Source organism: Sitophilus oryzae, unplaced genomic scaffold, assembly GCF_002938485.1.
Source record: "Sitophilus oryzae breed Bouriz unplaced genomic scaffold, Soryzae_2.0 scaffold_177_pilon_pilon, whole genome shotgun sequence".
Classification (NCBI taxonomy): Eukaryota; Metazoa; Arthropoda; class Insecta; order Coleoptera; family Curculionidae; genus Sitophilus; species Sitophilus oryzae.
The window spans coordinates 8,336,533-8,408,621 of record NW_022146479.1 but is presented as its reverse complement, the minus strand read 5'-3'; the positions used below and the strand labels follow the sequence as shown (position 1 = coordinate 8,408,621).

Sequence of the window (72,089 nt, the reverse complement as noted above, 5' to 3'; positions counted from 1 at the left end):
ATAAGATTCTATTCTTGGATACTTATTTCCTGATAATTGAAAAATGGCATCTGTGCGGTATTGGGTGTATCTCGAATCTGAATAAATGACAAAAGGTGTAGGACTAGGCGGAGAACGAGACAAGCCAGAGAGAATGCATCGATAAATATCGGCGATTTCGGTATGTAAATGTGCGGAGAGTCTGTAAAGAGTGACCGTTGGCTAGCTTGGCCGTGTACAGTTAGGATAGTGGTGCATTACTGTTGGAAAGAGCGGGCGTTATATAACCGCAACAAAACGTGCTAATTAATTTTCCATCATGGCTACATTCATTCCGAGAATAAGAGCGTTATCGGCGAGCTGATTGCTATAGTTGGTGAGCCCCTCCCGGCAACTCAGCCGCTGCTGTCAGTGCGGGGAGACGGTCAGGACGTGGACAGTGTACTTGTAGAATGTAGTCACCTTTCACCCACATGGGGACTCGCCATCACCATCACATGTCATACAAGTTCCAGCTTTAAGCGGCTCCTGGCCATTCAGTGGCGCTACCAACATTTACTTCCAACCACATACAAATAACCATATAAGTTATAAAAAATTCGTAATTAAATAATTACTTAATACTTTAGTTGATTTAATTATCTACCGGGTGCGTCTCAAAAGTGGCTCACCCCTATAACTTTTTTATTTTTTCAGATAAAAAAACGAGACTTGGTATGATATGACATAAATTAAGATTGATTGACGTATTCTATTGCTTTTGGTTACTTCCTGTTTCACCGGGAAATGATTACAACTTTTGATTTTTAAATGACACTCTCAGAATTTTTTTTTTATAGAAAATGACACTCTGAATAGAATGACATATAATATGTCAACTTTTGACATTCTTGCATATGGTTTATTTGAAATTGTAACATGCGGTTCATAACGACAATTTGACTTGAAATACCAAGTGTGTGGTATCAAATAATTTGTAAAAAATGCCTTTTCCATATATGCTAATGAGCCACCCTCATTCCATTTGAAAAAATTGAGATATGATTAAAAATACGATTTGGGCATCTTTTAGCCGGCCAGAACAAGACACGAAAAACATTAGACGATCAAATATATTTTTCCAAGTAAATTAGTGTTTTTAATACAGCCATGGCACTCTGATTGATTGTCATTTCCGGTGAAACAGGAAGTGACCGAAAACAATCCTTAGAATTTAATTTCATATACTAATATATCAAGTAGGGGTTAGTTAAAGTTATAGGGGTGAGCCACTTTTGAGACGCACCCGGTATAAGCGATACCAATTAAACTTTTAATTACGTAATCGAAGGCGCGATTTTTAAATTCATTGTTGCCAACCATGGACATATTCGGCGCCGGGCTGACTAACTGGGATTTAAATTTCCCACTATAGATTGTGGTAGCTCTGCTGTAATAAATGTTAAGTTGCCACCTTTATTTATTTATTTCGTTTTGACACTTTTCTGCTAGTTCATTATTAATATAAAATACACTCATGTAAATCAAGACGATATTTGAGTATTACTAATTAAATATGTCGACGTATTTGTAAAGTAAATAAATTGAATATTATTGATATTGCCATTAAACCATTAAACGAAATAGCAGCTATATTAAAATCTTGACATGTTCGATAATTTTCAACTAAAAAAACACGTATATCGGGTAATTTTATATAATATTTTCAATATTGTCCATAGCTAAAATTAATAATATCTGTCAAGGGTTTAATAAATTAATTAACTAATTTTATTACATATAGAATAGCAGAATAGCTTTGATGAACAGTACATTAAAAATATAATTTTATAACTGGGTATTAATTAAAATGAATTTTAATCTGGTTGGTATAATGTACAAGCCCAAATAAAGTTTGAAATCGTGAGTAAGTTGTCAGTTCGCACCTAATACTGTTCGGCGACCGAAGTATTATTATCTTATATGATATAATAGTAATTAAAGTTAAAGAAGATTGTCTAAGATGATTGCTTCCATTTAGAGAAGCAGGAAAGTTACACGAGAAAAAAAAATATTCTAGACAATAAAATACCAAAAATACAGATATTTGTCATGCAGGTTCTTTATAATTTTCTAGCTTGTTTGATTCTCTATATTTTGTTATTTATAATGTCATGTGATTGAAAAAGCAATAAAGGCGGAGATTCCTTTAAAAAGGAATCAAATATTTCACTGAATGCATTAATATTTCTAAGCTTATTATATACTTTTTAATATAATCAGTAACACTAATCTATTTTTTAAATTATCGGAGGCCAACAAATCTCTAGAATGGTTGAGAAATTCACCAGGGCAGGGACAGGGGAAAAAGTATATAGTAGAAAGAAGAAGACAGTCAAAGCTGTAGTAGGTCTAGTAACAGGACATTGTAAGTTGAATTGGTATCTAAAGCTGATTCGAAGCCATGTGCAGGTTTTGTCAATCTGTAGAAGAAACGACGATACACATTCTATGTTGGTGCGACAGCCTGGCAATTGTGCGGTTTTTTTACAAGACCAGAGATAAGAGCTTTATGGAGGATTCAGTCTCCAAGTTGCAGGACTTTTTGAAAATAATAGGACTGGAGAATGTAACCTAAGGAGCAGAAGAGAACCACAATAGATCTGAAAAGGTTGCAGTGGAACAGGCCGATAGTCACTTAGAAAATTCTAATTTAATCTTTCGAATTATCAATATTTGATTTCAAAATTTGAAGCTACATTTCTTCTTTTGGGGAGGAGGAATGACCTCATTAAATGTACACTTGTATAAATATAAGACTGGTGGCTTGTTACGACTTTACAAACATTTTTACATTCTAATTTGCAAATTACAACAAAAAAGTTGTTATTAAAAACTTTTGATATTTGATTTAGAAGAAGATATATTTTTTGCAAAAAATGTTGTGGAAAAACTATTTCATAATGAATAAGATAAGTAAATTTTGAGTAAAATTAGATTATATGTGCTAATTGTATAAAAGAGATGATTAAAAAGGAATAAAGGTAAGACTGGAGTTGAGACGTGGGTAATATTTTTTTGCGTGTATAATTTTGGATTTTGTGTTTTCGGTATATTGAGTAGGTGTGGTTGGCACGGCACTGGTTGTGGCGCATTATGAGAGCGGTTGATCATGATCACCTTGCGGCATACCATCACTCATAGGCCCTGCTGTCTTAAAAATGCCGCAAATGCTTCTTGCAGGTCTCTCTCTCCTGATGCTAGATTAAGTCCACCGATAGTCGTTTCAATACACATGTGCGGAACGTATTATAATGTTTCACTATTTGACCTTTCGGTGACCATAACTGTTTCACCTTATTTGAGAAGAATAAAGTTTTAACGCCAACCTTTAAACCGTTTCCTACAGACATTATTTTATTTTATTGTGCTTATTTCAATCGGGTTTTATGGTATCTTTAATGTTAATGCTCAATGAATTTATTCCTGTTACGATTTCAAATTAATTAATTCGATCTTAATTAAATGGGAACAAGAACTGTTAAAATCAAGGTCCTTTAATAATATTAGAACATTCATACTTAGTATTCTCTTATATAATATTCTGACAGACAGCTAAACAAGAAGTTTTTTGTAACTTTACATTAGAGACATACATGTCATTTTTTTCAGAAATATATTTTTTTCTCATCGTTTTAAACTATTAAAACCTGAAAATTCTTTCACCCTGTATATGTTAATTTATTGTGTATATTATATGCTCTTGTTTTAGTTTTTGTCTAATTTTACTGAAGAACTTAGTAAGTTTACTGAATCTTATTTATAATCCAATGTATTTTTCAAAATATTCTTAGGAAAGGTGTTTTTGTATAAATATATTTCTCTATTTTTTCTAAATCAATATCAAAAATAATTTTGATTTTAAACTCAACTATTTTGATGTCAGTTAGCAATCGGAATGTTAGAAAGTTTACAAAATTGTCAAAAGTGGGCATAGTCTAAATATATAATTCGACTTTTAAAGAATTCTTCCCTCCCCCACAAATGGGGAATCTGTAACGTCAAATCTATATTTATTTCTATATAATATCGATAATTTAGAAAATAAATCAGTGTTATTGATTTCCATAAATAGAATCTAATGAGCTTGAAAATATTCATGCATTCAGTGAAATGATTTCTCATTTCTTTCTCAGTTATTTAATTTTTGATTTACCAAAATGAATAACATTATTGCATTCTAAACCAAATTCATTATTTAGGATCTTTAGATGTGAACACATTAAAGGAAAATATATCAAAAATTTGCTACGCAGAACTTAGCTAATTAAAATAAGCATAAGTATGGTTGTAGATCAAGCGGACCTACTTAAATTTAACAGGTACTGTCGAAATACTAGAATCAAACATTTTTTTAAATAACTACATCTGTCCAGTGTAATTTCAAATTAGTATGTCGGTTGTGTAATGAAATATCGTTGCATGTTGCAGTAACAGAACCTAGAAATAAAGGGAGAATGTTTTATACGTGTGTCGTGATAGCCTAGTTTGTTTTTTTGCCATAGTAGTACCAGGTACTTGGGCAGGACGGCAAGCAACGTTAACAACAAAAATCTGCAGCCATCTTATTTGCGATCGTACTCAGCTTGATTACGCAATGAAAATGTACCATGCGAGCACAGGGAACGTAGTTCGATATGATGGTATTTTTTACTTTTACTCGGGTACACGGTTTTTTAGCCATAACCGATAGTAAAACAGCGGGCAAAATTTCAGTAAAATTTTACTGGACATTTATTAGAGGAACTTTCTAATAAAATATTTTGACTTTTTTTTTCGTTTTTATGCGTGTTTTACTATTTCCTGTCGTAAAATATTATTACTTAGTATTAAATATTTACCGTAAACTTGGATCTTTAAATGTCTTCCATTTTATTATTGTGCCTCTTTAGATTCCTGTCATTTTCTATGCCGGTAATCCTCATCGTGATTTTCTTTCGCACTTTTGTCGCCGATTTTTATGATTATTTTTATAATTGCTATTATACTGTAACTACAACAAAATTATCTACGAGATATTTATTACCATTTTACATTTGTAGAATTTATGGAAGGGTGGTTTAATCACCGCGACATTACAGATCTATTGTGTCCCCCTTTCTTGAGTTATTACTCATCATACATTCTCAAGGCTTTGACGAAAGCCAGTATCTGAGACGGTTTTACATATGTTAGTTCTCCATCTCCAATATCAGTCAAACCAAAGTTTATTGGACGAATGGTTGTCGTCTCGGGGTACTCAGTGAGGAGGTGTTGTGGTGTTTCTCCATTTTCCCCACAGAAACTACATTCGCCGTTCTTGCTTAGCTTCTATCTACCGAGGTGTTTATTGAGGAGACAGTCTCCTGTTGAAAACTTTGTGATAATCCGAAGATTGTTCTTGAGAAATTTCTTCTAGCGTCTTAGACCGGAGGTTCTTATTGAGTTCAGGTTCTGGAGTTCCGATTTAAGTTGGTTTCCACTTGTGAAGCAGAACGGTTCTGGTCCAGTCCATCATTTTACATTTATAACAAGGCTGTCCTGTATTTTGGACCACCCAGTATCGTAAATAAAGAAAGGAAAAAGACGAATTAAGAAAATAGAGAGGAAGCTTGTTAATTAAATATTTTAACATGTAGAATTTAGCTCCTAGGTAATCCATTATATCTTAAAGACGTACTATGTAAATGTCCGGAATGACAAGATATCGTACATCAGAATCTGTAATCTAAAACACAGTAACGCAAGAAAAAATCAAATCGGGACGAGTTGTCTGCGATAAGACAAATTGATGCTACGTAATAAATTTTGCCATTGTCATTGAACAACAAGCAGGAGAGAAAAAAACAACAAGAAAGAATGGATTGAGCAACAGTTCTCGTATGATTGATCGTGTCCCTATAAAAGTAAAACAAAAATGCCGTAAAGCGAGTGACTCTAGCTCGGAGCATGCATACCGGTCCTCGCGAGATGACAGTTGACAACTGGCTACATGCATTTGATGTACAAATTGTTTGATGAGATATCTGATTGTCATACCTCGAGTTTCGACGATGCCAACTCTGATCGATTCGTCGTCTCTTGGTTTATAGATGGGACAGTTTCAAAACAATTTTTTAGTGGATTTACAGCTCAAAAAAATGTACGAAGTATAATTATAAAAAAAGCTGCAGATCAAGAAAATACAGACGGTTTCAATATTAGAAGTACAGTGTCAGACGTAGGCAAATGTTTATCCATCGCCAAAACACGCTCGTAACAGTGGGTATAATCGATTTTCTTCCAGAACATAGGCACTACAAATGATTATATATTCTAGAAGTATGTACATAAAATTTCTTAAAAACACTGAAATTTTCGGAATTTTATGATTATGTTTAGTATATTTCTGATAGCCAAAAATGGGACATGTCAGTCATGAAAATTGACAATTTTCGTCATGCCACCGATTTTGTTAAAACTGCTGTTATTTACTAATTAAAAGGCGTAGAATAAAAAAAATATAGGCCATTATAGTCTTACGAGAACACTAATGGACGTAGGGGACGTTTTAACCTCCGTCAAAAATGGCTGAAAAACAAGGGTTCAAAAAATGAATTTTCTCACATAGCCAAGGTAACTAAGCCTTCAAAAGTGTATATAATCTGAATCTACATAAAATTTCCTATAAATACTGAAATTGTCATAATTTTATAATTGTGGTTACTATGTTTCTAAGGCCTTTGAAAATGTGTAAAACATAGCCAAAAATTGGTAATTTCTTCGACTTTTTTCCAAACAATAGTGATGAAAATTGGCGTTTTTGGTCATGTCACCGATTTTGTTAAAACTGCTGTTATTTACTAACTAAAAGGTGTAGAATAAGAAAATATAGGCCATTGTAGTGTTACGAGAACAGTAATAGATATAGGGGACGTTTTAATCTAACTATGTTTCTAAGACCTTTGAAAATATGTAAAAAGAGCCAAAAAGTCATGAAAATTGTGAAGAAAATTTTTTTTCTGACCAATTAAAAGATAATAAGAGAATAAGAAATAAGAAACAAGAAGAATAAGAAAACGTAGTCTATTGTGATCTTACATGTACGGTACTGGATATAGGCAAATTTTAGAAAAAAAAATTACAAGTAGTACAAAGTATATGAAAAAGCCTTGTATAAAGGTGGTCTCGTGAGTGATTTATTTTTTCAAACTGGCAACGTTGTATGTAATTCTCCCATCGAATCTGATTAGTTCTCAGTCAGGCGGCTATCTGTGATCTTGTCTGAGGCCTGTGACAATAATTTAAAATGCAAATCTTTATTTACCGGTATTTTTATCGTCAGCATATCACCCTGGTAGTGAAAGAGAATTTTAGCGATTACCATTTCAGTTCCCACCAAAGACACACTTTTATTTCGATCATTCTGTATTTATTCTTCGAGGTGTGGCAATTAAACGAATACGAAAAATAAGTTATAAATTAAAAGGGAGATATATTACAACTAGTTCTGTAGTTATTTATTTTATATTTTTATAGCGACTTGCGCTGTAATTAGTAAGGGCATTTTTTAAGTAACACAATTTATCGATATCGATATTTTTTTCTAAAATTATCGATACTTTTTTCCATGACTATAGATATACTTTTTGTTGTGTGAACTATAAAATCAATAATGAAATTGCGGCAAGTTTATTTAAATTGTAACTTATCCAAATGGATGGGTGTGTGACATTAAACTAAAACAAAACGAAAAGAGGCAATGTTTGTCGATAAAAAGTCGACAATTTTCATTGGGAAGGTGGTTGAGCTTGCAGAATCTTTCATGCTTCAATAAAATGCAAATTGCCGATGTGCCAGTAAGCTGAAAATTATACGTTCGACGCCCGGCCATCCTAATAGCGAATTAAATTAAATTAATTAATAAATTTAATTTGAACTGACGTATATTTACGCTCAAGGAATACGCCGAGAGGTAGCATATTCGTATCTAGCTCGCCTTGGACATTTTCGGTTTGGAAAAATGCGTTTTTAATTATATCAGACTAATTTTATATAAATGTTAACCAAAGGAAACTAATTTTTAATATCAAGCTGTCTCTATTTATTTTTGTTTATCATATTAATATTAAGTCCAAGACGTCTGGGTAATGACAATTTTGGCGAGGTCAATGTCTCGACGTCATTTATTAAAAACTGACATAAATCTTGTCAAAAATTAACACTAACTACAATAAGATTAAAAAAGAATAGAACGTTTCATGACATACAAATCTATTTTCTGGAATTTCAAACTACACCATTTAAAAATAATTTTTATTCAATATAAAAATAAATTACAACCTTCTTAATGAATTAATAAATAAAGAATAGTCCGCGGGTCAAGTAAATGACATCTAGGGCATGACCTCGCCAAAATTATCATCGATTGTTATTCCCCATCCGTCTTTGACGCCGTTTTTTCGATTGTATGATATTTCTGGTAATAATGCCACTACGTAACTGATGAAAAGAATGGAAAATTCTCTAATACGAGATTTATCAAATCATCTGAAAGTGAATGCAAAACAGACACACACAAATCCTATTAATTTTTTTCACGAAATAGTAAATGTAAACAGGCCTTAAAGTCATAGGAGAGATGGAACGGCTCTCCTACTGTGAAGAACATGTCAAGCTTCATCTTTCTTTGCCGTGTTACATGGCTTGGCTATCATACGCCTTTCAGATTATTATATACAACTGTTTCGTAGGTTCTTGTTTCAACGAAATTGTTTTAATAGTAGACATACTTGCATCGGAAGATCCCGGCAACCGATAAAGATGGCAATCTTAATTACTTATCAGTAACGTGCGCACGGGGACATGGAAAAAGGGACAAAACGTTAAATTTAATATTTAAGTTTGTAATTTCGTTCTTAAGGTCACAATATAATAATTACATTTCAAAAAATAAAAATAAATAATTTCTTCTTTAATTCTCTTTGAAAACGTTTTCCTTTAAAGAGTAATCGAAGAAAAAATTTAAGGAATAAAATGGTTTTCGAAGGGCTAAGGGCTCTGCCACATTCCGAGTGTGTGTGATATTTCCTGCTGAATTTCCAAACGTTGGGGGAGCAAAAACGAACGAAATGACAATACGTCAATCTTGAAGTGTCCCCTTAAATACGAGGGTGATATATTAGCCCTTTCCTTAAGGGCTCGGATCGCGTGTTGTTAAATCACTTGGAAAATTACAAATACGCCAGGATACGGTTTGTGTTTTTTAACGAATTTACGCTTGTCGATCAAGTTTTACGTTGTAATTGTTTGCTTTACAGTCTGCAGTTTGTTCCGATTAAATTCGAACTATTTTCCTTTTAATAAATTAGCTTAAAAATTTAATTTTTGTATATAACTACTCTCTAACAGTTTGTGTTTTTGGTACTTCATATACCATTACATTAGGCAACATCAAAAATGGGCATTTTTTCTACTTGTTTCCATATTACTACATTATCTTAGATAGGAACTATCGGAAACAAGAAATAGCCATCTTATCTGATAGTCAAGCAGCGTTAAAGGCGATCAACTCAGTATCAATCAATTCGAAATTGGTCAAAGAATGCATAGAGAAGCTGAATAAATTAGGCAAAGAAAACAAAGTCCTCCTACACTGGGTGCCTGCTCACCAAGGGATAGAAGGCAATGAAAAGCAAATAATCTAGCTAGGAAAGGAGCGAACACTCCACTAACTGGACCAGAACCGTTCTGCTTTCCAAGTGGTAACCAACTCAAGGCGGAACTCAAGAACTTGGAAGATTCCATCCGCAACCTAGAATGGAAATCTTGCAATGGTCTAAGACACTCGAAGAAGTTTCTGAGGGCTTATGATCAAGAAAATCACAGATCTTCCTGGGTCGAGTAAGAACAATCTTCGGATTGTCACGGGGTTTTTAACAGGACACTGTCTCATCAATGAACACCTCAGTAGATTGAAACTAAGAAGAAACGGCGAATGCAGATTCTGTGGGGAAGATGGTGAAACACCAGTACACCTCATCACTGAGTGCGCCGAGACGACAACCATTCGTGCCATGAATTTTGGTACGACTGATATTGGAGAGGGAGAACTACCCTCTATAAAACCGTCCCAGATACTGGCTTTTGTCAAAGCCCTGGGACTGTATGATGAGTTATGATTCAAGAAAGGGGGACACAATGGATCTGTAAGGTCGAAGTGATTAACCCCCCTCCCACTCATTCTAAATTTAAAAAAAAATTCCATATTACTTTATATACAAATTAAAAGGTGTAGAACTGTAGAATAAGAAAATATAGACCATTGTAGTCTTACGAGAATCTATAGTTATAATTAATATATGAATGATTGAAATACTGAGTGCTTTTTTTATGAAAAGAATTTGTCATGAAAAAGACTAAGCAAATTACGGTTGGGCTTCTATTGTACGAGTGGAACAAGCAAATTAATTATAATGATTATTTCCAGTGTTATTTCGAGTTATTTTTTTGCAAATTTAATTACGTGGAAGGCGGTAAAGTCTTAAACTGTTCGGTAAAGGTAAGTGCGGGGCGGTACGACTTGTACCAGTAATTGATTCTTAAGATCGCTGCGACTAGAAACGGTATAATTATGCTTCTAGCTTCAATTAAAATACACCGGTTGTGTAGTGGCGTATTCTCTATTATTTGAGGCGAAACCGTATCATTCATGCCGCGGAAAAAAAAGTAATTTCATATTTCTTTTAATCGCTCGGTTTGTCCCAGTCTTGCTTGGTAAAAAAATCACTTGTTTTGGAATTTATCCAACATCAGATGTGTTATTAAATTAATATCTATTTAAATCGAGCTTATTTTAAACAAACTCTACAGAAATATCCAGTTCAGTTATTGGAAAATAAAGTTATATGTCTGACATTTTTGAAATAAATTCTAGTCGGAAAATTTTAATATTTAAACATAGAGAAATTTAGCTAGAAGTGTAGGATAATTTGCCAGTGAAATTAGATAACTGGTTGTATGTAAACAAGACGTGTATGTATGTTTTTTTTTGTTTTTTTGCTAAAATTTTGAGAACCACTGAATCTTTTCTGGATTTTCTTCCTTGTAATTTTAATCTACTATCTATGTTATAGAGATGTTTTTTTTAACTAAAATCTAAAAAATATTCCAAATTTTCAATTTTTTTCGCGAAAAAAACCCTCATAATCGTGTTTCTGAGATCGAAATATACTACCTCTAAAAATATTTGCACTTATTTAAGACTCGCTCTGTATATAGTCTATCCAACGGGAGGATTCCTGATAAACAGTTGTGTCTGACATTTTTATATGCAGGCAAATTGTATTTTCTGTTATTTTTTAGATGTCGTCTGTCGAAATCTTTCCAGACAGACGACATTTTTTTTTGTCCAATCGTTCTTTTGTGTTTTCTTTCTTTTTTTAAAGACAACCCTTGGGGGGCTTTTTTATTTTGTTGGATCATTTTCAAACATCTTAATAATTAAAAGTTACATATTCATAATTATAAATCGATGACAAAGGTATAGAAATTATTTATAAAAGAGTATATTTTTCAATTGCAGAGTTAGTAAAAAAATACTGAGGTTGACATTTACATTGAATTAACGTTAGGTGATCATCTCAAGCTTAGTAAGGTTGTACTGTGAGAGTACTCAACTGGAGTGTTCTGAGAATTACTTAACGATACCATTAAGGATACTAATTTAAAAATTACTAATGCAAATAGACAAGTACGGCATCAATTACTCATAGAATTCCGTCAATATTTTTTCTAAAGCTTTTAAATATTGTCAATAAATTATTGGCCATGCCTTGCAGAAATAAATCATAGTATTATACTGTAATTGATTCAGAAATCGTGGTTTTAGAATTTACTATGATCCCGACCTTGTAAGAACGAGAAAGAGAGAGAAAAAAAATTGCAACAACTGAGGAAATTAGGTAATTACCGTAAAATTGTCGATGAAACAATGAATGAAAATGCACAATCAATGCGTGATTTTCTGCACAATGCACTATTACTTTTACTACGTGGGATTGGTAATGCAAAATTATAAATTCACTATAAGATTCATTTTATATCCGTATACTTCTAATGTTAAGACATGACGTAGTCTGAAAAGCGCACAATAAAAGTAGATTAGAAATATTTATATTTAAAATAAAAAAACAACAATCTGTGAGTAATGTAAATTTTAATTTATAAGAGAGGATTAAGAGTCTTTTAAGCAATTAAAAAGAATCAAGGTAACGCTCGACCAATTTATTTATATTAATAGCAATAAATTGAGAACTAATTGTTTCTAGCAATGATAATTTTATATTTATCGTGTCGTTTCCAGTTAGGCGTAGCTAAGAACATCTTATTGCTTGCCTTTTTTAAAATCAACAGTTGTAGAAATGGTGTTGTGAAATTCGAATTCTAACATATTCATTCTTGCTTGTCAGGGCTGACCTTTAAGCGCTCACCTAGTCCGATATTATCACACAGTGTTTTCTTTGACAATGCTTATTAGGCAAATACCATCATTATTGTTGTTGCATTTATACATACATTTATTTTAGATTGAGAAGAAAAATGTTTGATTTATTAATAAGACGAATATAAATTTTCCTTGCATAATGATTTATTTGTGTCAATGTCTCAAAAATCACTAGAGGATAGAGAACTACGAGGAATTTTCTGAGAAGTTGGAAACAAGAGCTGTAAAGGATACATTCTAGCTTTGACTATTAAGTAGCAGTTTTGAGCGTGAGAAACGGCGGATTTATTTTAAGTTGCGCAACGCGGCGAACCGATCCATAAACAAAACGCAATATTGTCAATATTATTTGAAATTAACGGAGACTTTGTTGCGGTTAAAGGAAAGTGTTTATTTAAAGTGCGGGAGGTCCAGACGAGGGAAGAGAGCGCTCCACGCCGGTATTTCTATTTTAAACGCGAGCCCGGACCAGCAAAACAGCAAAATAATCGTCGCTTGTTCCTGCTATTTAGAGTTTAATCGCTTCGCCTGAGGCTTAACAGGGACATGTGCGCTTTCGAGATAAACTTTGGAGCGGCCAATCTCGACTTGACGAGAACCAGGATCACCTTTTTATCCTCGACTCAATTGGCTTCCGAATGGGGGTCCGACTTAAAACCGACCTGGACAGACAAATCGAAAATTTTCATCGCTTCACTTAATCCCCATCGATATATTATCTTCGAATGCAGTTTATTTTATTATTACTCGTCATGATTTTTTTCTCCCTAGAAATAATGCTTAAGTCCTAAGTAGAAGAATATATATATATATATATATATATATATATATATATATATATATATATATATATATATATATATATATATATATATATATATATATATATATATATATATATATATATATATATATATATATATATATATACATATAAACAGGGAAGTTATCGTGGAAACTATAAAAAAACGAAGAAAGAAATTTATTGGGCAAGTCCACAGTATATACATATATATATTAATAAATAATATTTTCTTGCCTTTTAGCTGTGTATTTTTTCTAATTTCGAAAAATCGAAAGTAGAGAAAAAATTAAAAAAAATAAAAAGTAAAAGAAATTGTTTTGCTTGTCGTAAAGGGGGAAACAAGCTACACTCCCACAACCGGTTCTGGGCCTACCCTTCATCAGGTGGGCTGTCCAGGGGCTGGTTCTCACCGATACGGCAAGCAAAATTTCTTCTATATCAACAGACGATGTCGTAAAGTGTCGGTGAGATATTAGTGCATCTCCCGTCAAAAGATGGTAAAGAGCGTTTTTCGGACCGCTCAAATATATGAAATGAACAAAATTCTTACAGCTTTAGTGTATATATTATATATATTAATAAATAATATTTTCTTGCCTTTACCTGTGTATTTCTTCTAATTTCGAAAAATCGAAAGTAGAGAAAAAATTTAAAAAAAATAAATTAAAAAGTAAAAAGAAAATTGTTTTACTTGTAGGGGGGAACCAAGCTCCACTCCCACAACCGGTTTCTGGGCCTACCCTTCATCAGGTGGGCTGTCCAGGGGCTGGTTCTCACCGATACGGCAAGCAAAACTTCTTCTATATCAACAGACGATGTCGTAAAATGTCGGTGAGATATTAGTGCATCTCCCGTCAAAAGATGGTAAAGAGCGTTTTTCGGCCCGCTCAAATATATGAAATGAACAACATTCTTACAGCTTTAGTGTATATTAATAAATAATATTTTCTTGCCTTTTGACGGGAGATGCACTAATATCTCACCGACAATTTACGACATCGTCTGTTAATAGAAAGAAGTTTTGCTTGCCGTATCGGTGAGAACCAGCCCCTGGACAGCCCACCTGATGAAGGGTAGGCCCAGAAATCGGTTGTGTGGAGTGGAGCTTGGTTCCCTTTACTTTAAATTTTCTCCACTTTCGATTTTTTCGAAATGAAAAAAATACACAGCTAAAAAGAAAAATATTATTTATTATATATATATATATATATATATATATATATATATATATATATATATATATATATATATATATATATATATATATATATATATATATAGAAATCATGTACTATGGTAATGTGTAACTTCTGTTGTATATGTACAGAGGGTGTGGTAAATGTCGTAATGAATGTTATATTAATTGTGTCCTCGTCAATAATATCGTAATGTGTTTGTGCCTTCTCTCAGGAAATGAACGTGTGTGTACAGCTGTACCGTATAGTAATACATAATATTTTATGTTGATAATTCCAGCATGTGCTCAACCGCCAACAATAATGTAACCGACAATAACCAACAGATGTAAGAAATTTTTACTGCAATATCGGTGTCCAACCCTGGACGCTACGAGCAAAGGCAGATATATACTGCTTATATATATATATATATATATATATATATATATATATATATATATATATATATATATATATATATATATATATATATATATATATATATAGAAAATCTAGGATTTAATTGGGGTTGCAGTCGGAAGGGTTTGACAAAAGAATTAATACACTTTGTTGAATTGTCAAGCTTTCCGATTTATTTATTCCTTCCTCAGGACATTAACGTGGTACAGAAAATACCTTCATAAAAACTACATTAAACATGGTTTGTGTTGATAACTCCACCGTGAAAGCATCGCTGACCAGTCAACCACAAGGACTCTTATAAGGCGGTTAAGCCGCCAAATATAAGTTAGAACATTAGAATCATTAAGAGATGTTAGAAATTTTTAAATTAAATAATTTTTTGCGTCTCAATCCGAAGCGTGGAGGCGCAAAGGCAGATGATTGGTTTTGCGCCTCCACGCTTCAGATGAACACTGCTTTCTTGAGCAAAATTTCTAACATCTATAGTAATTCTAACATATTTAACCAACTCCTGCTATATGACTAATCGCTGGAAATCTTTCACGTGAGATATCAGCCTAACCATCTTTAATGTAGTTTATGAAAGATGACTATTACCACGATATCTGAAATAAATTCTAACATCAGCTGGTATTCTAATGTTCTAACAACGGCGGCGAAGTCGCTGTTGACCACTAAGTCAGCGATGCTGATCGAGATAACAATGAAGCTGTTTGGACCTACAAATGGCCTAAAATCCTGAACAAAGACGATAATCTGAATTGCTGCACAAAGATAATAGTCCATTTCTAATTACTAAATCAGATTTTCTTTCTCACTAGTCAGTCGAGGACTACTTTCTGCTATATATATATATATATATATATATATATATATATATATATATATATATATATATATAGACAAATAATACACAGCTCAAGATATCTACTGCCAGAAATCAGCAGAAAAATTAAGTTACCGTGGAATATAAATGGAAGAAACAGAATCATATTGAAATCTAGAATGCCAATTTACGAAAACATTCGACCAATGTGCACTACCAGTCATGATCTGTGCATGCGAAAATTGGACACTAAAAACGGTCATTATAATCCTCGATGGAACGAAATATGTTGGGAATAACCAAGAAAAACCGCAAAAAAAGAGTGGATACGACAAAAGATGTAATAGATGTCATCCACATAATCAAATCCCTCACCTGGAAAGCAGGACAATGGCACCCACGAGGAATTAAGAGACCTAGAAGACCAAACCTGAGATGGTACCAAGATATTAGGAAATTAGCAGGAAGAACTTGGGCCTGCATAGCCAACAATAGACAACAATGGGCCCAGCTACCAAGAGAGTATGCAAGGGAGGCTACACCATAATTGGAAATGGTTGAAAAAGCTGAAAATGAAAATGAATGATGAATGAAGTTCCAATTCTATCCAAAAAGGCAGATGAAATGGGCAAACAAGACTCATCAATCCCACTATGTTGCAGCGCTGCAAAGGCAATAATATAAAGGCTACAAAATAGGGGGTGACCAACAAATCATCAGAATGATAGATAATTCAAAAATGCAATGGGTGTATTAACAAGGCATTGCAAGCATAGAAGGCATTTAAAGCCGATGGGATTAACAGGCGATGTGATGTGCAGATGGAGCTAATCAAGAAAAAGAAACGACAGAACACAATCTGTATCAGTAAAATTACTGTATTTGGACTTAGTGTCTTCTTTCAATTGATTTTTTATTGACTGTTGTCCTACGAAGCGTTTGTTGGTGCTCACATTATGCAGTCATATTCTCCACTCTTCTTGAACATAAGACTTTCTTCTATTTTATGTTTCTTGCTTTCCTTTACTTACGTTTATAGCATTACATGTTATCTCACTTTCTAATAGAAATGTAGAAGGTCATCCTCTATCTAAATACTCGTTTTGGCTCATCGTTCTTTTGTGTAAATATATTCAGCCCAATTTAATTCCAAGAAGGTCAATTTTAGTTATTTCTCGCAGAATGGTAGTATATGGCTATAGTTGATGTTGCTAAGACTGTATTGGATTTGCATTAGACTCTTCTAATACCTCTGTGGACAAAAGAATAGATTTTGTGAAAAACAGAATAAGTATTTTGATTTCTTTGTTTTAATTGCAATGTTTTTAAAGAAAAAAATTGATGTATGTATTTTTCATTTCAAAATTTTATAAATACGCTTTTTCGTCGTCAAAAATTCTATGAATTCCTCATTATGGGTACGGAACAATCATTTTTTTAATCGGTGGTTTATATAATCGTGATAATTTGAATTTAAACAGCCGGTTAACATTTTTCGATAATTTCGGGTCGCACAGCACCGTCGAAAATGAGTTTTGAGCACGAGAACGGCCAATGAGGAAGTGTTTAAAGTTGCATTTGGAGATCGCCTCCTGCCACTGTGTAAAAGACAGCGAAAGAGCGTCGATCCCAGCCTCCATAATAAAGTATCAATCATTTGTTTCATTAGTCAAATCGTTTTTTAATGACTTTCTTCAGCGCCGCATGAGGAAGATAATTTCTGTACCAAGACTTCTTTATGCCGTGCTTAAGGTCATTTTATTCCTTTGAAAAAGTCCTCTCGCGCAAACCGCCAAGCGATTGTGTTTTGTTTCACTCACTACACGTAACAAATGAATCGATATATTATTTCAGCTGTTTTATAACTTGTCTTTAAGTTGCCTTTAGTTAAGGATTTCATTGCTGGAAATGAACAAAACGACTTTAATAGATCTTCACTCAAAACCCTATAACCATGTTAATATCAGATACAATTTCTCTTCTCGACAAAAATAAAATTATGTGCTCTATAAATAAAACATGAATTATTTGGAAGTTTTGTTATTTAGTACTCTGGTTAGACTTATCAATAATCGAACAATAAAAATATGATTGATATATAGTTAGTGCAAGAAGCAAGCGGCAATATAAGTTTCACGATTAAGAGTCGAGGCAGAGTCCCACTGTTAAATTAATGGTTTACCACGGTCCGATTCCACAATTAGACCAAACTAGTTACCCACGAAGCTCACCATGAACTTATGCCATTTAAAACTAAAACATATCTTTTAAAAGGAACTCGCCGAATCCTTATATTAGTTTCTCAAACACTTACATCCTATAGAACTATTAATAACATTAATTTTTCGACTTTCTTTCATTCAGATATTTTAAATAATCTTTACCAAATCACAGGCTTAATTAAATAACATTTAACAACAACAGTTTCTTTCAAATTTCGTAAACCTTCCGGAATTGTTGTAACTTATAATTGAATTTCTAAGTATAAATTATTGAAAGTATACACGACATCTTAACGAAGAGCTCTAATAGGAAGGCGGTAAAATATAGATTGATAAATAGCAAAGGCTTGCAAACAAATTGCTACACCCACCATCTCAAATGATATTGTCTTGTTCTTATTAACAGGCCTTCCTCGTTTTCGATCCTATTTAAATATATATTTTTATATTTGCTAGCTTTCTGCAGCCTTTGTTTTCTGATATTGCAAGCGAAATTAAGAGTCATGCTCTTCCAGTAGAGTCAATCAAATATGATTTGTAATTTAACTTATTTATATCGATATAGGTTAAGGATTTAAAATAAGTGAAAAATGATGCCTATAGAATGTGATGATATGATTTGAAAATTTTAATTATTGAATAGAAATTGATGGGCTGTCGATTATTATAGATTAATTATCTGGTAAAAAATCGTGACTTGTGTGTAGAAACAAACAATTATCGAAATGGTAAAGCGAAATGTAATTTGTTTTTGAAAAATTATTATTTAAGTAGTTTGTATTTTAAGATGAGAATAAATTATTAGTAAACTTAAAAATTGTCTTTTCTTTTCAGGTATGAAATCTAAAGTAAACAATGAAAGTATGCAATTTAAAGTAAGATTTTTTAATAATTTTATAATTTTTTGGAATACTTTATTACTGATTGTAGTAAACGTTTTTTCTCCGATTAATGCTCTTATTTAGATAAATTTTTATTTGGTTTTGCAAACGATATACAACAAAAGCACAAGAGGTATAAAATTTCAAAGACAAGAACGCGAGTAAGTGAAAACTGAAACCCCAACGAGACATTTAGAGAAGAAAGAAAATACAATAAAGTGTTTTACGACTGGAGAAGTGTTTTTAGGAAAACCATAGAGTCATCATAATCGATTATCTTCAGAAAAGGTAAACCAGGGGAACATTACGCATCATACGGCTGCTGTAGAGAAAATTCACGTGTTACAGTTTGAATTGCTTACCCATCCCCCGTATTTGCCAGATTTAGCCCCTTCCACTTTTTTCATTAGACATTAATAGTCCAGGAGCATTAATAGATTGGCTAAAACAAAAAAAAAAATAGTAAAAGGATTCTATTGACAATACCAGACGAAAAATAACGGAACCACAAAGCCACACGATAAAAGTTTCTAAGGCGAGTTTAAACCGCAACGAGACATCTAGGGAAGCTAGGAAAGACAATAAATTGTTTTTTACTGCATAAGTGTCAGTGATTGTGTTTAGGAAAGCCATGGAGTCATCATAATCATGTTTATCTTCAGAAAGGGTAAACTATTATAGAGGAACACCAGCGTTACTTAACACCTCTGCTACTACAAATGCGAAAATTTACCAGTTACAATTTGGACTGCTATACCATCCCTCGTATTTGCCAGATTTAGCCCCGGCGATTTTTCATTGCAAAAATTTGTGTCGTTAGTTAATAATAGTTAATCAATAGCTCAAGAGAATTTATAGATAGTCTCAAATGTAATTGGACGAAAATACAATACAGAAAGGGGTAATAGAACTCTATAGAGACAATACCAGACGAAAAGTAACGGAACCACAAAGGCACACGGGGTATAAAAGTTTCAAAGGCGAGTTTGGAACGCGAGTAAGTTGCCGGAGTAAATTGAAACCGCAACGAGACATTTAGAGAAGCTAGTAAAGACAATAAAGTGTGGTAGTGCGGCTAGTTTATGTTATGATGCAACAACGGGATCAGCGGGCAATAATTAATCGGTTCCCCAAAGAACGGCAGACAAAGGAAACTGGCCAAGAAAGTCTCCTGAGAGGGGGGCTTGCAGAGGGTGGCGAGGGCGGCTGGGGGGTGAGGCGGGTCCGGTCCAGGCCCCTGCAGAGACCGAATAGCTCACGGTCAAACTAAGAGAGCGGCCACTTAATGTGACGCTCGGGATTCTGCCCAGACGATTGACTTAGTGCGGTCCGAATGCCTCTTTCGATTCGGCCCCACTATCGGAGTGCCCTTGCAAAAATAATTAATTACCAAGGAAAGGGCAAAGGTATTTCCAACACAACTGACAACTACAAAAAGCGGAAATTACCCCCTCCATTTTTCCAGCACGATTGAGACCTTATTACCGCTCAGAGCTGCAAGCTCACAGAAACTTAAGTATTTTTTTGATTTAAATCATTTTAATGACTTAAGTCATTTGATTTTAAGTCATTTTTCGAAAGCTGACTTAAGACTTAAAATTTAAATCTTTTTCAAAATGTGGTAGCTATATGTGCAGTGTCATTGGGCAACAGGGCATTGTAAGCTGAATAGGCATATGAAGCTAACCGGATTAACGGACTAAGCTATATGTGCAGGTTGTGTCAATTTGAAGAAGAAACGACAGAACATATTTTATGTAGGTGACACACCTGGCAAATGTGCGGTTCTCGGTAATAGGCAATGATAGGCCATTGATAACGAGCCTTCTGCTGCATCAGTAATCTGATAAAAAAATTAAAGAAAAAAAATGTACTAATTATGTAGGAGCGTCAAACACCAAAAAAAAGTATACGAAGCGTTTTTTTATTGATGAAGTAAACAGAGGAAGTGAATTTAATGGGAGCAGAATGGGAAAAAAGTGGTCTTATCAATTCATAAAAAGTGTAAGTAATAGATATCATTCACGGGCGACTGGGATTGGTCTCCAGCGGGCTACCCTGATCGAAATGATGGAATCTCTTAACCGCCAAACGCGCAACTGGGGGAAAATAGCCATGATTGAAAGCGGGTCCTTGCGCCCTTGCGGGGAAGATCCCTTTCCAGCAGCATCGGATACATTATGAAACAGTTTGCGGCTTTTTTATCGCTATCTAAATACGATATCGATACGTTAGCTTGTGTTTTACTTTCGAGAATTATTGTGACTTGTCGCGGTAATTGACAAAAATTGCCTGTGCACGATGGATTTGCTCTTGGGGAGCGGGGGATGAATGTCTCTCGATTTTACGATTTCGCTCTCTATTTTATATGGAGGGTGGGAAAATTTATTGGCCAAACTCAACCAGAAATGCTTATGGTCTTGCAATCGACCAGAATCCAACGATAGTTGTTACAAAAGAGTACAATGAGTAGCCAGGAGAAATACATTTGTTAGAAATTCTAGTGAAAGAGTTGAAAAATTGGGGTTTCTCATAAAATAATAAATATATATCTTTGAATGTTTCCATATTCGAAATTTACGTAGAATGTTATATCAAAGCTAAAATTTTTAAAATTTTATGGCAGCGTTTACTATTTCTTTTTAGAATGTTGTACTGGACAACGTATTGCACAAAACTACTGAAAGTAGCCGAGGTATTCTGAAGACATTATCTCATCTGACGCACTTTGCGTATGCTGATGATATTTGTCTCATTTCTCAATCCCTTACAGATATGATGTTACCTTACTTAATACTTTTACCTCTACAGCTAGAAGCGGAGGTATAAAAATCAATATCAATAAGATCAAATCAATGTTCATTAATTCCACCAATAATACCAGTTTTAAAATTGAGGATATTGGTATTGAAAATATCGAGGTGATGCGCATACCATCAGCAGAATAAAGAAAGTACAGCGGACTTTTGGCCAGTTAAATTCGGAATGGATCACGCAGCAACTCTCCATACAAACAAAATTAAAAACTTTTCAACTCCAATGTTAGGCCCGTATTGCTGTATGGGTACGAAACCTGGAAAGTAACCAAATCATCCACTAATCGACTACAGACTTTCATCAATCGTTGTTTGAGAAGGATTCTGAAGATATTTTGGTCTGATAATATTCGGCAACACGACCCCACGTGAGGATGGATAGGTTATACTCTGAGAAAGCCAAACCAAAAAGAAGACTTGGGCGTTCAGCAGAAACTTGGCGACGATCAGTACTAGAGGACCTCCATAACATCGGATACCTACTGCTATAATGAGGCAAAAATAATTGCCCAAATTAGAACCCACTGGTGAGTTTTTTAAAGACCTTTCAAAAGTAGTAGAAAAAAGTCAAAAAATGGTAATTTATAACGTTTTTTCAAAGATCTTTTCTGTATTTTCTGTAGATTCCAAATATGTAAATAATTGAAGTCTTAAACTTTTTGGTTATTTGACAAAATCAACAAAGGATTCAACCCTTGTTTAATAATAAGAATTAATGATGATTTAAAGATACTTTTTTTCATTTCTCTCGGTCAGTCTGTTTGCATTAATCTTCCCATCCTTTTTGAATGAATGATATGTGCTGAACAGTTCCTTGTCAATTACACCATCAGAACTCGACCAGTTTTATTGAATTAGCATTAAACATTGACATTTGAGCGGTCTTAAGTAACAGCGAATTTCAATCAATTACAAGGTTTTAAAATCAAAACGTAAAATAGATAATTAAATGAATCGGATAAATGCCATACGGTAGTTTATTTAAATGTTTATATTCGTTTGGTATGACCAAACAACAATTTTACCTAAGATTAATGTAATTAAGGATAATAGATAATTAGAAAGTTGTATCAGTTCTGACATAGGGTAATTAATGGTATTAGTGTTGGAGGATAAGAGGGTAGTCAGTTAAGGGTGTTTAATTTATATAAAATAGTTTTTATTTGTCACAACAAAATTATTACATTCATTTCAAGCTTCAAGCAACACCATTTGTACGATTTTTTTACTCTTGTTGGAAGCTCTAACAACAGTTGTAGTTCTGGTCATAGATGTTTTGACTTTTAGCTTTTAATTATAACATGGTCAAAATTTAGATAACATTTACTATATATACTGAAAATTTAAAAAGGTATAAAGCAAGGAACCTTTTTGACCTTACGAGTACAGTAATAAATGTAAGCAACCATAGTCCAAAATCGTTCAAAAACAGGATCCGGAAAAATGAATTTACAAAACAAAGCATATAAGCCCTAAACGCCTTACATACTTGGAATCTACATAAAATTTTCTATAAATACTGAAAATCCCAAAATGTTGAGATTAGGTTTACTATTTTTCTTAGCTCTTTAGAAACATAATAAAAGGATAATTTTTTATCATTTTTGCATAGATATAATCGTGACAATTGTCATCAATTTTGTTAAATTCTCTTGTTATTATAGGGTCGCTTATTAATTATTTTATATATTTCTAGACAATACCAACGAATATTTGTCCGTTTTATCCAGAAAATCCTAATATGAATAAATGAATGTAATATCCTGAGTCTCCCTGATAATATTTTAACCGAATATATCATTTTAAGATCCGAATCTGACCTTTTGCGGTCTAGGGGTTGAAGCCAGGGCAATATTGCGCGACCCTGCTTATTATTTTAACAACACATTGTATGGCAAATTTCGGGACTAGCGAGGGAATGCAGAATGTTTATTTTATCAACGATAGAATAGGTCTTTACACGTTTATAACTCAGAGTTAATTTGTACGTAAACCGTAACGTTATTATTGTCTCTTGTTTGATTAGAAACAAATAAACCGAGTACCGATTACAATTAATAATCTTTTTAATAAAGGTCTTATCTAAAAGTTTGTCAAATTATTAATAGATACTCGTACGAGGTACGAAAATGCGCAATTTGACGCATTGCACCTGTATAAGGCAAATAATTACTAGATTATTTCTGTTTGTCACACGATTATCTCAATATTAAAATCCTATCGCCATGTTGACAACGGCTCGACGAAAATATACTTTCATAACGTTAATTAGCTCGTTCGATCCAAAACTTGACACATTTTCCCAAAGCTCTGAAAGTTAATTAAACTCTGATTGTAGTGATACCACATCCTGGTTATTTCAGTAATATACATTTTACTATTTTTTTTCAAATTTCTTAGAAAAATAGTAAACCTGCTCTATACAGCTTGAAATTTTCAGTATTTATAGAACATTTTATGGGGATTTAGCATATATTAAAATTTAAGGACTTAAGTGCTTTGGTTTTGTCAGAAATTCGATTTTTCCAGCCCTGATTTTCAACGATTTTTGATGATGATTAAATCCTTATATATATCTAGAATGTTATCTGTATATGTATCTTCTTATTGTGCGCTTTTTTTCTAATTAGCAAATCATACTAGTTGATACGACTTTTTAAGAAAATTGTATTTCAGGTCATGTATATTCTTTTCTCACTTTATTTGGAGATAAAAAATATTTGTGTACTGCATATTTAATAATTTGTATAGTTTATTTGGAAATATGTGATAATTCACACAACTGCAAAATGTATAAAACATAATTCATTGCGTAAATAGGACAGGCACTGGCTGAATTTCAAATAAATGAAGAGCTACATTTTCATATGGAATCTCCTGTTGTTAGGTTATAAAGCTCTCATCAATTGGTTTATAGATTTGTAAGTTAGAGCCGGTATAAGTAACATCGGGTCATAAAACATATTATAAAAATATCGCGGTGTTGTGCTTTTATTTTAAAATATTGCAGCTGCTAGCCGAGGCACTCGAGGATCTCAAGTAAAAATAGATCGGGAATACAATTAACAATGACGGATGGTCGTTCGATAATTTTCGATCGAAAAACTCTTAAGAAATCTAATTAAGAAAAAGGAGAAATCTTTACAAGCATCAAAGATAAGTTTGGAAAGGCTAAATTGTGTACTTCCACATTTTCGGATGGGTTTTCGCATGTCGGTCACGTAGGGCACCAGCCATTCGTTCACCCTCGCGCCCTTAGGGCTTACACGTACCTACGTTTATATTGATACATCTTTTGACCCCCGTGTTTGTCAAATATCTACCTTACTTTTCTCTGCTTTAAAGTCCTTCAATAATTAATCAATTATTGCTGATTCGTTCACCTAATAGTAGGACGATCTCGATATATCCTAAGGCCATAATATAGCCTTAGGATATACCGAGTCTACCGAGAAAGCATTCTCGAAGTCTATGCACCCTAAGACTTGTGGAAGTTCGTATTTTTTTGTTCGGCTAATAGTGTCTCTTATTATATGTATGTGATCAATAATTATGCTCAGGGTTGGGTAGGAAGAACATTTTATATTTTCTACTGTATTTTCTACACGTAGAAAATTAATTTTCTATACCAACTAATTTTCTACATTTTTTACATGTCCAGACGTAGAAAATTAGTTTTGTATATTCTAAGCCTTTTTTGAGTTTATATTTATTCCAAATACTTCAATCACAACGATTAGTGCAAGAAATAAACTAATAACGATATGTCTAATTGTTATTTATTATTTAACAAATGGCTTTCTTGATTTGTTACACACAATAGTCGAAGTTTACAGATATCTTAAAGTTTTCAATAGAAGATCAAAGTTTAGAGAATAATTCTGTGTAATTCTGTAAACTTTGGCAAGGTTCAAACAGAGCAACAAAAAAAACATCTAACACAATGAAAGTAAGAACTACAAATTACAATAATAATTATTATTATACGTATATGGTTTTTGAAACCACAGGCTTTCTATGGTAAAATTAAAAAAAGGAACAACGAAAACTTTCAAGGAAAAAAAGGACTTTTTCTGTACTTTTAACACTTATAGAATTTAAAAATTTTAAGAAAATAGAAAGGAAGAAACCTCTAAAGTGAAAAAAAAACAGCTTTAAATATACAAAAGTAATTTTGTATCTGTTCTCAGATTTTATACATTTTCTACTTAATATTCTACATATTCTACGCACTTTTCTACATACACGTAGAAAATTAATTTTCTGCGCGTCGTTACCCAACCCTGATTGTGCTGAAGATGATTCTATATTCTGCTTATACTCGTGGTTGTGCATCAGTATCTAGATGCACAACCACGAGAACATGTGTTGTTTATTATTATTTTTGTGAATATCTTGTATGTTTCTGGTTGGCTTACTCTCTCTCAAGTCCTACATCTATCATGGTGATGTTTTTCTAATTGGTAGGATTTAAAGCTAAAGAAGTGCAGAAAAGCGTTGTAAATTTATGGCGTAAAAAAGAGAAGCCTCGTATACCTCTTCCCTTTTATTAATTAGGGGTGCGCAGTTTCGAAATCAAGCGGGAATTCTTGATAACTTGCCGACTTCGGTTATTTATCAGGTTCGTCGCCGGTACAAATTACATTTTGCTGAAATTGCCCGACCCGAGTTTTCACTAGATACGAAGCCGTAAAATATTACTAATTAACAAGGCGCGGGACATCCGCTATTTCACTTACCTAACTAATCCCCATTAAACTTCCTGGGAGCCCATTCTTTACTCAGCCAACAACTTTTTCCAAGTCTCGATCCAGAGGCGCAACAACGTTAAAAAATTATCCCAATTTCAAATTCCTAAATATAAATATACTCTGATGCAAAAAACCCGCAACAAAAAACCTTTTCGTCAAATTTAAAAGTGTTATAATGTTTTTATTTTGAGCTCTATTTTCATGATTTAATAATATATCAACTTTAATTCGTAAACTGAGTTTTTAATTAATTTATAACATTATTTTTCCTTTTTTTGCATCTGAGTGTATATTTATACACTACTTTGTTCGATTTCATTTACTGTATATCTTTAGAAACAACTAAAATAAAACCATAGTATGGACGATTCTTGAATCCCACTGTGCTTGAAATATTGTGTGAAATATTAAATAAGGACCTTCTGTCACACATGAACGTGTGTAGCCGTGAAATACAAGTCCCCAAAGAAGGTGAATCATCGGGTCTGCTCCCAAAGGGCAGAAGACAATTCGCATTTATGGATTTTAGAAATATTGGTATGAGTTTTTAATATAATTACTGCTTGATGTGTCTGTAGTGGGGTGGATAAATGTCACTCATACCGTGGAGGACTTTCAGAGACAGAGAGTACAACCCTAAAGAATAAAATTGCTACTCTAGATTTATATAAAGTTGCCAATTAAATAGTCGCATATATTTAGTTTTATTTTAACAATATCATGAATAGTTTTAAAAGAAATTTATTTTTGTTGTTTAGTAATTTTATTTTTTGTAGTTTGTTTGTTATAAATATCAACCACGAATGAAGTAAAAACAAACTTTTCTTTAAATAAAGAAATGTCATAAGGTAGTAATTGACATAGAGTCTGAAAATAAGACCAAGAAAACATGTCAATTTTCATAACTATCTACATGCAAAAATAATGAAAGAATCAACGGCGAATGTAGATTCTGTGGGAGAAATGGGGAAACCCCAGAACACCTCATCACTGAGTGCGCCGAGACGACAACCATTCGTGTCATGGTACGACTGATATCGGAGATGGAGAACTATTCTCTGTAAAACCGTCTCAGATACTGGCTTTTGTCAAAGCCCTGAGACTGAATGATAAGGGGGCATGAAGAAAGTGGGACAAAATAGATCAGTTCGCGGGTATTAAAAATGATGGAAAAGTTTTTAAAGCTCTTAGAAAAAATATTAAATTAATCATAATATTGTGAAATTTTCAGTTTTTCTTGTAGATTCTGAATATGAAAATACTTGCAGGCTTAAAAGCTTTGGTTCTTTATAAAAATTGTTTATTTCAGGTCATGTATATTCGAATATCAACCATACATGAAGAAAAAATATTTTCAAATAAAGAAATGCCTTCGAAAGTTCGAATTGACATACAGTCTAAAAATAAGACCAAGAAAAAATTGGCAAATAAAAGTAAAAGTTTCAGCTAAAGTTCTGACTGAAAATAAAGTTGGGCAAAATGCTAAAGAAAAATCGGCAAAAACTTGCCAGTTGATCGCTCAATTGAATTTGCCAAATAAAAAAAAACAATAATCAGCGCAGTTGCGAAGTCGCAAGACGTCCACGAGGAAACTTTTCTCCGAATCTATTCGAATTGTTTAGAATTCTCGTCACTGGCATTGGTCTTTCTATTAATTGCTAGGGCTGTGATCTGGAACCGAAAAGAGAGCAAACTGCGTTTGGAGGGGGATAAAGTGTCTTGATGAACATGAAGCAATCACGGCGCTATTTCTCTGTCGATGCCACTTAACTCGAAATCAGTATTAAGTCTATTACGTTTGTTCCTATCTCTTTTCCGGACATCTCTCTTTTTCTTTTATTATTCTTCACATATGAACCAAAAATAAAGTTTTTCTCTTCTTTTACTTATCAGTTACGAGAATCCTCATAGTTAGCTTTAAAAAGAAATATTTTACTATATTAGCTATTATATTTTTTTATCAATCTAACTAAATCTTTAAACTTTCTTTTCATCCGTTTTTATATCTCAAATTTAATTTGCACATTTATATTTCTGTCTTAAGGAGCTGTTAAAATACAATAATTAACAAGGCATGGGCAAAATGGGTATTTTTTCGACTTTTTCCATACATAGTCAGAAAATTGTCGATTTTCGTTATGTCACCTATTTTGTTAAAACGGCTGTTATTAACTAATTAAAAGACGTAGAATAAGAAAATATAGACCATTGTAGCACTATGAGTAAAGTTATTGATTTAGGTTAGTCTTAACCATTTTAAAAAAATTCTGAATCTACATGAAATCCTCTAAATGTTGATGTAATTTTCATAATTTTATGTTTTTATGTTTCTAAGGCCGTTGAAAATGAGTAAAAAATAGCTCAGAATTGGAGATTTTCCCTAAATCTGAAGTACTTGATTTAGTGGAAGTTTTACCATCATCAATAATTGCTCAAAAATAATGTTTTAAAGAATTAAAAATAACGTATTTTTACAATTCCAAATGTGAACACATTTATACTTTATCAAAAAATCTAATTTGCAATTTCGAATTTGTTTATAAATTTAATAAAAAAATGAAAAAAAGCAGTTGCCGACACGGATGGATTTGAAAAAAATAAAAAGTTTGTGTACGTCTATAGCGACGAGACGCATCACGAAAGGCATAGTGTTGATGGGAAAGAAAAAGGAGAAACGAGAAAAACAAAGTTAATTAGACGCATATTTGATTAAAGCGAGGAGGGATATGGTTCGCTTTGAATATGACGGAATAATAACGACTGGATGTCGAGTACGACAGCATCCTCGTGATACCGTAGCAAATTTTCAACAGACACATTCCATAAAGGAGTTCATTATAGTTCGAAGGCAGATCCTACGTGACTATCATCTAGTAATGACAGGTGGTGTAATTGTATATTTATCGTAAGGCCTGCGTGTCTCATCATCTTCATAAGCTGGGCCTTCGCTTCTTCGTAGAGGTTGTCATTCGGAATTCGTGCTCAACACTGGCTACTATAAGAAACGTGACCGTGGCGTAATGACGTCAAAATATATATGCCGCCGATATTATTCCTTATTCGAATTTATATTGCTTTGGGAACGGAATCGGATCGCTCACAATCTCGTATATTCTGTGGTTTACCATAACGCCATTTCGCTAAATTAAAAATATAACCGTTTCACCTTCAGTACCTTCAGTTTTATATACCTTACTTAAATTTTTTAAAAATTAATCAATACTTTGCTCCTTTGTTCAACTCTTCAAGGAATCTACTAATATTAAATATACCATACGATTGAAAAAAAACGCCGTCAAAGACGGCTGAGAAATGGCAGTTGGTGTTAGTTTTGGCGAGGTCAAGCCCTAAACCTTATTACTTGGCCTGTAGACTTCTTTATTTTTTATTGGCGCTTACTGTTAGTAGCCCTTAAGAAGGTTGTAATTTATTGTTTACTGTTTTATCCTTTTTAAGCTTTGTATAATTAGTGTTGAAATAATATTTGGAAAGATACATGTAAATTTTTAGTAAATGACGTATAGAAAATTATCGGCGATTGTTATTCCCCAGCCGTCTTCAACGCCTTTTTTTCGATCATACGGTGTATGTAAACATACATACAAATTTTAAGTCCTTTTTTATGCAAAATTAAAGTCGTTTACGAGGTCTAAAAAGAAAAAGGACGATATGTATTATTTGCTGTGTATGGCTAATGAAAAACGAATAAAAGTAAGTTATTGTATTGTCCGTTGTTAAAAGCCGGCAACATAACGTATGAAAAGGGCGCCTCGGGCGAAAGAAAATGAAGACACCAAAAGTTTAATAGGTTTTTAATAAATCGCAGAAAGCAACATTTAAAATTTAAAAGCGCCGTAGAAGCGAGAGCGGTAATAATGCAGCAGGAAGTCCTAACCATTTGAATTGTTTATTGAACGGTATAAATTCGCATCTGACACCATAATTACCCTCCCCGATAACTTATGCGCCGGTGCGTCGTTTTTTAAATTGGACATTCCTTAGTTTTTACGTCGCATTAAATACCGATCTCGGTTCTCTCCCGAGCTAAAACCTCTCGATTTATAATCCACATTCGAAATTAAACGGCTCTTCTCACTACCGATGCCGGCCCTTAAACTATTTCGTAACTTCGCTATTACTCTCTTTGTCTATTTTATATTTCGTCTAGCTCTAACTAGTCTTCTAGTTGCCTGGTGAAAACAAACAATATTCAATACTTTGTTCTTCACCACGAATAATGTATTAATGTAAATAATCGATCATTGTTATCTCATGATTTCATTGATGAACATACGATGAACATAGTTTCATAAAATTATCTTTATTATAGAATACAGTTACAGAAGAATATAAAGTTATGTTTGACACAGTACATACACAAATTTATTTTTGTAAATCTATGTTCGGACACAAACAATTTTTTTCTTAACCATTCCATAACATCGCTAATTCTCTCTTGGTCTATTTTATATTTCGTCTAGCTCTAACCAGTCTTCTAGTTTCTATGCCATGGCTAAAAGAAACTATATAGGTATTCAATACTTTGTTCTACACCACAACGATGTTTCAATTTAAATAATCGATCATTGTTATCTCATGGTTTCGCTGATTTGTATACGTGAACATAGTTTTATAAAATTATCTTTGTTATAGACTATAGTAATAGACGAAAAGAAAATTATGTTTGACACGGTTGATGCAATTTATTTTTGTAAATCTATTTAGGACACAGTACATTTTAAAACTATATCATATTGTTGTACCGTATGATCGAATAAAAACGGCGTCAGTGATGGCTATATATGAAATGAAGATCGCTGTCATTTTATATGTAAAATTATATGGGAAATTTCATCGATGTTCATTTCTAAGCCAACTGGACGCCGTTTTTTTTCGATCATACGGTATTTCAAATACATTGGTAAACAATCAATAATTTTATTATATTATTGTAGATTACAATCAAAATTTAATTCAGAACATCATTTTATGAAATTATGTTCACTACGGAACATAGTTTTCCAAAATCTGTAATTGACACAAATTACATAGTTTTTGACACAGAATATTTTTTATATCCTCATTTTAAACTTCTTTAGTGATCATTGATATTATGTTAGTAATTTATACCAGAGAGCTTGCTATAGGAGGTGTCCTTTTATACCATCTGAATTTTTCACTAAGACTAATTATGATTTTAATAACCAAAAAAGAACCTGTCATTCTTAATATACAGCTTCTCGTTTAGAAAAACTGCGTAAACGTTCCAGAACGTTAACCCAAAAGCAAAAATAAATGTAGAAACGCTACAAAGCCGTTCGACAAATTCCGATAATTCTATTTTCGATTGTCGTTCAGTATGTATGTATGTAAGTCGACAGGTCAACATGTCAAAGATGTGAACTTAATGCATTACCACCCACTTTCAAATTCTCTTTTAGGTACAGCACCAGACAAAACTATACCAACTTCAGTTCATATGTCGTTTAAAATTTTTGCAAGTCAGTCAATTTTAGATGTCAGAGTACAGAGACACTGGATAATTTTTTGAAATAGAACCTGACAAAAAGCAAACTAAATATAGTAATTTGCTGCTTTAAAAGTAGAAATAACTCAAACGGTGCCTTTTGTCGGACTGTCGGTGGGTGGCTAACTACAGCGAATAAAACCGCATTGTTTTCTAGTTTAACAATCGTACACGTTCTGGAGAGAGCCATAAAATGCGCTGGTGACAATAACTGACCTATAAATTTGCTGTGCAAGGGATATAGTTCTTTGAAATGAATGGAAGTTGCAGCATGAAATGTATTTAAAATATATATATTAGTGAATTTATTGAACACTGGCATTTTATTGATGTTAAAATATAAGCGAAATTGGACAAAAATCATAATCTGTGAACATAGTTTTATAAAATTATGTTTTATAACAGTTTAGTAAAACTATGTTCGGTTCAAATCAAGAATGTTGTTCCATGGTATATTAAACGATTTACTAGATCTTATAAATTATTATTACCTATCAGAATTGGACACAGAAAGTGCATATGTAAACATAGTTTTGTAATACTATGTTTGAGCACAGAACGGTCTTTTACAAAACTTTTAATACTTTCTCTGATATAGCTTGGCAAATAATTTGTATTTAGTTATCATTGTAGATTATAAAAAAAGTGTGCAGAACTTTTAATTCATCTAGTTGTGATTTTAAGATAAAAAACATATCTGAGTATTAAATCTTTATAAATTTAGCAGTTTTCTGGAGTCCTTGATATTTTTTAAATAAAAGACTGTTTTTTCGTGGTGTAAACAAGAAGAGCGGCGTTTTTAGACAGAGAAAAGGAAAATGGAGAGACCGAAGAGGAGAAAATAGAGCCTGTGCGATGTTCGTGCACCACGTACATAAGGGACAATTAATGATTGCCCCCGTAATTCTACCGGCAAAAGAAAACTAATTATTTGGCAGGCAGCCGGGATGAAGACGTGCGAGTGTGGGAAACAAAAACCTAATTACCGAAACGGCCGAACTGATGACAACACATTACGCCGATGTCCAGGAGGACTCGTCAACGTCCTGCCGTTCCGTGTACTTCTTTTCTCACGCTTAAACACTAAATTACACGTCCAGGAAAATTCGGGAATTTGTATTTCTTCGTCGCATGAAAATATCGACTCTTGACATCTAGAGCTGGTTATGTCGATTTCAATATTTGACAACAAAGTATTTTTATAATGCTTTGGTAATACAGATTAGTTTGTTTTTATATAGAACACAAGACATAAAATATTATGTTCTTAAAAACCCGTTTAACCCATTCTCATTTTATTCCAATCGAATATAGGAACACTTGTATTATACTGAAGTTACATTACCGACTATAGATTCAGCACGAACCATATTTGAACATAGATTATAAAATTATGTTCACCACAGAACATTCTTGCAAAAAACTATGTTTGATTTGGAACATAGTTTTACAAAACTATGTTTGGCACACAACATAATTTTACGTGAACAGTAACGAACATATTTGAACATAGTTTTAAAAAATTATCTTCATCACATTATCTTATTAAAGAAACTATATTTGATACGGAACATAGCTTTATACAACTTCTTCTTAAATGTAAATGATAAACTGAAATTAGCCACATAATTTAATACGCACTTAGTGTCTGCCCGAACGCAGTATTTTATATATCTAAAGAAACTATGTTATATTATCTTATTTAAAATTTATTGGCGCCTTGGAAAAATGTCCAAAATTTTATTGAAATGTATTTTAATATTTACTTTTCTGCTGATATTTTTGAATTTGTCTTTTGGGTTTGATAGTTTTCAATTTGATATTCTTGGCGCGATTAAAGTGTTTCAAAATTCAATATAGAACGCCGGAACGGTTGGGGGTAGGGGCAGAGTACAAAGCTAGACACATAAAGCGTTGGTTAGTGGGCCATTAGGCCGGGCTCAAAACGCAAAATAAAGACCGTTTTAAAATTTAACGATGCTGTAGCGTCGGTGCGGGCATTTAAGCATCCGTCTTAAGGCGCTCCCCCAGGAATCAGAGACATATATGGTCTGGGGGGAGTGCGGCGAGACACAGGACGCGATAAGGCCCCAGTTTAGCCCTGCCAGCCGTGATAAGAATGCAAGCGAGCCGATAAGGGCTCCCCACCAACACTTGGAGAGGTGTCCCTTAAGACAGATGGCTGTCGCGGGAAATCCACCCACCTATTTTTCCCGGCACGTATTAACGACCTGTGACAACTGTGATCTATAACACTGATTCTGCCAAAAGTTATTACCAGGTGCTTACCTTTTCTATTGATCTTTTGTTTTATTTCCTTTCGTTGTATATATCTATGTAGTCAGTGACGGTACCCCCTCAAAAATTGTACATTTTTTAATTTTATCATTATTTTTTTTTAATTAATCAATTTATTTCCTCATGTAAATATATAGACAACACATAGATTATTACAGCATATACACATTATACAAAGATGTGGGTGTCGTCTTTCTTCATCTGTCGCAGCATCAGTGGTTACCAGATCCTGGTCAGATGGTATCGAAGATGGTTCTTTTCGCAATTGTTATCGTTTCCTTGATCCAGTGTACTATTTAATATTAACCTTTTTTGAAATGTAAAATTTTTATTTTTTTTACCTCTTCTGCTAAACTATTAAATGTTTGAATTGTTTTTGTTCTTTCATGAAAGGGAGACACAATGAGATCGCTTCAATCCTCCCATGCAATCTACTAAATAAGAAATTAAAGAAGCCTTTTCTTTTCAAAAATTATCTTTCTTGTTCTAAGAGACACTAGGGCAATCTTATTTTAAAACATAGGCAAATCGGCTTGAGTCTCAAAATCCAAATAAAATTGGGCGAAAGATTGCGAAAGTTAAACAGTTTGTAAACGCCGGCGTGGAAGTTTTTATGATATTTCAACGTCAAAATTAAAATATCAAGACGATATTAAGAAGTGACGATACGCCTGTCCTGATCAGATTAAGTTTAATACAAACAATGGGGAGACGGTGAACTCCTTTACGGTTTTTTCTCCAAACAAGTTGCTAATTTAATTTTGTCCCCTGTTTATAATATATTGCCAATGTCAGACTGCCTGCTTCTTCCCCTACTTGTTGCCCGGGGTTGAAAATCCTCCATCCAAAACCGTAAAATATGACATTGATTATCTTATTTTCTAATTAATAGATTGTTTGTTTTTGTTATTTTGTTCTTCGTTATTATTTTTATCCTTTATTTTTTTAATAGTGTATTATATAAATTAAATTATTTTAAGATACTATCACTTTATGTCTTTACATTTTCCTTAAAAAAATGCATTTTCTTGTGCAAGTTCCTTTTTAAGAGCAAGAAGCACAAAGACATCTCGCTGTAACCTATGCAAAAAGGAACGGAGATTAAGCCTTTAAAGTAGCTAATTAGCAAAAAATATTAATTATGCAAAAAGGAACTAAAATCTGAAGCGTAACAAATTTAAAGACCTATAAAATGGAGAAATGTTTACGTTGAACCGTAAAGTCGGTCATTGATATTTTGCGTTAGAGAATGTCGCTATGGTCACCCCAAAAGAATATATGCGTCGTGTAGCTTTATGATTTTCTCAGTAATATTAATCCCGTTAAACCCATATATTGTAAAAAAATGCTGTCTCGCAACGCAATTCTTTCAATACAAAAAGTTGTGAGATGTGTGTTGATTAAAGAAGTTTGACTAGCAATAATTTATAAACTTTGAATTATCGTTGTTACATTGATAAACAAAATCAGACAGCATAAAATCGATTAATTTTAGTTTTCTAACTTTATGTCGACTAGAGTAGGTAGAAGCTAGACAGCTATTTTTTAATCCATAAGGATATTTCTAGATTTTACATTTTTTCCTTTTGCTATAAACTTAAACTTTCCTAAAATCCAAAATAGATATAGAATAAAAGTTTGTGACACCAGAAGTACCATAGAAATATGATTATCTGTCAGTGAGTCTAGCCAGCTATAGTAGGCATGTCATCATGATTAGAAAACTTAATATTCTTGTTTTATCCATAACGAAGTTACAGTGTTACAGTTGGGGATGGAACCTTTGGTGTTACAACAGCAAAATAAAACATTAAATCATCACAATACACCAAAACACTTTTACTTTTGCACTGGACGCGTGTTTCGCTAACCATTTTAGCATCATCAGCACATTATTAAAACTAGTAATCACCAGCAGATGATTAAAACTAGTTTTAATCATCATCAGCATGGTTAGCGAAACGCGCGTCCAGTGCAAAAGTATAAAAGTGTTTTGGTGTATTGTGGTGATTTAGTGTTTTATTTTGAAGTTACAGGGGGTCAAAAGTGACTAGTGACTAGAGTACAATATACAACAATATAAACTAGAAATAATAAGAGATATAGTGAGACAACTGTTAAACGTATGTATTTCTTTGTGTGTAGACGAAATGTGTAAAAAAATAATGCGCGTTTTATTTTTTATTTGGCGAAACAATTTGCTTTTATTATCTACTTTATGTCATTTTACGCTACCGCATCAAGAATGCCCCTGCCTTCGCTCATTGTTTCCTGTTTCTTTACGCTTTCCATCTTTTAGAGCGCTAATTAAAAGGACATATAATTTTTTACAGCCCCATTAAAACAAGGAATCTCTTAACAAGATTTTTTTTTACTTAAAGGGTTGACATCATTACGGTGATCAAAGTGCATTAGCATGAATAAGGTTTTTGCCGGAGTGTTGTAAACCATTTTTATACGTTCCTCCAGTATTAGCACGTTAAAAGTTTTTTAGTGTTTTCGCCAAAACAAAAAAGCACAACTCTTCCAAGGTCCATGGAACAAAAGGACGTAACCCTAAGATTTCTTCACTTGTAAAATTATTTTTTTTTGTATACAGTTCTAGCAAAAAAGTGAATCAAATAGGATTTTTTTTATTATTAATAATAAAAGGTCGTCTATTTTATGCGGTTTTTTTTATGGACCCTGTATATTTAAAGGAACTTTTCCTTTTGTTGGTGATTAATGAAACCTTGTCGCCCACAATACTTAAAAGAGAGAGAACAAACAAATATTGTGTTCGAATTAACCATTAAATGGTTTAAGGTATTATTAAAATGGACCATAAAACTGGCTGTTTGTTATTGTTAACCTAAATTAGACATAACGAATAAAACTAACGTATGGCTTCACACATTCGAGTCTCTTAAGATGTACGATGAGACATGAAGAAAATAGAAACTCTTATATACCATATACCTTATAAAAAATATCGTTAAAAATAATAACACGTAGTTTATTTATATATTCTTTAACTAATCTTTGAAGGCTGCTGTATCATTAAAGACAGTTTTTATATTGGAAAGAAAATGATCAGTAAATTTGGGCGGTGGGTCTTAATTAGAAGGTTGGGGACAAAGTCCAAAGAAGGATTGGGTGCGATGTATGGGGCGATGGATAGTTTACTGCCTAGGGGATACTCTCGGGAGAGGTCACATCGGTAATGGTCTTTTTGTTTAGAGCCCATAAAACTGCCTTTGCTCGAATTTCGACAGTAGTTTTATAACGAACAACCGAACTGAAGACCACTCGTTCCTGGTTCCTTTTATTCTTTCTCTTTTGTTACTAGATAATAAGTTAACTCAAAGATAATAGTGGCTTGACAGAATTACAGCCTTTTCAGGGTGCTGAATAGTTGGTTTACTTTAAAAAAAACATGGTATACATATTATGTTACGAATAATAATGTAAAACTGGTCTTTAACACTAATGAGTGTTCAATATTTTAAATGCCTATTTATGTTGGACATTGTATCGAAAGATGCGTACAACTTATCTTAGATAAGAACTATCGGAAAAAAGAAACAGCCATCTTATCCGATATTCAAGCAGCATTAAAAACGATCAACTCAGTAACTATCAGTTCGAAGTTGGTCAACGAATGCCTAGAGAAGCTGAACAAATTAGGCAAAGAAAAGAAAGTCTTCCTACTCTGGGTGCCAATCCATCAAGAGATACAAGGTTTTAAATAAGCAAACGATCTAGCTAGAAACAGAGCAGACTCCACTGGACCAGAACCCTTCTGCTTCCCAAGTAGAAACCATTCAAGAACTCAAGAACCTGGAAGACTCCATCCGTAACCTGGAATAGGAATCCTCCAACGGTCTAAAACACTCGAAGAAATTTTTCAGAACTTTTTTCAGAAGATTTTCTTTGATTTAAGTAAGGGCAATCTTTGGATTGTCACTTTTCAAAAAGAAAAAAAAACGTAAAAAAACAAAGTACCAATGTAAGGCTGCTGTGTAAAAGCATTTTCCGAATTAGATACTAATCAAACTAAAAGAATTTGCTCTTTAAAGGGATATAATTCGAAAAATGCTTAATATTCAAACGATATTTTTTGGATGGGCAAGCGTTTTGATGTTGAACTGGTAGGGTGACATCGGTTAGGGTAAAAGAACGCCGAGGGGATTCAGATTAATTCTAAGTTCAAAAGGATCATTTCGGCGGTGTTTGCTTTGTGACTGCAAGGCTCATTTGCTGATTATTTTTATTGACCAGAACAGGAATGGAAATTGAAACAGTTTCCCAACTTCAAGCGATGTTTTCTCACTCGGAATTATTTTTATTTTCTTAGCGGAATATTTATATCGTTATACTTTTAATTGAGAGTGATTACTTCTTTATTAATTTAATATATTTTAAAGAGAGCTTAAAAAATTCTAGAAAACACAGAGATAAAATAATTGTGATTGGACACTGATTTGGATATTTTTCATATGACTTTTATATTCTTTAACTTTATTTTCTATTATGTAGTATATATAGCTTATCAATTGTTACTTTGTTTATTATATGTCTAATATATTATGGTTAGTTAAAGGTCTCTTCTATATTATGCATCTATCATCTTATAGTCGAAGGTTTTCTTGACATTAGGATTATTTAATGTGAGTGAGTTCACAAAAACTGCGTTACGTAAGAATACGAAAAAAATATTTATTATTTAATAAAAAAAAACTAACGGCCTTAATGTGACGAGCACTGGTACATTTACCTTAGGCCGGTACTAGACTAGATTTCTTTGTCAAATATCTTTTATAAAAGATATTTGATTGAAAAAAATTTGACGATGTAATATGCAATATTTTATAAAATATTGTATATTTCACACACTGTCAAATTCTTCATAAAATCTCTTTTAAGTAAAGTCTTTGACAAATAAATCTTATAGTGTGATAGCCGCCTTATACAAATTTTATCAAGGATGTTATTAATAAAAAGAAAACTTTTTATCCGATTGGATTTCGATTAAGATGGAGTAAATGTTACGATGCAAATCGATTTGTTTACGCCTCGGGCTGTATTATTGAAAGTCAGCGAAATCTGGAAACGAAGGGAATCAATCAGATCGGATTTTGATATAAGAATAAGTTGTCACCGCTCATTCGAGCGCCAAAATCGAGAAACAAAGGGGACGCCATCAGAAACACATTTCGGCGTGAGGATTTTCAGAAAACACAAGTCACGCCGAACCAATTTAGCCGATGGCCGGGCCATCGTTAGCAAACAATATTGTGGAGAAGTTGTGAAAATTAATCGACAAAATATTATAAGTGGCGTGTGTAGCAGTTGTGGCGTCGCCCTGATTATGTGACGAATTACCTATTAAAAATATTTTCCCCATTTTCCTCTCCTCTAATATATTTTCCAACCGAAGAATCTTATATAAAGTCTTATATTGTGTGTGAACTTTTTTCTTTAACAAAGCTTTATACGATTTAAAAGTGGCAATAATCGTAGATTCACATTAATCAACAAATTTCTAAAAAACTCTATAAACTAAATTGAATTCTCTATTATTATTATATTCCTATTTAGGAATGAACCCAATTAATTTACAACCAATACAATTAAACTGTATTCTTTATATTCTGGAAACTTATTCTGGCAGCATATTCTGCACATAAAAATAAAATTAGTAAAAAAATTCGTATAAATTTTGTCCCAAAGTGCTTCGTTTCAGAGGTAGGTACAAGGTGTAGGTACAAGTTTAATTTTTATCCATTGTAATTGCTGCATTAAGCAATGAACTAAGGGGTAAAAGAAACTAACTGTATCACTGTTGGAATTACATGTACATTTTCTTGGCAGTCGTTGTCATAAGTCGACTATATTTATATGGTATACATAGGCAGTCATTGGCACACATACACAGTCATTGGCAGTCGCTTCGTAGTAACATGATATTTTGGCAGTATATTGAAATGTATATTTTTTAAGTATGTGAGACACCCCTCGCATTGAACCTTATTTAAATGAGTTCTTCTTAATTTATTTGGGTTATTTCTAATTTAATTGGGTTCGTTTCATTTCTTTTGAGTCTGATAGAAATATAATAATAATAGAGAAGCCTCCAGTTTAATTTATGATTTATGAATAAGCTTAACTGACTACTTAACTAAATAAAGATTCTTGGCAATGAAATTTGGAAGTCCACTTATTGGATTTCACTAATATTTGATATTCTACAGGGTTAGTCTTAAATAAGTACAAATATTTTCGGGGCTGGTAGATCTCGACAAAAGAAACATATTTTCTCTTTAACGTTTTTCAAATAAGTCCAAAATAACCGAGGTATTTTACTTTGAAAAGTTAAAAAAAATTTTTTTTGCTTATTTTGAAAACCGCTGGATCTTTTCTGGGTTTTCTCCCTTGTAAATTTAATCCACTACCTATGCTGCCATATTATAAAGATGTTATGCTTTATACCTAAATATTAAAAAAAAAAAATTCAAAAAATTCCAAATTTTGAAAAAAAAATTCGCGAAAAAACGTCATAGACCTGATTTCATCAAAACGTCATTGACCATAGATTTCTGGAATCGAAATATACCACCCCTAAAAATATTTCTACTTATTTAAGACTCACCCTGTATAATTAAATTGCGAAGTGTACTCAATTTACCTGATTTTTTCACATACTTTTATTTTTTATAGTGATTTAGAATCTTGTTGAATAATGTGAATCTAGGATTATTGAAACTTTTAAATAGTATAAAGCTGTGTTATAGAAATAAAAAATAAAAATACAATATAATATTTTTTAAACGTAATATTGTTTATTTAAATTAAAATGTTTTTTTTTTCGTTTCAAATGACAATCCACCACTGGTCTGCGATGGAAAAGAGGCTTGTTAACAGTTTGTTGAGCAACGTAACAGTTTATTTTTTAATAAGTCCGGAGGGAGTTTAGATATGTCTAATAATTGTAAAACGGAACAATTTTGGGTGGGGTTTAGTCGTGTTGTTTTCCGTGATTCCACGGAGTATCGAGTTACCTTCTCTTTGCTTTTAATGCGCGATAAAAGATTTCAATTCGTGAGCGAATAAAGATCAACAATTTTCTCAGACACATATTCACGCAACATTTAATTACAAATAGTATTTATTGCATCAAAATATTAGCGAAAAATACGTTTTATTGACTTTTATAGCGACGTTTGATTTATACCACTGTTAAATAACAATTATTATAATAATATATTAGCGTGGCCCAATAAAATCGCGGATTTTATCGAGGCTCATTTGCGGCAAATAAATGAAACGTGGAAATTATGTTTAAAACCATCAACCAGTTTTAAAACATGCGGAATACCAGACCATAGAGAATTCTTTAATGAAATAATAATTATTATATGTATTTGTATAACATTCGTTTAAGATCAATACAGATATTTTTAAAAGTAGGCACCGATATTATTATATATATGTATGTATCAAGAAATAGTTACGAAATTTTTATGAGTCAATTAAAATAAAAATTGGTAGAAAGTGAGGCTCTAGGGTTAATTTAAGCTACCGAAAGATTAAGATTTATTATAAAAAATCGGCGAATGCCAATATCTGCGCCGGAGAGCTGCCACTTGATTAAGTAAAGGGTATTTATCTTTGGGGAAGTAGCGGTCCATCGATTTTTTTCTATCTAGTAAGATTTGTAACGAGCGGGGCCGGATGAAATACATGTTAGTGACAGTTCGGCATGCATTTCGGGGTATCTGAAAGGGTTGGCAAGATAAAGGGCTACGGTAAATGAGTCCGTCCGTCCTTCCGTCGGTTGCTGTAGCCTCTGGTCACTTTCATTAACTGGATACTTGACAAATGATAATTGGTAAAGCGATTGGTCACTCTGTACCCTGTCACTTATACCTATCGTTCCTCATTTACCAATTCTATTTAGCCGACGTTGCGAAATGGCACCTACTAATTGCCAATGATTTATATTATTTATACAATGAAATATCACGATTTTAATTGCGTTTTCTTCTGCCCGATCGAGGCGACTTGCACAGGTCAAAATACCTGTTTCCTTAACAAACCATGTATAGCGCGTAGGCTTGACCATCTTAAGAACAAATAATATTGATATACATATACTGACTCTGTGCCGTATATCCAAATGTTTTAAGGCATAACCGAAAAAATAACTTAACTTGGTTGAATATTTTAATCGTTATGTTACTGTAAATGTCCGAAATGCGGTAAAACCTAGTAGAAGCGCGCTAAACATAGGATTTACCAAAAGCATGTGGTAAAATCCCGAAAACTGTAAATGTCCGATTTGCGGTAAAACCTAGGATAAGCGCGCTAAACCTAGGATTTACCAAAAACATGTGGTAAAGGCCCGAAAACTATTTATTTTGCTTCCATTTCGGACTTTTACCGGACCCAAACAGTAAATCTTAGGATTTACCACACGGCATTGGTAAAAGTACGAATAAGCAAGTGGTAGTAAAAACCAACCAACCCCACAAATAACCACGTAATCAATGCATTAACACCCCCCAAATAACCAGGCTAACAAATACATTAACACCCATATTGTTGCTATAAGAAAAATAATTCGTACTTTTACCAATGCGGTGTGGTAAATCCTAAGATTTACTGTTTGGGTCCGGTAAAAGTCTGAAATGGAAGCAAAATAGAAAAGTTTTCGAGCTTTTACCACTTGCTTTTGGCAAATCCTAGGTTTAGCGCGCTTATCCTAGGTTTTACCGCATTTCGGACATTTACAGTGACAGTTACATTTGAGAATCGTATCACCGTATCTATCTGGTCAATTTTTTCGTTTTCGGTGCATTCATGGATATGAATTATTGTGAATTCTTTTGCCTTTATTGTTATGAATACGTATGCTTTATGAATAAACTAGCAAGAGTCTGAAATCCCTTGATGTCTGTTGTTTTGCATATCAACAACATAAACAGCAATTGTTATGAGAGGATATGGAATAGAGGTGAGTTGAATTTACTTATTGTCATATGAAAGTCATTTAATATTATTTTTATTATTTTCAGTACAAGATGAAGAGGAAATATCATAATATTAAAGAAGCTTCGTATTGCGTCGGGTCGATCGGCGTTTATTGTGTTTATGTAAGGGTTTTCAAAGAACCTTAAGGTCTCAGTTAGTATTACTAAATGTTCTAATTATTATTGATGGTGTCCGATACGCAAAGTTTTCAAGTGCTACAATAGAATGAGAATTTTGTAGAGAATAGCGAAAGTTGAGGCCTAGAAGTAGATTGAACTAGATAAATTATTGAACAATATTAAATTTGACAAAAATCAAACAAAACATGTGGTAAAGGCCCGAAAACTATTTATTTTGCTTCCATTTCGGACTTTTACCGGACCCAAACAGTAAATCTTAGGATTTACCACACGGCATTGGTAAAAGTACGAATAAGCAAGTGGTAGTAAAAACCAACCAACCCCACCAAATAACCACGTAATCAATGCATTAACACCCCCCAAATAACCAGACTAACCAATACATTAACACCCTCCAAATAACCAGGCTAACCAATGCATTAACACCCCTATTGTTGCTATAAGAAAAATAATTCGTACTTTTACCAATGCGGTGTGGTAAATCCTAAGATTTACTGTTTGGGTCCGGTAAAAGTCTGAAATGGAAGCAAAATAAAAAAGTTTTCGAGCTTTTACCACTTGCTTTTGGCAAATCCTAGGTTTAGCGCGCTTATCCTAGGTTTTACCGCATTTCGGACATTTACAGTGACAGTTACATTTGAGAATCGTATCACCGTATCTATCTGGTCAATTTTTTCGTTTTCGGTGCATTCATGGATATGAATTATTGTGAATTCTTTTGCCTTTATTGTTATGAATACGTATGCTTTATGAATAAAAGTTTGCCCAACGATCCATGACAGTGACAATTGTGCCTGCCATTTTTCAACTACCTTTAATTTTCCTATAAAGTAAAGTCCGTCTGTCTAGCGAGTCACGGAAGAATATCGTCAGACGACATCAAAACAATTACGGGAAATACATTTTTCCTGTGAATTAATATGACCGACAACAACTCTCACTATCTGGTATTCTCTCGTTAGACAAACTATACATAAATAAAATCATAATTTATTTTTCGAGGATTTTTTCCGGATTTCAGTGCTTAATTGTCCGGAATTTCCAAAACCTTGTATGGAAACTCTATGCAAGTTATAAGACCACAACGTGGGGATGGGAAAAAAAGAGATACGAATTTGCAGCTTAGACCCATGCAGGGTCGCTTAGGATTGTAGAGGGTAAGATGGATGATTTTTAGATTATTTTTTTTTCAAAATCTTTTAGACAGATTTTGGTATTATATTTATACTCATATAAAACGATCTTCAATACTTCAGTTTATATATACTGTTTTTTCTAGAGGAGAAATAGCTGCTGAGGCTTAGGACTAAAGTTTTCCCTGTGTACGCACGGTAGAGAAATTTCCGTTTTTACTGCTGGGTCCTCTGGCCGGTTGCAGGTTAAGTATTTCATTAGAGAGCGTCGGTAAAGTTTAAATGCCGCTGCCCTCGGCTTTAATGGACATCTCCCGAGTGCCCGAGATGTCAGGAGCAGCAAGTGGCAGCGGCGACCCAGCGTGGAGAGGCCCATTCGCGCTGAAATGTGATTTACGGTACACAATATGCATATGCGCGTAGTTGATATCAACTTAAACGAGCCGATTTTTGCCGTGCCGTTATATGGCGGTGCGTTGTCACGACCGTCTTGGGCTCGACCAATGCCTAGCTGAGACCACCAGTTAATTGCCGACTAAGGAGAGCTAGCTGCAAGCTGCCAAGTGCCCTCCGTTTATGTGCACGCTGCTGCAGCTTGTATACGACTTATATCGAGACACGGATTTTATACACCGTAAAAAATAACTTTTCAATATTGTTCCATACCACAAGACTAGATATATAGTTAGGAACTATCGGAATCAAGAAATAGCCATCTTATTTAATAGCCAAGCAGCATTAAAAGCGATCAACTCAGTAACCATCAATTCGAAGTTGGTTAGAGAATGCTTAAGAATGCTCATAGAAAAGGAGCGAACACTCCACTTACTGGAGCCAGAACCACTCGAAGAAATTTCTTAAAACTTGCGACCGAGAAAAATCAAAGATTTCCTTTGATTTAAGTAAGAACATTCTTCGAATTGTCACGGGGTTTTTAAAAGAATATTGTCCCCTGCATGAACACCTCAGTAGATTGAAGCTAAGAGTCAACGGCGAATGCAGATTCTGTGGGGAAACATCAGAACACCTCATCGCTGAGTGCACTGAGTCGATAACCATTCGTGCCATCAACTTTGGTACGACTGATATCGGAGATGGTGGAGAACAAACCTTTGTAAAACTGTCTTAGATACTTTTGTCAAAGCCTTGAGACTGATGAACTACAACTCAAGAAAGGGGGACACAATAGATCCGTAATAATGATCATTCTATCGTTTTACTAAGTAAGTATAGGTGTGTTATATTTTTTTCAGCTTTTTGGTCCATTTGATTTATAAAGTAACTCCGCTACGCCAGTCCCAAGCCTGGGGCCCCATTGCACTCTGGGGAAGGAGGAGGGGGAGGAGTAACAACCTCGTTAAAAAACCAGGGTTCATCTGGCCCGGATGATAGTACCCTGTCAGGGCTCCTATCTAGGATACAGACGAACATGCTGTCTTGTAGAAAGGTGTTACGCACGTCAAACGAACTCTGATCAAGGTATATATGTTTATATAACCTTGATCAGAAATTAAGTAGGCCTTCAGGTTCAGATATCACACTATCTTTATAATATTAATAATAAATAACTCAGTAAAGTGTCAGTCTCTAAACAATGATGAATGGAGACGAGAACTACACAAGTTACGAAACTAATATTAGTGAGGTAGGTCTGGATTACAAAACTTACCTTCTACATAATAAGTTAGTACTAAAATATTCTATTTTTTCCAGGACTTCTCTAGTGCGGCACGAATAATTGTTTTTTTTATGCTGCTTCAGATATACCCAAGGATATATCCAGATATATCTATCTTGATGCATGTTAAATCTACTAGCAAGAGTCTGAAATCCCTTGATGTCTGTTGTTTTGCATATCAACAACATAAACAGCAATTGTTATGAGAGGATATGGAATAGAGGTGAGTTGAATTTACTTATTGTCATATGAAAGTCATTTAATATTATTTTTATTATTTTCAGTACAAGATGAAGAGGAAATATCATAATATTAAAGAAGCTTCGTATTGCGTCGGGTCGATCGGCGTTTATTGTGTTTATGTAAGGGTTTTCAAAGAACCTTAAGGTCTCAGTTAGTATTACTATATGTTCTAATTATTATTGATGGTGTCCGATACGCAAAGTTTTCAAGTGCCGCAATAGAATGAGAATTTTGTAGAGAATAGCGAAAGTTGAGGCCTAGAAGTAGATTGAACTAGATAAATTATTGAACAATATTAAATTTGACTGAAAATATTCAAATCAATTGCAATACACAGAATCTCGGGAATAGAATCTCAGAATATATATTTATACCAAAACACTTTTTTGGACTAGATTTTAGCTTATAGACTGGCGCTATGGATGTGCCGCGACCAGGACTGGAGATTGGGCAAGGCTTTCCAGTTATGTTGGATTTGGATGTTTATTATAATCTAAGATTATAAACCCTGAGCTCTGCTACCAATTTCATTTGAGGGCATGGTCTGTTCATGCTGATATATTCTGAGTGGCGGTAAATCGTTTCTGATATTCGGTATAAAATCATGGAAGACTATGGAGTTGACGTAGGTATTTGTCAACTAGGTTAAAAATGTAAGTGACCTTAATTACCTATAGTATGATTAAAAGTTTTATGGTCAAGCTGACTTTGAACACGGGGGTAAACATATTCATTTACAATGCCATTTTCTATCTGTTTAAAGAAATTTTATCCGTCATAATATAAAAGTCATCAAAATGTAAAGTCAGCATGATCATTAGATTTTTTGATCATAGGATAGTTTTTTTTCTGAAATATAAAAGGGTTGTTGTTCTTTTTAGTTACAGTTACTTGAAGATTCTTGAAGAGATTCCTGATGAGTTACCTTGACTGGTGAAGCTCTAGGGCGAAGATTTGGGGACACTATCAATACATAGGATTAAGGTTGAGAACGAGATTGAACCAGGTGTGTTATACGTTTGTCTCATTTTCTTTTTATTTCCATCTAACGGGGTTTCTCTTTTGTTTCAGGTTAGTGCTAGGACTAGATTAGATGTAGCTTGTAATCGCGAGTGATAGTGAAAATATGGGGCCCTCTTAGTCTCGAAATCATTCGAAAATCTAAACAGTTTTTTACTGTCGGTCGTAGTTTTCGACATAATTATTGTAATCAGAAAGCAAATCTATTATTTTTCAGGGAATATATTTTTTTTCGTATAGCATTTATTTAACTTTTAAAGGTTTAGTAGGTTTATTTAAAATTTTGCAATATTTGTTCAACTCTTCCTTGGACTATGAAGATAATATAATATGAAGGTCAGTAATAGAATTTAATGTTGATTGAATTTTCGGGAATGAACTAGAAAACCCTAGAAAACCACCAGAAGAACAAGTATTGAGAAAAAATATATTAATGGGATAGAGGTAAATAAGACTCTAGAGGTAAATAAGACTATGCATTTATATTTTATTCTTCAACATTTTCTTTAGGCATCGACTGTTACCTAATGACAACGTTAACTGTGCTCATGTTTTATAGTGCTTTCAATAAATCACTAATTTTCGGATTTTTCTTTTTTGCCCTAAATGCCTAGGAGACAGTACCTGACAGTATTTTAGGAACTGTAGAGGAAACAGGGCTATGAAGGAACTCTAAAAGGAATAATTTGAAAATATACGAAGATCTAACTGGATTGAAAAAAGAAGAATATATATGATGAGTGAAGTTGGTGAACCACATCACACCATTTAGGAACCTTTAAATTACATTACTAATAAATGTTAGTGTTGTTAATTTGCAGATTGCCTTAATAAATGAGTTTAACTGATTTATTTTTCATTTCAATTCTAATTAGCTCTATAATAGGGCACAAACTTATTTGTAGGAATTTGAAGATCAAAAAACTAATAGAAAGCTGTAGGTCTCTGGATTGATACCGATGGTGAAAGATACAATTCAAGATACAAGGAAAGAAACTAGAATAGATGGATTTATTGGAGGAAATAGTAGCAGTCCCAATTAATGTTTTTCCTAAGAATATATAAGGCGAGTAACATTCAGTCTTTATTAAATATCATACATAGATGTATAATAGAACTCAAAAGAAGATTTTTTAATAAGATTTCTTATTACAGGTCTACTACAATGACACGATCCTTCTTGCAAGAATTTGGAGTTGAGAGGTGACTGCGATTTACAAAACATACGTAAGAGTTTTTGCTATTTATTAAAATTATATTTTACTTTACACTTTAAGAACTATTTATTTTCTAAATATATTTATTATTTTCTGTAATTCAAACATAATATCATCGACGTTACTTAGTAATTACTTTCTTGCTTTACCCTGGTCTTCTTAGAACATTTCATGCCGTTGGTCTCTCAATTTTTGTTTCTCACACTTATTTCGGTTTTTGATATCATTTAGTAGCAATTCCGATCTTCTTGTAAGTCTTCTTCACTGTATGCTCAATTTTTTTTGTATCTTTTCTGTTGTCTATGTCTGTCTCTAACTTTTGTTCTGAAGTATATTGTGTTTCAGGATAATGTTCTTTTTGTTCTATTATACAATTACCCAATTATGTGTATATATGCATTAAATATGTATTTCCGAGTGATTTTTTCTCCGAGTGTAGGAATTCAGCTACGCCAAAGTCAATTAGAATATTTAGCTAGCTGCATTCTGCAAGGTGATCTGGAAAATTAAATTAGACCCGAAGAAAGTGAACAGTGCCTAGCTTTAGCGGTACACGATCGAATATGTTTTCTTATTTATTGCATCGCTTACCATTAAATTACTTTTAATCAATCCTTAATTATTACTGTTCAAAAAAACGATTAGAAAGGCCAAGCCATCTCTATGTCACGTAATCATTTTGCACTTTAGATACGCTTTATTAATAAATTTAACCAATATTAGTATTAACGTCAGTTTAAATTAATTAAATTTGTTTAGGTACTTCTTGCATGATTTTTTTTAATTTGTAGATAATGTTTTTTACGATCGAGTTCAGAATAAGTGTAGATTTTTGATGGTGGTTAAGTTAAAACGTTGCCTAAATCTATTATTAAAAATAGGCTATATTTTCTCGTTCAATACCTTTTAATTAGTTAATAACAGCTGTTTAATCAAAATTAAAACTTGGCCAAGATCACCGGATGGAAAAAATCGAATAATTGCACGTTATTGTTTTTTTTATGACTCGCTCAGAAAAATAATTATAGCTCAGAAAAACAAGTTAAGAAAATTTTCAGAATTTGCTGGAAATTTATGTACTTTTAGAATATATTAACCTATAAAAGCTTAAGCATTGTGATTTTGCAACACTGTCAAAATCGGTGACAACTAAAATCCTCAGTTTTTATAGATTAGAAAAATCGATTAGAAATCGGGAAAAGAGCTTGTTGAGGCTTTAGTAAAATGTTTAAACAGCCAGGATGCTTCATATTACGGGCGAACAGTTTAAGAAATTGGATTTTTGAGCTTTTGCCACATTAAATTAAATAACAACTTGGATATTCCTGAATAGTTAAAGGAGAAACATCTCGCAAACACGTTTAACCTTTCATTCCGAATCAAATTCTAACTCTAAGAGGCGGAATCCAGTAACCTTTACAGTTATAAAGGAAGATTTAAAGAATTTGTATTAAACCATGCCAAAGAAATAATCTCAGAAGCTATAATCTTAATATCCGTCCGTAGAAGTTGCACTAATAAAATTAATTAAATTGATATCTATTTTCTCTATGTAGAAACTAGAGTGAGTAAATATATATATGAGCATATTTTATGACAATTTTTTCGACTTTTTTCCATATATATAGTCACGAAAATTGGCGATTTTTGTCATGACACTGATTTTATTGAAGCTGCTGTTATTTACTAATTTAAAGGTGTAGACTAAGAAAATATAGGCCATTGTAGTCTCACGAGAACAGTCATTGATCTATAGGACGTTTTAATCTTCATCTAAGATAGCTGAAAAATAAGTGCCCAAACATTTTATTTTCTCACAAAGCCAAGTTATCTAAGCCTTCAAAAGTGCATATATTCTGAATCTACATAAAATTTTCGTAATTTCATGACTATGTTTACTATGTTTTTAAGCCCTTTGAAAATGTGTAATAATAGCCAAAAATGGGCATTTTTTGAATTTTTTCCCTACATATACTCAAGAAAATTGGTGATTTTGATCAAGTCGCGGATTTTCAAGAAACTACTGTTATATAATAATAAAAAGACGTAGAATAAGAAAATGAAGTCCATATTTGTCATACGTGTCCGGTACTAGATCTAGGCAAATTTTAAATCATCAGAAATCGTTCAAAAACAAGAGTTAAAAGAAATTAGACTATCACAGAATTCGAGAACTTAACAGCCTGAGTGCTTTGGTTTTACTAATTATATGAAATTTTCAACAAAATATGAAATTTCAAAATGTTGTTATGTTAATAGTTAATTTTTTAACATTTTTCCTTCATTTGTCAACATTATTTTCAACTGAGTACTTGTTCCCTGCGTGTATGTAACTAAAATTATATATACAGAGTCTTAAATAAGTGCAGATATTATCAGGGCTGACATATCTCGATAAAATACATATTTTATTTTTTTATAACATATCTTTTCTTTACCGTTCATCAAATGAGTCCAAAATAACCCAGATATTTTACTATAAAAATTTCAAAAATTGATTTTTCGCTTCAATTTTGAGAACCGTTGGATCTTTTCTGGATTTTCTTTCTTGTAAATTTAATTTACTACCTATTATGAAGATATTATGGTTTTTAACTAAAAATTAAAACATTTTTTTTTTCAAATTACGTGAAAATTTGGAATTTCCACGAATTTTCGCTAGAAAAAATAACCATAGAGGTGTTTCTAGGATCGAAACCCTGTATATTTACCCCATCAAAGCTGATGATTTTAAAAAGAGCTTAAAGTGCAGGGGGAATGCCCATGGATCGTTATCCTTACCTCTATATCCCTGGCGACATTGTAAGATTTCCTATATCCATGCAAATAGGCTTGGACAAATTACAGTCGATGTACGGGTATAAATTGTTGAAATAAAGTAGCTCGAGATATTTGAAAGATGCCGCGCGAGTTTGTTATCGTTATAAATTTATGGCTTAAAATTACTTTATGGATACTTTTAATCAAGCATTTCCTTTTTTGCATCACGGCGCATCTCATAAATGCGTAGGAATTCGGACAACTTCTGGCAACTTATCTCGTTCGAGCGTTGCAAACCCTCAGCTGACAAAGAATTTACTTTTCTTTACATTGTAACAGTTCAACTGATCAGCTCAATCACGTAATTAATTTTAATAGCCCGAAAAACAAATAAAATTTTAGCAGTAAAATCACGCAAAATGCAGTTTAATTACGGCCCATTTAAGACCTCAGAGCGTTTAATATAGGGGTCCATCTTTCAGAAAAAAAGGCCATAAAATCGTTTTCTCCTGTACCATCTCTCATCTCTATTATCTACTTTATGCTCGTATTAAACTTATCAGCTTTGATGGCGTAAATATATATATAAATTTTAGTTACATATACACAGAAAAAAAATACTCTGTGAAAAAATTTATGTTGAAAAATTCACTATAATCATAACGACAAAATTTGAATATTTTAAAAGTTTAAAAATGTGCTTACACCGAATACTGGATGTGTAAAGCTAAAATAGACTTTATTTTCCCATTCTACGTCTTTTTGTTAGCCCATAACAGTAATTTCGTGAAAATCCGCGGAAATTTTATGTACATTCAGAATATAGACCTCTTTGAAGGCTTAAGTACCTTGCCTTCGTGAGAAAATTAATTTTTTGGACCCTTATTTTTCAGCTATTTTTGATGAAGATTAAAATGACCCCTAGATCAATTACTGTTCTCATAAGACTACAATGCCTGATATTTTCTTTTTCAACGCCTTTTAGTAGACATGACGAAAATCGCCAATTTTCAGTGAGTATGGGTATGTATGGAAGAAGTCGAAAAATGTCAATTTTTGGCTACTTTTGACACATTTTCAAAGGCCTTAGAAACATAGTAAACATAGTAATAAAATTATAAAAATGATATAATTTGTAAATTAATATGTTTACATTAATATATGTAAATTCAGAATATATACTTCTTTGAAGGCTTAGGTACCTTGGTTTTGTGAGAAAATTAATTTTTTGGACCCTTGTTTTTGAACTATTTTTGATGAAGATTAAACCGCGCCCCTATATAGATTAATTACTGTTCTCGTAAGACTACAATAGGCCTATATTTTCTTATACCTTTTAGTTAGTAGGTTACAGCAGTTTTAACAAAATCGGTAACATGACGAAAAATCATCAACTTTCATGAGTATATGTATGAAAAATAGCCGAAAAATTGCTCACTTTTGGCTATTTTTATAGCAGTTTTTTTTTTAAAATCCGTGACTTGACCGAAATCGACAGGAATATGTATTGTACGAGTATAATAGAAAAACTTTGAAGAATTGCCCTTTTTTTCACATTTTCAAGACTCTCAGAAATAAAAAACGGATATATACAAAATATTTACGACATTTAAATTATGTAAACCTTTTAAGCCCAAAATGTTATAATTATGTTAATCTTTTTAATTATGGTAAAAACTTATGCCTACATCTAGCATAGTATTCCTAAGGCCCATGAAGGACATTATTTTCTTATTCTACAGTCTTATTTAATTATCATTAATGCGATTTTGGAGATGCGAAAAATCTATTGGTGATGAAATTGGGAGGGCGCCAACAGTAACTATTTTATATAATGTCTAACTGAAAATCTAAGGACATCGTTCGTTAAATACCAAAGGGTTCCGCTAAAACACGAAATCTTTTAAGAGAAAGTTGCGATGGAAATAAATCGTTCCCACCAAAATAATGCGCAATTTGTGATTAATTATATCGGTCCAATTTATAGTCTTTTATTATCTTTCGTTACGATTCGTAATCTAACCCACTGGATAAAAATCTGAATGCCGTATTAACGAAATGAATGAGAATCGTGTCTTTGGCAGGCAGATTGTCAACTCGAATAAATGATGAAGGCGAACAGTAAGGTTCCGGTAGTGTACCTTGAGTAATACCAAATGTCAACCGCGGGATTTCATTTCTAAACTAGCATGATATTTAATTTCAATCCAAAAACAACGGCTCTGAAGCCAATGAGTTTCAATTTATTTACTCCAACGAGGGCTTAACGGCTAGTAATTATGTAATGCTGGATTTTATTCTCGAAATATTGTCTGATTACAAATAAATATTAATTACTTAGGCTATAAATCGATTTTCCAATTTAACAGTTGATATTAGACAGGGACAAATATTTGCAGGGCAAAAATAGAGCCTACCTTGAACATTACACAGGATTAAACTACCTACGTTAAAATACATACATAATCTATAATTAGACATTTTTGAGTAACCTGGGCTAAAATTACTTAACCTTACGCTGACATGCCTTAATGTCAGTATAAAAATTACCTAGGTTTGGGATACATTAACTAAGGCCAAATTTTATTTATCTATAGGCCAAAATTACACAGGCGTAAATTATCTTGAGCTAAAATGTCATAGCTTTAATTTAACCAAGGCCAAAATTATGTAGGTTTTGATAGCTTAGGGCTATAATATGTAGGCAAGTATTTCTAACCTTACACATCTGTACTAAATATAATCTTAGCATTACATATATGTGCTAAGTATTACATAGGATTGAGATGCCTGGGATGAGGTTTAAGTAAAAGATAAATAACAAAGTATCAAAATGTCCAGGCTATAATTTTAGCCTGGACATTTAGGTTTAGTATTACATAGAACTGAGTTACCTGGACTAAAATTACATCATTTTTTTATTAAATTACCTAGGCTTAGTATTACATAAAACTGATTGGGCTAAAATTACATATCCATAAGGATAGAAATGCCTAAGCTAAAATTAGATAAATTTAAATTACCTAAATTAAGGATGTAACTGAGTTAATTGGGCTAAAATTACATATCGTTAAGTTTCATAGGTTAAATAACCTAGGATAAAAATTACCTGGCTAGTAAAATACCTAGGCTATAGTTACTTAGCGTAGGAGTTCTGTAGGTTAGATCAATAATTTTATTAGGCTAGACTAGGCTAAGTGTCTATTATCTCTGTACTGCGTTTCTGGTACAGTTGTTATTTGTTATTTATTACTAAGGCGACAAATTGTGCACATAAAGTCAGAACTTATAAATATAATTGCGGTTTTTATTGCCGAGCAATATAAGACAACAACAATCCGCTCGTAAATTTTTAATAATGGTCCATATGCAGTGTTCTTATGGAATCGAAATCGTTACTTAATAACTATAAATGTCACGGTATATCTTCTATTTTGCCTAGATTTAATCCGCATCCAGCTAGACGTTAACAAGCTCCTCTGCGGAAATTATAAGGTAAATAAAAAGGCGCACAAGTGGGCATGCTTTCGTGGAGACGAGATTACTAATAATTGAGAATCGAACGCTCGTATTTTACGGACATAAAAGTGACATCGAAGTATGGCAGCGAGTGCAGGATGCATTCGCGCTGAACCGGAACTTATAATAGTCTCTTCGGCCCAGGAATTCAGAGTGCCGCCTTTAATACGCGACATTTACTTGCAATAGGCGTCCCTACACGCTTTCCCAAACGCCGCAAAATACACGCTTTTACTTCACCCACCTTTAAACTCCCATAGCAAAAATTGTTTATTCTATAATAAATACAGGCTATATTATATTGTTTCGTTTTCTTAACTTCACTGCTCCGCATTGATGCACCAGATAATTGAAATTATATACAAAATTGTTCATTTCCAGCTAGATCTTACCAGCTTTCTAATAATTTTAATTATCTCTACAAGAGTTACTAACCTCCAGTTTAGCCAAACCTTCTGCTTATGCTACTCTTCTTGTTAGTTAAACCTGTTTTATTATAAATGCGAAATTAGTTGTTATTGTCATAAAATGACAAACAGCATTACCTTAAAAAATCTTAACCTCCTGTTTAATCAAACCTTTTGAACCTCTTGTCATCTGTTAGTTGTTAACCATCTTTTTTTATATACGCCCTCTATAGGCCTTCAGCTACTAGTTAACCACATGTTACTTAATATCCTGTTTGTTAACCTTCGGTTTATTAGCATCCTGAAAGCTTACATTTTGTTATTTAGTATTCTGTTTGTTTGAAATCTGTTTCTTAACTTCTGTGTGGATCTACTCTTAGCTAACATTCTATTAGTTAACCAATCATATCACTATGACCTTAACTTGATACCTTATTAACATTATGTTAGTTAATATCATATTTGTGAACCTCTTGTTTATTGGCCTCTTGTTAACTTTCGTTCTATTATTTAGCGTTCTGATTATTCACCTTCTGTTTGTTAGCTAACATCCTGTTTAATGGCGAGTATGGCACCAGATAACTAAATTTGTATAGGTACATTTTTTATTTCCAACTATATCTTATTAGCTTTTTTTCTAATCATCAACTTTTATTTTTTATTAATATAAATCAAGTTTTATTTATATTCGCTCTATATTGAGCTGTATATTTTTGTCTATTTGAGATTAGTTGTGGCTGGGCATCGATTTTCTTGCGAACGGTCTACGTCACTGGACGGCCAGTTGACGGAAGGAGTATATCACTCGGTTTTACCGCGCGGTCCGATTTATGGTACCCTTGGGTTGGTTCAACCCATCGAGTGACCCTACCCGCGTTTCATCTATCAACTTTATTGCCCTCGGCCTATTGGCGTGGCATCTCTATTGTTTATATGATTTTTCAATTCTCTCTCGGTTGATAAGGAATTTTGCCTCGCTGGTATAAATTCTACTTAATGATTTTCCAGTAACGCACTTTGCAGTATTCAGGGAAAAATCTGTTCGAAATAATTTATATTTTATCAATTAGTAGGTATACACACAGATATCCATAATTAGTTTTACAGTGATTATACATTATTTTAAATAATAAGTTTAATTATCTATTCAAGTGTTACATAACCTCGCGGTTTAATCAAATCTCCCGTTTTTGAAATTTCTGTTAGTTAATTTTTATTTTTTATAGATGCAAAACGCCTGTAGCTACTAGAAAAAAACACATGTAAGTTAAAATCCTTTTTGTTAGCCTTCTGTTAGTTTACGTTCTGATATTTATCATTCTGTTTGTTAACTAACATTTTGTAAGTTAAAATTCTTTTTTAAAACCATCTGTTTCTTAACCTCTGGTTACCTAACATCTTGTATAAAGGCGAGTATGGTTGGCTTCATAAAACAGCAAACAGCTTTACCTTTACAAAATCTTAACCTCCTGTTAAAAACCTTCTCTTTTTGAACCTCTTGTTAGTTACACATCGGCTAGTTGTTAACCGTCTTTTTTTACATATGCCTCTAGCTACTAGCCAACAGCATGCTAGTTAATATTCTGTTTATTAATCTTCTGATTATTAGCCACATGTTGGCTTACATCATCTTTAGAATTTTGTTTGTTAACTAACATTTTGTTAGTTAAATTCCTGTTTTAAAACCTTCTTTTTCTGTTTCTTAAACTCTGGTTATCTAACATCCTATATGTGAAAACAGCAAACAGCTTTACCTTAACAACAACTTAAACTACTGTTCTTAATTAACATCCTGTTGGTTATCCTAACCTAGCCAATATCCTTTTAGAAAACTGTTTATTAACCTTCTGTTTGTTAACAACATTTTCTCAGTTAAAATCCTGTTTTAAAACCTTCTGTTTGTGTAACTGGTTAGTTAACATCGTGTATAACTGTGGTTTTATAAAATAACAAATAGCTTGAAATATCTTGAAGGTCTTGAAGTCGTTTTACTATAGCCCCCCAGGGGAAAATAATTTTATATAATTATTTATTCTATATATTGTACTTGTATCTATATTATATATTAGACAACAGTTTATCTACCTGGATTTATATAATTTCGGCCATTGTTGGATCTTTTTCACCAATTTTTCGTGCTTTTGAATGTGTGAATGTGTAGTTGCGTTAGGAGGGTAGCAGGAAAAAGGTAGAGAGTCAGCAGTGCCGTCGCTGTAGAACAGTTAAAAGAGTCACGACGGAATGCAAACGAAATTTCGAGAAGAATGTAACAAGTACGAGACACGTTGGGTGATAGATGAGTCCCAAAAGAGCAACGTACAAACGTAGTTTTAATTAAAGCCCGTAATTGTTGGAACGGGTTGATGGCTTGTCAACAAAAAGCTGAGCATTGACACAGCAGAAAAACTGCTAAGTGTTTTAAACGTACGTAACTAAACGACTGTCGTGATTCGGAGCTCATTGGAATGAATGAGCTCGAGCTGACAACTCCGTCTGACTGATGAGTTCACGAAATTATTATTCAGATAACCTCGTTCGGCGGCAAAAACAAACTAACGCTTTGACAGGTAGTTCGACTAATGACAATTTGTCTAAGGGATTTTTACTTTGGTCCATGACGTTGACTGTTCTTGCTTAGATTAATTTCAATAGCTTATACGGTATGTTCAAGAATTTTTACTTCTTCAACAAAAGAAGTTTAAGAGTCCATTTCACTAGCCCGAAAATGTAGCAAAATAAGCGTTCGGCATTTAACGTTTTATGTAAAATTGGCTAGGTATTTTTACACAAATGAAGAAGGAAATTAAAGATAAGGGATTATACTATATCCGTATTGTAGCACATTTTTAGACAACTTCTTTATTTTTAAGTTTTTGATAGTCAAACATCAACAAAATATTCCTTATCTTTGGACTAGATTTTCTTGAAAATAAAGACATAATTTAAAATTCCGTTACAATACGGAAATAGATTGAAGTTTTGTGATTACAGTGATATATAATTTATATGGTTTTGTAACAAATTGCTCGCTATTTTATGGCAAATGCCGAAGCTCTGCAAATCTTAATCAAAGCACGTGTGTTTGGAATTTTGGGGGTGGCTTAACTCGACAGGATAGAGCTAAGCCTTAGGCAGATTTTTGAAATATAATATATATTTCCTTCGGTCACACACCCGCTTTACCCGACCCAAGAGAGCGACCCGAACAGTACAGCGTAATAGACTCTTAAACACCAAGAATTAATAATCCATTTTGGTTGAATCTAAAAAAATATATCTTCATAGTGGTTTTTCAAACTTGTTGTCTGACAATATGATCAATTTCAGAATGCTTTATTAGTTGGTACGTTCAACAAGGCGTATCTTCGCGTAGTAAAACAATAACCGGTAAAATATCTCTTGTGGTACACAGTTAATTAGGCGCCAAGCATTTTACGATCTATAATTAATAACGTAACATATCAATCAAAATTTATCTTTTCTATTTGTTGGGGAGCATAAAACAATCAAAATATGTTTAAAACAATTTTCCTTAATAAATATTCTCGTGATTAGTGCGGTTGCTATAAATCTTCTTGTAACAAACTGCGTGGTGGCCGTTTTGCTTTTATTCTGCCATGTGTTACGCCTCATTGTGGACTTTAGCCGCAACATTGTCAGCTCTTGTAATTATATTTAATTTATTCATTAAGATAATCTGTCAACGTTGAAAGATATCGGTCCACACGCTTCGTCTTGTTAATCAAATTTTCGATAGGTGAAAATTTATTTGGCTTTTGAATATTAATGCTGCCTCAGTATTTATAGCATATACAGGGTGAGTTTTAAGTAAGTGCAATTTGACTCCAGAAACACGATTATGAGGTTTTTTCGCTAAAAGAATTTTTGAAAATTTGGAATTTTCTGAAAAAAAATTGCATTTAAAAATTTTCTTAGTTTTTATTTAAAAAACATAATTTCTTGGTAATATGGCAACATACAGTATTGGCCAAAAGTGGATGAACCAATACCAATAATTGCGAAGAAAATCAGATTTGAGGTGTTAAATATCAAAATTATTTTATGTACCTTAGTATGTTAAAAGGTTAATACATTCTCACCAAAATACTACAAACAAATAGAAATTCTTCTGTTAGTCTTATCAATTATAGATAAGAATTGGCAAATGTTGTTTTTTTGTCTTGGACAAAAAATGAACCATATATTTTTAAAAATCGTTAGTTTCATTTGTTCTGCTTTTATGAACAATTGCGATTTAAAAACATTTGAGCTCTTGTGATATATCATGCCACGTGGAATTAACTCGTCTGCAGATATTAAGTTGCGAGTAGTGAATGCCTTTAAGGATGGTTTGAAGCAATCGGAAATCACTAAGTAATTACGCCTTGGAAAATCAGCGGTACATTATATTTTAAAGAGATATAATGAGAGAGGAGATGTCTCTATAAAAAGAAAACCAGGACGACCTAAAAAAGTTGGTCCCAATGTAATAAAAGCCATAAAACGAATTTCTTCACAAGATCCATTTTTGCCGTCAACGAAGATAAAAGCAAAACTTGAAGAAATGGGCTATCCACCAGTGAGTACAAGGACGATCCGACGTAAATTAGTTGACCAGAAGTTGTTTTCCCGAAGACCCGCCAAGAAACCACTGCTATCAAAAAAAAATTTGAAGGCCCGATTAGCATTTGTCAAGGAACATCAAAACTGGATTGTGGCATAATGGAAAAAAGGTTTGTTTTAGTGATGAATCAAAGTTTAATTTGGTGTCATCAGATGGAATTCAACATGTAAGAAGATCTCCCAACACACGATTGCTACCAAAGTACACGCGACCCACTGTAAAACATGGTGGGAGCTCAATCATGGTATGGGGCTGTTTTTCTGGGTATGGGATGGGGCATCTCCATAAAATTGAAGGCATAATGGATCGGTTTGGCTACAGAGACATTTTACAAAACCTTTTAGTGCCTTATTTAGGGGAAAAAATGCCAGTTGTGCACTACTTCCAACATGATAACGACCCGAAGCATGCCTCACAATTGTTTAAAAGGTTTTTGGAAGATGAAATGGTGACTGTTCTCAAATGGTTATCGCAATCCACAGACCTGAATCCAATATAAAATTTATGGGAAATTTTGGATCAACACATTAGGACCAAATTCTACAAAAATAAGCAAGAATTATTTGCAGCTTTGGAAGAGTCTTGGAAAAATATCGATTTTTCAATAATTGAAAATCTTCTGGGATCTATGCCTAAGCGATGTCTGAAACTAATTAAGAATAAGGGTTATTACACTAAGTACTAGTAAATTATAAGTTAATTTTTCAGTTTTTGTTAACAGAAGAGTTTTTTTTATTAAATATATATTTTGTTCACCTACTTTTGTCCAATGGTTTTTTCAATTTAAATTTTTTTCTACCTTATTAAAGCAAATTTTAAAAAAACAATGCTATTTTATAGCACTGACACTAGACTTCAAGTAAATATAGCTCAAATTTTAATTTTAAATATATTAGGAAAAACCCATTATTTTAACAAAGTTCATCCACTTATGGCCAATACTGTAGGTAGTAGATTAAATTTACAAAAAAAAAGAAAAGATCCAGCGGTTCTCGAATTTTAAGCAAAAAATCATTTTTTTGGAAATTTTTTAAGTAAAACAACTCAGATATTTTGGACTTATTTGAAAAACTGTAAAGAGAAAATATGTTTCTTTCATCGAGATCTACTAGCCCTGCAAGTATTTGCACTTATTTAAGACTCACCCTGTATGCAAGGTGTACAAAAAACATATACCTCACGTAAAAATAAGATTTATTTTTTATATCAACGTATGTCCGATTCTGCTATGTTTCGTAGCTACAGGGTGTTAAAGGTTTATTTTATTATTTGCGATTTATTATGATTTTCTTCTGAAGTATTTTTAGCGAATAGTGTTTTTAGCGAATAGAATGACATTTTGCTTATCACTGGCATACTTTTATAAAAAAAGATGTGCGCCACTGACGTTTTTGGATCTTGTTTGGAAAATTATGTAGACTGTTTAATGCCGATTAACAGTTGTGTGATATTTTGTCGACTTCAGTCTCCTTGGTGATATAAAAGCAATTTTATTAATTTGCCTTAATCCAAGTCCAACAGCAACTTCTAAAATGTGTAATGTCATTAACTGACCCAAGTGTTAAAACTGACCCAAGTGTTAAATAAGTACTCATTGATTTCAAAAAATATGTAAAAAAGTTCCTATAATCTTAGGTGCGGAAATCCATAGTTTTAAAGTTACAAAAGATACATTGAAATCCATAGTTTTAAAACTTTAAATAGGTCTTTTAATTATCAATACCATTATTTTTTTTTTGAATTTGCTGTAGGTAGTACTGAACATCAGTGCCATAAAATATGTAGCACTTATAATAACTTTTACCCGCAAAATTCCATTTGAGTCACTAAAAACACTTGGAAGAAAATTATGATATATCGAGAAAAAATGAAAACTTTAACTCCCTGTAGCTAAGAAACAAAGCCCCTCGAGAGAGGTGGCACATGTTTTTAAAACACCCTGTATTTAAAGCTTTTATTTCATTCCTGAATCCTGTAGAAAAAAAATAAACCTAACGCTTATCGGAAAATTTGACGTAAAGAATGAAACAAAGGGAAACGTTAGAGGAAAAGTATCTTGACAGAAACGGCTCGCTTCAGAAAATATTGTTCTAATAACGAAGTCTATACTCGAGAGTCTACAAACAATACGTTATTTCATTATGTCTCTAATACCGGAGATATTCTGGACACATAACCCTTCCGAAGAACAATCTAATTATATTGATTGAATGACAGGCGATTCATTAGATGTCACACTAGTACTTAAGGGGTTAGCAGATGTTATTCTGTTTCGACCCTCTTTTCAGACAGTATATGTTATTTTAGATGATTCCTTTAGACAGGCTAATATAAAACATAAACACCATACTTACATATAAATATATAAATAATTTTATTTTTAGTTATCAAACGGTGTTGACCATAGAAGTTTTTTTTTGTATTACAAGATATTCAAAAAATAGGATAACTTCTGCTCACTTCTTATCCTTTCACTGAATATTTTACCACTATTTTCCTCTATTCTTGCTTCATTACAATTTTATTTTTAATTACTATTTTATATTGAATTTGATAAGATTTTTGTTAAGATACTAAACTGAAAGTATTGAGCTTTTAGTTTTATTTCAAGGAAACGTTAGAGGGGGAATGTCTCACTTGTATTAAGGAGCGATAATTAAGTATTGATCTCTAATCTAGTGTGCTACTTTGCGGAAGACGGTTGGGCCAAGTCACACCATTTCTTTGTTCATCTCTTTCTCAATGATTTGATCTTTCTTCGATACAAGTGGCAATAAAGGTCCATCAATCTTTATTCTGTCTCTCTTTCAAATTCCCGTTTTCCGATTTTTGACCCCTACACACATGCTTTGTTTTCTAATGTTGGACGGCTTTACCACCCAAAGAGAAAATTCTCTTTTTCTTAGTAGCAGATATCATGTATAATTTGTATATATTTTTTTATTCCATCTAAATGTTGTGTGTTATTTAAGCTTGGAACAACATATTTATTATTGGTGTTAGGAGAGCATGTTTTCTATTACACATCGCATGTGGGTAAACTATCTTTTAGGGCTGTCGTGTCTTGGATTTAGTAGACAATGGCGTGGCCCCGTGATTATACAGCACCCTCCATTGTCCAATGGTAGCTTTAAATTGTCTTTGTCTTATATTTTAGCGAGTAATGTCCCTATGAGATATAGAAAATTAAATACAAACAGTGTTTTTTATGATAAATTTTTGTTATGAATCTTAAATAAAAATGAAGAAGGTATAACTCCAAATATAGAAGATACTGTATAGGGAGCATTAAAAGTGTTAAAAGTACAGCGGTCTTAAGAAAGGGTTGAAATAATAAAAATTTTATATTCGCAAGGGAAAAATAAAAGTGTTAATGTTTCTGAAAATGGAAAGGAAAACGGGAAGTCTTGACTCCGTAATATTCTTTATTAATTTAATGCACATACTTACAGTACTTTAGAAGTAAAATTTACGGAGGAGAAAAAACACTGTCTTGATATTTTTAATGCTAAAATTATATAGTTTTTCAAATCCGATCGAAGAAAATTACATCTGTTTCTTTTTATTCGAGAAAATCAACTCAAAGTGAGTTGATTCAGTAACTGGATGATTAACAAGCTAACAAGACTGGCCGTGTTAAATCTAGCAATAAAATTAGATTGGATATAACAAGAGAAAAATTGTTTCTGGTTTTCTTGGGAAAAAGTGACAAGAGTTTTCCAACCTATTAACCACGTACATCTGTCAACGAGAAAAAAGTGGCCAATTCTTGTATTTGTCGACCCTAGACAGCTTATCAAAGCGGTCCAGCTCAAATAGATGGAATTGCGGAAGACCGTTTCCTTGGCAAAGGTTTGTTGGTCGGCTGCGCCACAAAACGGCGTATTTCATTTCGTCGCCCGCAGAATTGCCCAGCTTCATAACAGGAATTTGTTTGATAAATGACAGATTAGACACATTTTCTACACTTCTCTTCTTCGGGATCGTTACAAGTTTAATTGCTCGAGCTGTTCCTATAATTAAAGCGTTGCTTTTGAAATTAATATTTGGATTAATTTTTTATTCGAAGATTCTAAACTTTTTTTAACATTTAAAACTATAATGTTTGGTTTGTTTTTTAAAATATTTTATCTATGTACTTCTGATGGCTACAATGGCACCAAGAAGCAATTTATACCTTCAGACATGAACTAATTATTCTGAATGAAATCTTGGACAAAATTATCGTTAAAATATCATAGGGAAGCCATCCATATCTTCAGATGTGGATTAAACATGCCATAAGGGGCATAATTATCGCCAGAGACTCTCCTGTTTAATTGGTTTAATCACTTATTTGACAAAATCAGTGTTAAAATATTATGGGATGTTCATTAAACCAATACATGTCTTCAGATGTTGATGGAATATGCCATCAGGAGCGTTGTTGTACAGAAATCCTTCGGAAGTTAACAACTTTTTCTGGCAACAATATGAAGAAAATAGATTAAAAAAGATAAATTAAACACCCCAGTTACGCAAACAGAAGGGGTAAAAAGAGCCCTCCATGTCTTCAGATATGGATGGAAATTACTATCAGGAGTTTTGTTATACCTTCCTTTAATGAACTATTTAATGACATTTCCGGCAAAAATATGAAGAAAATAGATTAAAACAAAAAATTAAACACCCCGAGTTACACTGCCAGAAGATGCCTAAGGAACCATCCATGTCTTCAGATGTGGATGGAACATGCCATCATTGTTATACGGGAAACTTCCCTTAATGAACTAGATAACGACTTTTCCGGCAACGTTATGAAGAAAATAGATTTAAAAAAAAATTAAATTAAACACCCCTAGTTACACTGCAAGAAGATGATCAGGGAACCCTCCATGTCTTCAGATGTAGATGGAAATTGCCATCCGGACCATATGTTATACCTTCTCTTAATAAACTAATTAATGACCTTTCCGGCAAAATGATGAAGAAAATAGATTAAAACAAAAAAAAATTAAACACCCCTAGTTACACTGCCAGAAGATGCCTAAGGAACCATCCATGTCTTCAGATGTGGATGGAGCATGCCATCATTGTTATACGGGAAACTTCCCTTAATGAACTAGTTAACGACTTTTCCGGCAACGTTAGGAAGAAAATAGATTTAAAAAAAAATAAATTAAACACACCTTGGAGTTTTCCAAAGAGCGCTGGTCTTCAGATGTGCAGTTATGGATGGAAGATGCCATCAGGAGCATTGTTATACAGAAAATCGATCTTTGCGGCAACAATATGAAGAAAATACTTCCTGAACAAAAATAAGAGTAAACACATTGGAGTTAAGTTTTTTCTAGAACGCACACATTTTTGCTTTTTTTGCAAACCATAACAAATTATATATTATATTTATATAACAACTTTTCACAATTTTTCCAGGTCAACAATGCATCGTTTTTCTATAAATTAATACAAAGGGAAACCGTTTGGTACCGCACAGAAACCATTAATAGCAATTTCTGCGAGAGTACCTACATACTTGGATACAAATACGATTGCAACATGTTCGCGAAATGTCATCAGTTTTTTTTCGTAGATTATTTGAAAATTCTACTATAGGCGTAGTATTGTTTGAGCAAAGGTCAACATTCCATACTCAGAGAGAAACTTTCGTAAAGAATAAAAAAATATGGACAACTTAAATGTAGAACTGATCTTTATAAATAATACTTATATTAAAAAATACTAGAAATTTCGTACCTGAATAATATTTTTATTAATATGTATGTTTATTGAGCTGTAAAATAATTATAGCGAGAAACGATACGCTAAATAATTCGATAAATATTTATTGTTATAGAATAATTACATAAACAGTTACATAGTTTTCTGAAGGATTGAACTTTAAAACAGCACTGTACTGTAACGTAAAAAAATACAAAATACCTATCTATGCTTTTCGTGATACTATTTTCTTTTAATTCTCCAGCTGTAAGATTTTTGATCAATGAAAATTAGATAGAATTTCAATTTTTAAGATTATTAATAATATATGCTCAGACCTTTGAATGCTCGTCCAAATGTATCATTTATTTGTACTTTTTAAGGTGTCTGTATTCAGCGTATTGCGTAATTAAATACCATTCCACAGAGCGAAGAAAACACTCTGTATTAATTTTAATAAAGCGTCTAAGTACACACCGTGCTGACATTTAGAAGGAAACGGCGAATAATCATTTCAGTTTATCAAGCAGTGTCCATTCACTTCCAGACAATATAACAACCCCTCAGCTGTCACATGTCAACTTGGAATGCCTCGCGCTGCCTTAGAGGCCAGCGGACGGATTTCTTGTCTCTTCTGGAGCTGTCACTTGGACCACATCAACCGCTCCTTTGATTTGGCGTTTAATAACAGTAAATGTCACTGGCGATATAGTAATTGGGTAATTGGACGTGGAAATTAGATCGCCGAGCTGTATCTACACAGAACGTTCTTTGGATTTAAATAAAATGACACAAGCCTGTCGCTTGCTAGTATTACGAAAAATTGTTTTGAAACTTCTAAATAATGTTAATTAATTAATCTATCAAAGAATTTGTCTATCCCATCAAAAACATAGAACATAAAAAAGTCTCGTAACACAATTCTTCCACAAGAAAAGTTGTGAGATGCTAAATCAAGTCAGTTTATTTTATTTAGTTTCTATTGAAGCATCTATTCAACAACAACAATTTGGTTATAAATTGTTAGCTTTAATGTTATACATCTCTTCATATCTGTAATAATATTATAATAATAACTTGGCAGTTGTACGGTATGATATTCTACTATTAAAAAACTATATTTTTAAGTGCACTGTTTAGATTTATTTAGTAGGTAGTCGAAAGGGGGGGGGATAGATTATTATTTCATAATTATGGTGCCGTGCAATTGCCAAGTTATAAAATAAAGAGATGTCTAATATTGATACTGACAATTTTTAACAAAATTGATGAATAGGTGTTTCAACAGAAACTAAATGAAATAAACTGACTTGGTTTTACATGAGATTGCACAATATTTTTTAGTGGAATAATTGGATGCATTTTTTTACATTTTATGTTTTGATGGGATCTCATCTCTTTTTGTAGGTAATCCTCCTATTTTTTCTCGGGTAATATATTTTTCAAAATAATATTAACGAATTTTGACTATCGATAATTCATAAAATTTGAATTACTTTTAGTCTATTGGATACTGAGCTGCTAGTAGCGGCCGAACTTTTAATTCATAAGGATATTTTGAGATTTGTAATTTTTCCTTTCGTTAATAAACTTAAAACTACCTAAAATTCAAAATTTGAGGTTTGTCGAACTTCTAGAAGTACAGTATGATCGAAAAAAATAAATGGCGTCCAGTTGACTTAGAAATGACGATCGATGACATTCCCTATACAGGGTGGGCCACTGAAAACTTACAATGGCTATAATTTTTAAACCAAAAAATATATAAAAAAAATAAAAAATACCGTTTCTATAATATTGAGGGGGAATACATATGAGGTATTTTTTGAACCACCCCCACCTACCTCTTAGGAGGCACCCCTACTCACTTGAAAATCTCAAATGGCAACACTCCACTTGTGGCGTCTTTTTGGAAAGTTCATGAAAAATGCTAAATGATGATCATAAAGTTTTTATGGTGAAATTGAAAAACTACCCTTACACTAACAATTAGGTGGACATTAATGAAAAAGGTGATTTTTTCAGCATAAGTTACAAATTGGGACCCAGATAAATGAAGTATTTTTCAAACCACCCCAACCCACCCCTAGGTGGCACCCCCTCACTTCTAATCTCAAGATAGCGATAACCATACATAAATACAAACGATTTTCAAATTCTTCTCTGACTTTTTGGAAAGTTTCTCTCGGAATATTTCGACATGCTTCAGTTCTCCTCTGCCGCAATTCTTGCAACGAACCTGGTTTTGTCTAGTAGACTATGGATTTAGTGTAACCGCCACAAGGAAAAGTCTAAAGGAGTGAGATCAGGTAACCTTGGCGGCCACTCGATTAGACCCCTTCTGCCAATCCATTGCCTTGGATAATATTTATCCAACCACCGCCTTGTGACAATAGAATAATGAAGAGGGGCTCCATCTTGCTGAAAGTGTATGAGGTCTTCATTAAGAGTTATAATAAATTTCTTTGTACCAGCTTTTTTTTTCTCGCAATGGTTCATGGATACAAAAATAATTCATTCTATTGATTTTGACACGTTTTGCCATTTTTGTTTTATTTTAGGCTCTATTTTTTTCGTTCTTTTTATGACAGTCGTTCAGCATTTTTTATACGCTTTCCAAAGAGGTGTCACAAGTGGGGTATCGCTATCTTGAGGTTAAAAGTCAGGGGTGGCACCTAGGGGTGGGTCGGAGTAGTTTGAAAAAAAACTCATTTAGCTGGGTCCCAATTTGTAACTTATGTTGAAAAAATCACTTTTCTCATTAATGTCCACCTAATTTTTCGTGTAAGGGGTAGTTTTTCAATTTCATCCTAAAAACTTTATGATCATCGTTTAGAATTTTTCATGGGCTTTCCAAAAAGGCGCTTCGGGGTGTTGCCATTTAAGATTTTCAAGTGAGTAGTAGTGCCGCCTTAGGGGTAGGTCGGGGTGGTTCAAAAAATACGTCATATGTATTCCCCCTCGATATTATAGAAACGGTGTATTTTTTATTTTTTTGATATCTTTTTTGGTTTAAAAATTATAGCCATTGTAAGTTTTCAGTGGCCCACCCTGTATAATTTTATATATAAAAGCTTAAAGCTGTCTAAAATTCAAAATTTGAATTATGTGGAACTTCTAGAAGTACCCTAGGATTCTGATGATGGTGAGTGAATCACTGTCGAAATTAAAGAAGTTTGACTAGCAATAATTCATAAACTTTGAATTTTTCTAATCTTTTGTCGAATAGGAAGTCAGTTACCGGTAACTGCTAGAAACCTAACTTTTAATCCATAAGGATATTTCGAGATTTTTAATTTTTTCCTTTCGTTATAACCTTAAAAGCTACCCAAAATTTAAAATTGGAAGTTTGTGATACTTCTAAAAGTCCCTTAGAATTGGAAAACATTTTAGAACATTTAGTATATATCCTTTTTCTGTACTTAGCGTGTATATTTTTCGTGTGGGGGAGAGAAGATGAAGCGATGCGAGAGCATTTAGTTCATTTCGCGTGCGACACTTTTCTGGCAAGGCAGAGTGGCCATTTATCACATAGACCCCGGGTGCAAATTTAAAAGTTGACTCGGTACAGGCTGGGGTGCGGTCTCATATCGGCGAAAAATTTAAATAGGCTTTATAAAAATATACGACGACAGGCGCATAACTTATTTAAAATGTCAGCTACGAAAATTAATTCGACTCCTAGCTCTAATACCCTGTTATTAAGGATTTCGCCTCGGCGGCTCTGTTTTTCTTTACGTCAAGAACAGCGCCACGTTATGAATTATACCGGGTCTCGCCCGACGTTTTATTATGTTTCCGTTGGACAAATATAATTTTATTTTTTGTTCCACAATTTTCGCTTTCTTCGCGTTAAATTTGAAAGTTATGGGTCGCGCGGTTTTTAATTAATCCACAAAAAAGTCTTTTGCCTTCGAAAAAAATGCCTTCAACGCAAGTATTAACGAAGCTGAGGAAAACAAAAAGAAGACTTTGATTATACTTAAAAAACAACTAATTATTAAGTTTTAATTGCTTTATCTTTTAATTTATATAAACAAAGATTCATTTTTCTAAACGGAATGACTCTAATATTTTGAAAACTATAATAATATAGTTTTATTTGTAAACAACTGTCATTTGAATAAAATCAATTATTATTTTTTTTCTATAGGTTTTTCATATGCGCTAGCCGGGGTTTAACCAAGGCTACCATATTTTCACACCATTGCTGTAGTGCCCAGAATTGCTGCTTTTTGCAATAGAACAAGGACTGATCTTCGCAATCCCAGACGCTTTAAAATATCAGGTAAGTTTTTATGTATTAAACCGTTGGTAGTGATAATTATTGGCATTTTTTTACGGTTTTTATTAGTTCCTATCTAAGATAAGTACGCATAAGCACGCATCTTTCAATAGCGTAAATTTCTGCCTGAAGGATGGTGAGGTAGGTGCCCATTGGTTCGGAGTATTTAGTTTTCGGCCTAAATAATTCTATCCCTGTTTTCGTCAATGACCATTCTAGTCATTGTCGCATTTGCATATATGTACCGATGGCAAAGTGCAGTGGTGTTAGGTCTAGAATGACTTCCATTGCTGCTGTTGGACAGGTTCTCATGGCTCCTGTGATGTAGATGCATGCTAGTCTCTGCATTTAGCTCAGGTTTTGCCTTGCTGTGGGTGGCTCTAATTTTAGTTTAATATATTCTGTCTTAATTTTCTGACGTTTTAGATCTTTTAGGGTGCTATATCTCCCTCACCTCACTTGCAATTCACTTCCAAATTTACCATTATAAGGTTAAGAGTCCATTTCACTAGTCCGAAAAAGTAGCAAAATAAGCGTTCGGAATTTAACGTTTTATGTAAAACTGGCTAGATATTTTTCCACAAATGAAGAAGGAAATTAAAGATAAAGGATTATACTATATGCGTGTTGTAGCACATTTTTAGACAACTTCTTTATTTTTAAGATTTTGATAGTCAAACATCAACAAAATATTCCTTATGTTTGGTCTAAATTTTCTTGAAAATAAAGACATAATTTAAAATTCCGTTACAATACGGAAATAGATTGAAGTTTTGTCATTACAGTGATATATAAATTATATAGTTTGGTAACAAATTGCTCGCTATTGTACGGCAAATGCTGAAGCTCTGCAAACCTTAATCAAAGCACGTGTGTTTGGAAATTTGGGCGTGGCTTAAGATGACTGGATCGCTAAGGCTAAGCCTTAGGCAGATTTCTGAAATAAAATAATAATAATAATATATTATAAATAATAATTTATATTTTCATTTCGGCCACACACCCGCTTTACCCGACCCCTGAGAGCGACACGAAAGTGTTTTCCGGTAAGATACTCTGTATAAACGATCCTTGATACATGTTAATTTTCGAATCTAATGAGAAATGAGGGGAATAATGGTTGAATATGAAAATTAGCAGTATCCAAAACATTGTCTTGCGATTAATTAAGCTTGAAATTGGCTGAGGTAGTGTGCAGCGAGCAACCCCGGCCGAAATCAAAAGCAAATGACATCCTTTATGTAACAATAATTGAACGGCAAACACGTAAGACAAGACGAGAGGAGAATTGAACGGGCAAAGCACCGGCAAAAGCAAATCGACTGAGTATCCAGTGCCGGCAGCGGTGCGCTGTTCCGACGTTAAGAAGCGGTTTCTCGGTGTCCCGGGGCGTCGACTGAAGAGAGATTCCTTCTGCCCTGGCGAGGACATGTCACCCGAACGCTCCGAGGTAATTACACAGAGTGAGTAATGCCCGGGCCATACCAATTAACCACCCCCGCAATATATGGCAACCCCCCGATACTTACCGCTTTACGATCCGGACTGAGGCATTGCTCTGCTTTGATAATGTTTTGTCGGAGACCGCAAATGGTGCGCCATTTGCTCTTCTGGCTGATTTTTCTTCGGACGGAATTTATCACCGGTCAATCTGGAAAGCGGAGCTGGCGTTTTCTTTGTTCCACAGTAAATGGGGTGTTTACAGGGTGAAAAAGTTTCAAATTCATGCATTTTTTTAATATGAAAAAGATAAGTGTACAGGGTGTCCCATTTTAGTTGAAATCATAAGGTGTCTCCGTTATTAGTGAAGATAGAAGGGTGCGGTTTGCACATAGCTGTCCCACTTTTTTTTCAAATGAAAGATACCGTAAAAATGTTTTTCATAGCCCTCTTCGTTTCTGAGCTACAGGGTCGTTTTGAAAATTTTGCAATTTGGGACACCCCCTAGTATCTCTGTTATTGTTAAAGGTAACGAGGAGGTGAAAACTGTTTATTGTGGAACTTTTTACGTAGAATTTAGTGACGTAGTCTGTTATTCTACGAAAAGAATATTTTTAAAGATATGAATTAAAGTTATGTTTTCTTAAATGGAACACCCTGTATATTTATAAATTATATGATCTGGCTTGCCATAAGCTTCTCA

General features: G+C 33.2%; 1 long non-coding RNA gene across 2 annotated transcripts; it reads left to right on the top strand.

The window, feature by feature from the left end:
* The first annotated feature begins 45,792 nt into the window (after positions 1 to 45,792).
* On the top strand, positions 45,793 to 47,685 carry LOC115882429. 2 transcript variants are annotated; one of them, XR_004050191.1, is made up of 5 exons: positions 45,793 to 46,138; positions 46,207 to 46,394; positions 46,456 to 47,067; positions 47,296 to 47,420; positions 47,486 to 47,685. It is a non-coding gene; the product is annotated as an uncharacterized LOC115882429 (long non-coding RNA). The 2 variants fall into 2 exon arrangements; XR_004050190.1 differs by having other exon boundaries at positions 46,207 to 47,067.
* The last annotated feature ends 24,404 nt before the right edge of the window (positions 47,686 to 72,089 follow it).